The sequence below is a fragment of the Hordeum vulgare genome, chromosome 5H, assembly GCF_904849725.1.
Source record: "Hordeum vulgare subsp. vulgare chromosome 5H, MorexV3_pseudomolecules_assembly, whole genome shotgun sequence".
Lineage (NCBI taxonomy): Eukaryota > Viridiplantae > Streptophyta > Magnoliopsida > Poales > Poaceae > Hordeum > Hordeum vulgare.
The window spans coordinates 409450766-409522854 of NC_058522.1; the positions used below are offsets into that span (position 1 = coordinate 409450766).

At 43.8% G+C, this 72089-nt stretch overlaps 1 protein-coding gene and 1 non-coding gene across 2 annotated transcripts; both read left to right on the forward strand.

The window, feature by feature from the left end:
* The first annotated feature begins 5466 nt into the window (after positions 1–5466).
* On the forward strand, positions 5467–5602 carry LOC123400546. Its single transcript, XR_006610779.1, has one exon. It is a non-coding gene; the product is annotated as a small nucleolar RNA Z247 (small nucleolar RNA).
* A 21078-nt stretch (positions 5603–26680) lies between these two features.
* Positions 26681–34874, forward strand: LOC123396793 (zinc finger protein ZPR1 homolog). Its single transcript, XM_045091618.1, has 14 exons — positions 26681–26822; positions 26985–26989; positions 30700–30744; positions 30835–30891; positions 30992–31051; positions 31138–31265; positions 32072–32336; positions 32412–32478; positions 32628–32698; positions 32812–32901; positions 33329–33437; positions 33915–34006; positions 34272–34377; positions 34525–34874. The coding sequence occupies exons 1-14, from the start codon at positions 26681–26683 to the stop codon at positions 34626–34628; spliced, it is 1341 nt and encodes a 446-aa protein (XP_044947553.1). The 3' UTR covers positions 34629–34874.
* The last annotated feature ends 37215 nt before the right edge of the window (positions 34875–72089 follow it).

The following is a 72089-nucleotide window of genomic DNA, read 5'->3' on the forward strand; positions in this document are numbered from 1 at the left end:
GTGGGGGACTCGGGTTCCCAGCCACCCCCAAGGTCGCCCCAGGCAGCGTTTTTTAAACCAAAATTCGACCAAACACGACACAAATTCGCCAAACTAGGCGCTTTCATTGATATTTGTACAAATTGAAAACATAATTTAAAAACCAAAATGAAAAACAAACGAGCATTCTACATGCTGAGGAGCTTGTAGAAGTTGGTGTAGTCGCCATCATCGTCGTCGTCGTCGTTGTCTCCCTAGCCGCCGTCCTTGCTCCACCCCTGCCGTGGGTCGCCATGGCGGACGGGGTTGGATGGCCCGGGCGCCTCCTCCTCGTTGTTGTCATGGATGATGACACCACCCTCCTCGCGGCCGCGGCGCCGGGCGGCGATCTCCTCGAGGGCGCGGCGCTGTCGCTCCATCTCCTGCAGGATGTAACCTTCCCACACCCATTTGAGGCTGGTCTCCTCGTCGGCGGCCATGGCCTCGTGATCCTTCTTCATGTGGAGGAGCGTCGGCTCGGTCTTCGGCTTGATGAGGCGGGAGGAGGAGGCCGAAGGAGAAGGGACGCCGCCCTCATTGATGACGAGGGCGTCGTTGCGTGTGCATTGCCCGAGCGACATCACTCGCGGCTCCGGCTTGACGGTGAGAAGCGTCGGTGACCCGGAGGAATGGGAGTGGGAGCCGGACGAGGAGGAGGACGTCATCTCCATGTGCCTCGACGTCCATGAACTCCCATGGCGGCGGGAGAAGGAGGGCCGCTGGGTAATCCAACTGCGACGAGTTGCCGTCCTTGATGTGCTCGAGGAAGACATCTAGCGTGCGGCCAGGGACGCTCCACGATAGGCGTCGCCCCTCGAAGTTGAAGCAGCCACGGGGTTCAGCGCCGTTGGTGGCTGCGAGCTGTTCGGCGTGGTTGTGTTCGAAGTACGTCGTCCACAGCGTGTTGCTGTCGGGGGCTTACCTCGTAGAGGAGGTGGGCCTCGTGCTCGTGCAGGTGGAGGCGGCCAAAGCCGTTGGCCGCTGCGTCTCCAGGGTAGCGCTCGACCATGGTCATCGATGGAGAAAGGGGCGTCGGCGGCAAAAGGGGGAGAGAGGCGTCGATGGCGAGAGAACGAGATGGACTGTGGAGAGAGGTGTGTGACCACCGGCGAGGGACGACTTATATAGCCGTGGGTGGGCGGCGAGTGGGTGACAGCCGCGCGTACGTGTGGCGGGAGGGGGAGGGACATGCCTTCACTACACCGCCCGTGAGGAATAAATGGTAGGCTGACCGTCGGCAGCCTTCACATTGATTCCCCGCGAGAAAATGAGGCGATGAGGACGACGACGGCCAAGTCGCTGACTCGTCGGGTCCACAAAGATTTCGCGCCAAAACCTTTTCCCCGGTGCCCTAGGACGCCCCCAGTGCGCCGGGTTTGGCATGGGTCCGCCGGCAGCAAATTCGGCCCTAACCGACAAAAGACAGGCTTCCGGGGACGCGATTGGACCGTTTTTTCACGCTGGCGACAAAAAGGGCCTTGATGGGCCTGTTGGAGGCGTGGCTGGAGATGCTCTAAGGTTGCCTCTTTTACAAGAATATGTGAAAAAATTGTATGTCAATACCCGCAACCAATTGCCGAATATATTATGCACACTACAATGGGGTAAATATTATAAGTTACTTGAATAATGGACCGCACTGCACATGCAAATTTACACTAAAAGGTGTTCAATGGCCTCTTCATGTTGACAAAAGATATAAGTCTTGATACCTTCCCAGTTACGGCGTGCCAGACTATCTCTAGTCAAGATCACTCATCTGTTTAAAATTCAAAGGAAGCTTCCACAATTTTCTATTATCAATAGGAACATCACAATGGGCAATCATCTGACTTTACTGAAAACTCCCCGCCGTGAAACAAGTTCCATGGAAACTCGTCAGGTTCATTTGACAGTTGAATGGGCTCCAAACATGTGAGCAATTCATTCCATGCTGCGAGGCGAGGCCCTAATAGGTCCTTGCAGAAAGAAATATCAGGGTTGCTTGGTCCAAAACCTAGCGATTATGACGAATATATGTCAAACAATTAGATACAAGCTCGGATGTTGCACCTTAAGTCCAGTGGCATCAAGCCAGGTATCCTCCCAGAACATAACTTGGGATCCATCCCAACCGAGAAAGTGCCAATTGGAAAAATAAATCCTAGCCCTTCATCATACCATACGAAAAATGTGAATCACCTGGTTTCCATTGAAGTTGAGAAATAGCTTTGGAACCCACATACGTGTTACGAATGATTTCCTACCACACTCCATTCTCAGTTAGTAGTTTCTATACCCATTTACTCGGAAGGGCAATGTTTTTAATCTCAAGATCTTGAATTCCAAGACTCCTTCACTATTAGGACGACACAACACATACCACTTAGCTAGCCTATATTTATTCAATTCATTATCACACTATTAGAAATTGCAAAAACCCCTTTCGGTAGGTGGAAGAAGGACAACATGTATAAAACCATATTTTCTTGGGATGGAAATGATCAAGGGCAATCGCCCCATATAAGACAAGAGTTTGAACTTCCAGGTAGCCAGTTGTTTCGCAAATCTCTCTTTCACGTATTTTCACCATGCGATAGTTAGAAGATGATAGTGAATTAAAATACCCAAGTACCGGATAGAGAACTTACCAATCTGGCAACCAAAAATCTCAGCATACTCGGATGCCGAAACTGCGGCCTCACCGAAAGCATAAAAGTTCATTTTTACGGAAAATAATTATAAAACTTGATTGGTCCTCAAAAGAACATAATAAGAGCTTGAGGTTGCTTGTTTTATCTTGGTCATGATCCATAAAAGTATGGTATGGTCCACATATTGTAGAATAGACAAGCCATCTTCTACTAGGTGGGGAATCACATTGGTAATCTGACCAACCACTTTAGCACGCTCAACAAGAATAGCTAACGTACCTGCCATGATATCGAACAAAATAGCTAACATACCCGCCAAGTCTGGAAATATTTACGAACATCATCATTCACTTCAATGGAAAAACTACCCCAAAGATGAAACTATCTACCCATCAATACTATTTTGGCGAGAAACACTTCATGCAGACAGTTTGCCGAAAAGAGGGCCACCTCACTTTATCATAGGCTTTTTTAAGTCATTTTTTATGATGACTCTGCTCAACTTTTTCCGATGAAGCTCATGAATGGTTCCGTGCAGCACAACAACTCCATCAAGTGGGGCGCACCACATGGTTAGCCACCCCGTTCTACCGATTAGTTGCAACCATTGTAAAGATTTTAAAACTAACATTTAGAAGGCAAATCAGTTGATAGTGTTGAATATGACTTGCATCCTGAGTCTTGTGTAGAAGAGTAATTTTCCAAAATTTAAGTGACAGATGTCAAGGTTTTCAGCATGCGGTAGTTTAAACAACTGTACCAAGTCCACCTTAATCATGTCTGAGAAAAAAAAGAACTCAGCCAAAAAACATCATTCCTTGGAGCCTTGTTGTGTTCCATATGAAACATCACGTGTCAAATTTCCTCCTCAGAGAACATCGTAGCTAAAAAATCATTTTCTGCCTCTAAGACTTGATGGATGTCATCAATTTTAGACTCGTCCAACTAAAATGAACTATCAGCCGATGTTCCAGAGAGATATTTGTAATATTTAGTAATAAAGTTTCTCAACAGCGTCCCTCTCCATACGGTCCTCATCCTGGTCTAAACGAGAGAAGTTGTCTACATGAATTCATATGATCTAAAAATTATCAAATGAAGTAGACTCTGTATTGAAAAATGAGTTAAGAATGGAAATTTCTAGCAGAAGTATATAACTAAATATTACCTTGGCCTAGATACGAAGCTTTCCAAATAAATATCAGTGGGATGATCTATGAGCACACATAAAATGTTGAAAGGGTCTCGACAAAAATAATGCATACCCACTTGCAACCCTAAACGGTTCTTCGAACTTATGACGAAGGTCCATAAAAACTAGAGATGAGGGGGAGGAAAACACTACGGTTTCAGGTGAGGTAATTGAGCACCTTGAATCGCTCATATTAACATTATTGTCAATCACCTCATGTCACATTTGTAGTGAACATGTCACCATGCAGATCCTACTTAAAATCATCGGGAAGTCATGAAGAATATTTCTTTTGTACCTATAGAAATGCAAAAAAATATTTCTATTATAGTGAAGGAGAAAAATAATTAGCTTAGTGGAACATGCAGATACATGTCACTAGCATTACTTGTGTTTGTCCAAATCATATACCTGAAAAGTATTCGTATATGGAGGAATTGAAAGTTCTTTTAAACCATTGTAAAGCGAAATTTAGTATCCACATAAAGAAAAATCCATTGTATAAGAGCATCACCAGAATGTATAGCTCGGAAGAATGGAATAACACACATGGATATCATGTGGGTTGGATTGCTAGTAGGCATTAACTACTATCCAGGAAGGTACTGAAGCATTTGTTGCAAACGTAAAATAGACTATCTAAAACCGACTCATGGAACATGTCGACCATGAGTTCTAATGCTCAAGAATTGCAAAATGAATGACCATTATAAGTTGTCACATTATAAGTTATCTAGCGTATCTATTCATCAAAGTCACTCCAGGACTCCTGGTCACGCTTGAAGATGTGCTCGGTGTTAGAATAAGTTGTGTAGAGATAGGAAATTACTTTAAACCATGTAATATTTCTCTATCTCTTCCTCTCTTCGGTCTCTCTCTCTCTCTCAAACCTACTTATGTAATCCTAATCAATCTCTTGATCGATCTCTTTCTTGTAAGCCAAGGCAATTGCCCAATATATACCAATGTGGCCCGAGACAAAGGGTTAAACGCTTCCAACCTATCTTATATGGTAATCAGAGCCTCTTCCTAATAGATCGAAGATCGCATCTAGCTTACCCCTCCTGCCGAGAACATGTCCACCACCGAAGCAGACATGGCACCCAGCACCATGGGTGCGCTCACCACCACATCATCTTCCACCTTCGCCTCATCCTCCAGCACCACCCAAGTTGCTCTCGGACCGCCACCAAAGGAGAAGCTTTCGAGGGGAAATTTCCTTCTATGGAAGGCCATTGTGCTTCCTCAAATCAAGGGCGCACAGATGGAGCACCACCTCGATGGGAGAAACCTGGCACTGCCGGCCACTTTCACCATTACCAAGGACGGCAAGGAAGAGCGAGTCGCCAACTATGCACAATCCGTCTGGTACGCACAACAGCAACACCTCCAAGGATATCTGATGGGTTCGCTTTCTCGTGAGATTCTTTCACATGTCGTTATGCTACAGAAGCCGGCCGAAGTTTGGATTGCCATCCATGCCATGTTTGCTGCCCAAAGTCAAGCACACGCTATCAACACCAGGATCGAGCTTACAAATCTGCAAAAAGGTAACCTTACCATGGATGAATATCTTGGTAAGATTAAAAGCCTCACATACGAGATTGCCTGCACCGGAGTCGCACTATCTGATGCAGATATCACCGCAAAGATCCTTGCTGGTCTCGACCTAGAATACAACCCTGTCGTTTCAGCGCTTGCGGCTCGGTTGAGCTAGTGGGTGTTCAAGAATTGTACAGCCAGCTCCTGAGCTTCGATGTCTGCCCCAGTCTCCTTCATGGTACCAACATGCGTCAGTCCTCTGCAAACTCTGCCAGCCGTGGTCGAGGCCGTGGGCACGGCAACGAGGGGCAAAACCGCGGCGGAGGCCCTGGGCGTGGCGCTCATAAGGGCGAGCCTCGTTTAGCAGAAGGTGGTTACAACAGTAACACAGGAGGGGGCGACTTCAACGACAACAATAGCCGGGCCTCCTCCTCCCGTGGTCGCCCTCGGTGCCAACTCTGCAAGAAGCCAGACCATGAAGTCATGGATTGCTGGCACAGGTATGACGAAGATTATGTCCCTGAAGATCGTCATGCGGCTGCAGCTACACGTGAACAAGGAGGAGATGGAGCTTGGTATGTTGACTCTGGTGCAACAGATCATGTGACAAGCGAGTTAGAGCAGCTTGCGGTTAGTGAGAAGTACCTTGGCAACGACCAGATTCACACAGCAAGTAGTGGAGGTATGGATATCTGTCACAACGGTCAAGCTTTCATTAATTCCCCTACTCTTAAACGTGATTTTGTTCTCAAAGATGTTCTTCATGTACCTCAAGTTGATAAAAATATTGCATCTATGTCTCGCTTAGCCACCGATAATAATGTCTTATTTGAGACTCACCCTCGTTACTTTTTTAACAAAGGACCGAGCAATGAGGGAACTCCTTCATCACGGTAGATGCATTGCAGGACTCTATCCCATTACATCTGGAGCCTTTAGTCGCAAGCATCGTCAAGTGTACTCCGTCATCAAGCCCTCCTTGGCAAGGTTTCATCAAAGATTAGGACATCCATCATCAGTCATCGTCAAACAAATAGTTAATAAAGACAATCTTCCATTGTCACATAGTGTCATTAGTGAGTGTGTTTGTGAAGCTTGTCGATGTGCCAAGAGTCACCAACTTCCTTATCCAAAGTCATATAGTGTGTCTCATGATCCTTTAGATCTCACTTTTTCTAATGTATGGGGTCATGCCAGAGATTCTTTTGGAGGAAAAAAAATATTATGTTAGCTTCATTGATGATTACAACAAATTTACTTGGATTTATTTGCTTAAGTTTAAATCTGAAGTTTTTTTGTCTTCCAAGAGTTTCAGAAACTTGTTGAATGACACTTTAACAAGAACATTCTCAGAGTCCAAAGTGACTGGGGAGGTGAGTATGAGAAGCTCAACTCATTCTTCCGTGACATTGGCATCCAACATCATGTCTCTTGTCCTCATGCACAACAACAAAACGGCTCTGCCGAGCGCAAACACCATCATACTGTCAAGGTTGGTTTATCTCTTCTTGCTCATGCCTCAATGCCACTCAAATATTGGGATGAAGCATTCATTACTGCCACATATCTTATCAATCGTCTTCCTAGCAAATTCATTGGCAATTCTACTCCTCTAGAGCGTTTGTATCATAAAAAACCCAGCTATAATTTCCTCAAAATCTTTGTGTGCGCTTGTTATCCTAACCTGCGTCCATATAATCGCCACAAACTAGAATTGTGTTCTACTCAATGTGTCTTCATTGGTTATAGTAATCTCCACAAGGGATACAAATGTCTAGAGATTGGAACCGGACGTATCTATATCTCTCGTGATGTGGTTTTTGATGAAACTCTCTTTCCTTTTACCAAGCTTCACCCTAATGCCGGGGCTCTTCTTCATGCTGAAATAGCACTCCTTTCAGATCATGATCACGGGGGTGAATTACATACAGCTGATCATGTGGACAAATCCATAGACAATTGTGTTTTCGATATATGTGTAGAATCATTTCATTCTTCCACAAGTAGGGATGTGGACAAAGCACTAGGCACAATATCTCCTGCTGCTTCTCCTATGCAACCTTCAGCAGATGGGTGTTTTGAGGCTGGTTGCAGCAGCCCGGCTGGGTCTCCTGGCGCACTGCCTCGGGAGGATATCTCCCCTGCGCCGCCATGCAACATTCAGGAGCTGGTGGCCGACAGCTCTAATCTGATGGTGTCCACCAGCGCTGGTGGGAGTGACTCAGTGGGCAACGAAGATCATCGGCAGACGAGTAATATTTCAGTGTCTCCTCCAGAAGGTGCAGCAGAAGGTGTTGTTTCTCCATCAACATCTGATATGCCAGAAACTTGTCAAGTTGTTCTTCCTCGTCGGCATACCAGATCTCATTCAGGTATTACCAAAGAAAAGAAATATAATGATGGCACAATAAGGTATGACAAAGTTAAACGTGCTTTTCTTACCACTTCCAGCGAACCAATAGATTTGCATGATGCCCTTGCTGATCAATATTGGAAAGAAGCTATGGATATTGAATATAATGTTGTCATGCAAAATAAAACTTGGCACCTAGTACGCCCAAAGAGTAGTAACAATGTTATTGATAAAAAGAAAATCTGATGGAAGCATAGACATATCCAAGGCCAGGTTAGTTGCTAAAGGGTATAAGCAAAGGTTTGGGATTGATTATGAAGATACTTTCAGTCCTGTTGTTAAATCATCTACTATTCGACTTGTATTGTCGATTGCTATTTCTAGAGGTTGGAGTCTAATACAGCTAGATGTTCATAATGTGTTTCTTCATGATGTTCTTGAGGAAGAAGTGTTCATGCGGCAACCACCAGGATATGGGGATCATCGCACACCACATTATGTTTGTAAATTGGACAAGGCTCTGTATGGTCTGAAACAGGCCCCAAGAGTTTGGTACTCTAGGTTCAGCATGCAGTTACAAAATCTTGGGTCCACTCCATCCAAGGCAGACACCTCACTATTCTTCTACAATAAAAATAACATCACCATCTTTGTGCTTGTGTATGTTGATGATATAATTGTTGCTAGTTTAAACTCAGATGCTACTACTTGTTTTCTTAAGGATCTGAAGTTGGAGTTTGCACTCGAGGACTTGGGTGATCTTCATTATTTTCTTGGTATAGAGGTAAAACCAATAAAGGTTGGTATACTACTCACACAGGAAAAGTACACCACTGATATACTCAGAAGAGTCGGACTGGAAAACTGCAAGCTTGTGAGTACACCAATCTCAACTTCAGGAAAACTTACACTTGAAAATGGAGAAATACTTGGGCCAGAAGATGCAACAAATTACAGAAGTATTGTAGGTGCTTTGCAATATTTGACACTCACACGACCTGATATTTCTTATTCAGTAAACAAGGTATGCCAATATTTGCATTAACCTAGAACCACTCATTGACTGCAGTTAAGAGAATCTTGAGGTATTTCAAGTTTTCAGAAGGGATTGGACTTCAGATTATCAAGTCTCCTTCTATGCTTGTCACTGCTTACTCTGATGCAGACTGAACAGGATGTGCTGATGATAGAAGATCTACACGTGGTTTTGCTGTGTTCTTGGGAACAAATCTTGTGTCATGGAGTACAAGAAAGCAGGTTACTGTCTCAAGATCAAGTACTGAGGCAGAATATAAGGCTTTAGCAAATTCTACAACTGAAGTAATGTGGATCCAAACATTACTTTATGAGCTTGGAATTAAGGCTCCACAAGCTGTGGGGTTATGGTGTGATAATATTGGTGCAACCTATCTCTCAGCTAATCATGTTTTCTATGCACGGACAAAATACATTGAAGTTGAATTCCACTTTGTCACAGAAAGAATAGCTCGAAAGCTACTTGATATTCGGTTCATTACTACAGGTGATCAACTTGCAGATGGTTTTGTTGGGGAACGTCGCCTGGGAAACAAAAAATTTCCTACGCGCACGAAGACCTATCATGGTGATGTCCATCTACGAGAGGGGATGAGTGATCTACGTACCCTTGTAGATCGTACAGCAGAAGCGTTAGAGAACGCAGTTGATGTAGTGGAACGTCCTCACGTCCCTCGATCCGCCCCGCGAACAATCCCGCGATCAGTCCCACGATCTAGTACCGAACGGACGGCACCTCCGTGTTCAGCACACGTACAGCTCGACGATGATCTCGGCCTTCTTGATCCAGCAAGAGAGACGGAGAGGTAGAAGAGTTCTCCGGAAGCGTGACGGCGCTCCGTAGGTTGGTGATGATCTTGTCTCAGCAGGGCTCCGCCCGAGCTCCGCAGAAACACGATCTAGAGGAAAAACTATGGAGGTATGTGGTCGGGCAGCCGTGAGAGAGTCGTCCCAAATCTGCCCTAAAAGCCCCATATATATAGGAGGAGGGAGGGGGACCTTGCCTTGGGGTCCAAGGGACTCCCAAGGGGTCGGCCGAGCCAAGGGGGGGAGGACTCCCCCCCCCCAAACCGAGTTGGACTTGGTTTGGTGGGAGGAGTCCCCCTCCCTTCCCACTTCTTCCCTCCTTTTTTTTTCTTTTCCTTTGATTTTCTTATCTTGGCGCATAGGCTCCCTTGGGGCTGTCCCACCATCCCACTAAGGGCTGGTGTGTCCCCCAAAAGCCTATGGGCTTCCCCGGAGTGGGTTTCCCCCCTCCGGTGAACTCCCGGAACCCATTCGTCATTCTCGGTACATTCCCGGTAACTCCGAAAACCTTCCGGTAATCAAATGAGGTCATCCTATATATCAATTTTCGTTTCCGGACCATTCCGGAAACCCTCGTGACGTCCGTGATCTCATCCGGGACTCCGAACAACATTCGGTAACCAACCATATAACTCAAATACGCATAAAACAACGTCGAACCTTAAGTGTGCAGACCCTGCGGGTTCGAGAACTATGTAGACATGACCCGAGAGACTCCTCGGTCAATATCCAATAGCGGGACCTGGATGCCCATATTGGATCCTACATATTCTACAAAGATCTTTATCGTTTGAACCTCAGTGCCAAGGATTCGTATAATCCCGTATGTCATTCCCTTTGTCCTTCGGTATGTTACTTGCCCGAGATTCGATCGTCAGTATCCGTATACCTATTTCAATCTCGTTTACCGGCAAGTCTCTTTACTCGTTCCGTAATACAAGATCCCGCAACTTACACTAAGTTACATTGCTTGCAAGGTTTGTGTGTGATGTTGTATTACCGAGTGGGCCCCGAGATACCTCTCCGTCACACGGAGTGACAAATCCCAGTCTTGATCCATACTAACTCAACTAACACCTTCGGAGATACCTGTAGAGCATCTTTATAGTCACCCAGTTACGTTGCGACGTTTGATACACACAAAGCATTCCTCCGGTGTCAGTGAGTTATATGATCTCATGGTCATAGGAATAAATACTTGACACGCAGAAAACAGTAGCAACAAAATGACACGATCAACATGCTACGTCTATTAGTTTGGGTCTAGTCCATCACGTGATTCTCCTAATGACGCGATCCAGTTATCAAGCAACAACACCTTGTTCATAATCAGAAGACACTGACTATCATCGATCAACTGGCTAGCCAACTAGAGGCATGCTAGGGACGGTGTTTTGTCTATGTATCCACACATGTAAAAGAGTCTTCATTCAATACAATTATAGCATGGATAATAAACTATTATCTTGATACAGGAATTATAATAATAACTATACATTTATTATTGCCTCTAGGGCATAATTCCAACAGTCTCCCACTTGCACTAGAGTCAATAATCTAGCCCTCACATCACCATGTGAATTACATTGTACTAAATCTAACACCCATACAGTTCTGGTGTCGATCATGTTTTGGCCGTGGAAGAGGTTTAGTCAGCGGGTCTGCTACATTCAGATCCGTGTGCACTTTGCATATATTTACGTCCTCCTCCTCGACGTAGTCGCGGATGAGGTTGAAGCATCGTTTGATGTGTCTGGTCTTCTTGTGAAACCTTGGTTCCTTTGCTAAGGCAATGGCACCAGTGTTGTCACAGAACAAGGTTATTGGATCCAGTGCACTTGGCACCACTCCAAGATCCGTCATGAACTGCTTCATCCAGACACCCTCCTTAGCCGCCTCCGAGGCAGCCATGTACTCCGCTTCACATGTAGAATCTGCTACGACGCTTTGCTTGGAACTGCACCAGCTTACTGCACCCCCATTAAGAATAAATACGTATCCGGTTTGCGACTTAGAGTCGTCCGGATCTGTGTCAAAGCTTGCATCGACGTAACCTTTTACGGCGAGCTCTTCGTCACCTCCATACACGAGAAACATCTCCTTAGTCCTTTTCAGGTACTTCAGGATATTCTTGACCGCCGTCCAGTGATCCACTCCTGGATTACTCTGGAACCTACCTGCCATACTTATGGCCAGGCTAACATCTGGTCTAGTGCACAGCATTGCATACATGATAGAGCCTACGGCTGAAGCATAGGGGACGGAGCGCATATGCTCTCTATCTTCATCAGTTGCTGGGCACTGAGTCTTACTCAATCTCGTACCTTGTAACACCGGCAAGAACCCTTTCTTGGACTGTTCCATTTTGAACCTCTTCAAAACTTTATCAAGGTATGTGCTTTGTGAAAGTCCTATCAGGCGTTTTGATCTATCCCTATAGATCTTAATGCCTAGAATGTAAGCAGCTTCTCCTAGGTCCTTCATAGAGAAACTTTTATTCAAGTAACCTTTTATGCTCTCCAAAAGCTCTACGTTGTTTCCAATCAGTAATATGTCATCCACATATAATATTAGAAACACCACAGAGCTCCCACTCACTTTCTTGTAAATACAAGATTCTCCAACCACTTGTATAAACCCAAATGCTTTGATCACCTCATCAAAGCGCTTGTTCCAACTCCGAGATGCTTGCACCAGTCCATAAATGGATCGCTGGAGCTTGCACACCTTGTCAGCATTTTTAGGATCGACAAAACCTTCGGGTTGCATCATATACAACTCTTCCTTAAGGAAACCATTAAGGAATGCCGTTTTGACATCCATCTGCCAGATTTCATAATCGAAAAATGCAGCTATTGCTAACATGATTCTGACGGACTTAAGCATCGCTACGGGTGAGAAGGTCTCATCGTAGTCAACTCCTGGAACTTGTGAAAAACCCTTTGCCAAAAGTCGAGCTTTATAAACGGTCACATTACCGTCAGCGTCCGTCTTCTTCTTAAAGATCCAATTGTTCTGAATAGCATTGCGGCCTTCAGGTAGTATCTCCAAATCCACACTTTGTTCTCATACATGGATCCTATCTCGGATTTCATGGCTTCTAGCCATTTGTTGGAATCTGGGCCCACCATTGCTTCTTCATAATTAGCAGGTTCATTGTTGTCTAACAACATGATTGACAAGACGGGATTACCGTACCACTCTGGAGCAGCGCGTGATCTCGTCGACCTGCGTGGTTCAACAGAAACTTGAACTGGAGTTTCATGATCATCATCATTAACTTCCTCCTCAACCGGCGTTGCAACGACAGAGGTTTCCCCTTGCCCTGCGCCACCATCCAGAGGGATGAGAGGTTCGACAACCTCGTCAAGTTCTATCTTCCTCCCACTCAATTCTCTCGAGAGAAACTCCTTCTCGAGAAAAGTTCCGTTTTTAGCAACAAACACTTTGCCCTCGGATTTGAGATAGAAGGTGTACCCAACTGTCTCCTTTGGGTAACCTATGAAGACGCACTTTTCCGCTTTGGGTTCCAGCTTTTCAGGCTGAAGCTTTTTGACATAAGCATCACATCCCCAAACTTTAAGAAACGACAACTTTGGTCTTTTGCCATACCACAGTTCGTATGGTGTCGTCTCAACGGATTTTGATGGTGCCCTATTTAAAGTGAATGCAGCTGTTTCTAATGCATAACCCCAAAATGATAACGGCAAATCAGTAAGAGACATCATAGATCGCACCATCTCTAACAAAGTACGATTACGACGTTCGGACACACCATTACGCTGTGGTGTTCCAGGCGGTGTTAACTGCGAAACAATTCCACATTATCTTAAGTGAGTACCAAACTCGAAACTCAGATATTCACCCCCACGATCAGACCGTAGGAACTTGATCTTCTTGTTACGATGATTTTCTACTTCACTCTGAAATTGCTTGAACTTTTCAAATGTTTCAGACTTGTGCTTCATCAAGTAGACATAACCATATCTACTTAAATCGTCAGTGAATGTGAGAAAATAACGATATCCGCCGCGTGCCTCCACGCTCATCGGACCACACACATCGGTATGTATGATTTCCAACAAGTCACTTGCACGCTCCATTGTTCCGGAGAACGGAGTTTTAGTCATCTTGCCCATGAGGCATGGTTCGCACGTGTCAAGTGAATCAAAGTCAAGTGACTCCAAAAGTCCATCAGCATGGAGTTTCTTCATGCGCTTTACACCAATATGACCCAAGCGGCAGTGCCACAAAAATATGGCGCTATCATTGTTTACTCTAACTCTTTTGGTCTCAATGTTATGTATATGCGTATCGCTATCGAGATTCAATATGAACAATCCTCTCACATTCGGTGCATGACCATAAAAGATGTTACTCATAGAAATAGAACAACCATTATTCTCAGACTTAAAAGAGTAACCGTCTCGCAATAAACAAGATCCAGATATAATGTTCATGCTCAACGCAGGCACTAAATAACAATGATTTAAGTTCATCACTAATCCTGATGGTAGTTGAAGTGACACGGTGCCGACGGCGATTGCATCAACCTTGGAACCGTTTCCTACGCGCATCGTCACTTCGTCTTTCGCCAGCCTTCGTTTATTCCGCAGTTCCTGTTTCGAGTTGCAAATGTGAGCAACAGAACCGGTATCGAATACCCAGGCACTACTACGAGAGCCGGTTAAGTACACATCAATAACATGTATATCAAATATACCTGATTTTTCTTTGCCCGCCTTCTTATCTGCCAGATACTTGGGGCAATTGCGCTTCCAGTGACCCATACCCTTGCAATAGAAGCACTCTGTTTCAGGCTTAGGTCCAGCCTTGGGTTTCTTCGGCGGATTGGCAACAGGCTTGCCGCTCTTCTTCGAATTGCCCTTCTTGCCTTTGCCGTTTCTCTTGAAACTAGTGGTCTTGCTCACCATCAACACTTGATGCTCTTTACGGAGTTCAGACTCTGCGACTTTCAGCATCGCAAACAACTCGCCGGGAGACTTGTTCATCCCTTGCATGTTGTAGTTCAACACAAAGCCTTTATAGCTTGGCGGCAGCGATTGGAGGATTCTGTCAGTGATAGCTTCTTGCGGGAGTTCAATCCCCAGTTCAGCTAGACGGTTTGAGTACCCAGACATTTTGAGCACATGTTCACTGACAGACGAGTTTTCCTCCATCTTGCAAGCATAGAATTTATCGGAGGTCTCATACCTCTCGATCCGGGCGTTCTTCTGAAAGATAAACTTCAACTCCTGGAACATCTCAAATGCTCCATGACGCTCAAAGCGACGTTGAAGTCCCGGCTCTAAGCCATACAAGACTGCACATTGAACTATTGAGTAGTCCTCCTTACGTGCTAACCAAGCGTTCTTAACATCCTGATCAGCCGTAGCGGGTGGTTCATCTCCTAGCGCAGCATTAAGGACATAATCCTTCTTTCCAGCTTGTAAGATTAGCTTAAGATTACGAGCCCAGTCTACGAAGTTGCTTCCATCATCTTTCAACTTAGCTTTCTCTAGGAACGTATTAAAATTCAGGATGACACTTGCGTGAGCCATGATCTACAACACAAATATATTCAAAGTGGACTTAGACTATGTTCAAGATAATTAGAGTTCAACTTTTTCAAATTATATGCTAAACTCCCACTCAAAAAGTACATCTCTCTAGTCATTTGAGTGGTTCATGATCCACTTACACTATCCCAAGTCCGATCATCACGTGAGTCGAGAGTAGTTTCAGTGGTAAGCATCGCTATGCTAATCATATCAACTATATGATTCATGATCGACCTTTCGGTCTCATGTGTTCCGAGGCCATGTCTGCACATGCTAGGCTCGTCAAGCTTAACCCGAGTGTTCCGCGTGTGCAACTGTTTTGCACCCGTTGTATGTGAACGTTGAGTCTATCACACCCGATCATCACGTGGTGTCTCGAAACGACGAACTGTAGCAACGGTGCACAGTCGGGGAGAACACAATTTCGTCTTGAAATTTTAGTGAGAGATCACCTCATAATGCTACTGTCGTTCTAAGCAAAATAAGGTGCATAAAAGGATTAACATCACATGCAATTCATAAGTGACATGATATGGCCATCATCACGTGCTTCTTGATCTCCATCACCAAAGCATCGGCACGATCTTCTTGTCACCGGCGCCACACCATGATCATCCATCAACGTGTTGCCATCGGGGTTGTCGTGCTACTTATGCTATTACTACTAAAGCTACATCCTAGCAAAATAGTAAACGCATCTGCAAGCACAAATATGCTAGTATAAAGACAACCCTATGGCTCCTGCCGGTTGCCGTACCATCGACGTGCAAGTCGATATTTCTATTACAACATGATCATCTCATACATCCAATATATCACATCACATCATTGGCCATATCACATCACAATCATACCCTGCAAAAACAAGTTAGACGTCCTCTAATTTTGTTGTTGCAAGTTTTACGTGGTGACCAAGGGTATCTAGTAGGATCGCATCTTACTTACGCAAACACCACAACGGAGATATATGAGTTGCTATTTAACCTCATCCAAGGACCTCCTCGGTCAAATCCGATTCAACTAAAGTTGGAGAAACCGTCACTTGCCAGTCATCTTTGAGCAAAGGGGGTTACTCGTAACGATGAAACCAGTCTCTCGTAAGCGTACGAGTAATGTCGGTCCAAGCCGCTTCAATCCAACAATACCGCGGAATCAAGAAAAGACTAAGGAGGGCAGCAAAACGCACATCACCGCCCACAAAACCTTTTGTGTTCTACTCGAGAAGACATCTACGCACGAACCTAGCTCTGATACCACTGTTGGGGAACGTCGCATGGGAAACAAAAAATTTCCTACGCGCACGAAGACCTATCATGGTGATGTCCATCTACGAGAGGGGATGAGTGATCTACGTACCCTTGTAGATCGTACAGCAGAAGCGTTAGAGAACGCGGTTGATGTAGTGGAACGTCCTCACGTCCCTCGATCCGCCCCGCGAACAATCCCGCGATCAGTCCCACGATCTAGTACCGAACGGACGGCACCTCCGCGTTCAGCACACGTACAGCTCGACGATGATCTCGGCCTTCTTGATCCAGCAAGAGAGACGGAGAGGTAGAAGAGTTCTCCGGCAGCGTGACGGCGCTCCGGAGGTTGGTGATGATCTTGTCTCAGCAGGGCTCCGCCCGAGCTCCGCAGAAACACGATCTAGAGGAAAAACTATGGAGGTATGTGGTCGGGCAGCCGTGAGAAAGTCGTCCCAAATCTGCCCTAAAAGCCCCATATATATAGGAGGAGGGAGGGGGACCTTGCCTTGGGGTCCAAGGGACTCCCAAGGGGTCGGCCGAGCCAAGGGGGGGAGGACTCCCCCCCCCCCCAAACCGAGTTGGACTTGGTTTGGTGGGAGGAGTCCCCCTCCCTTCCCACTTCTTCCCTCCTTTTTTTTTTCTTTTCCTTTGATTTTCTTATCTTGGCGCATAGGCTCCCTTGGGGCTGTCCCACCAGCCCACTAAGGGCTGGTGTGTCCCCCAAAAGCCTATGGGCTTCCCCGGAGTGGGTTGCCCCCCTCCGGTGAACTCCCGGAACCCATTCGTCATTCCCGGTACATTCCCGGTAACTCCGAAAACCTTCCGGTAATCAAATGAGGTCATCCTATATATCAATTTTCGTTTCCGGACCATTCCGGAAACCCTCGTGACGTCCGTGATCTCATCCGGGACTCCGAACAACATTCGGTAACCAACCATATAACTCAAATACGCATAAAACAACGTCGAACCTTAAGTGTGCAGACCCTGCGGGTTCGAGAACTATGTAGACATGACCCGAGAGACTCCTCGGTCAATATCCAATAGCGGGACCTGGATGCCCATATTGGATCCTACATATTCTACGAAGATCTTTATCGTTTGAACCTCAGTGCCAAGGATTCGTATAATCCCGGATGTCATTCCCTTTGTCCTTCGGTATGTTACTTGCCCGAGATTCGATCATCAGTATCCGTATACCTATTTCAATCTCGTTTACCGGCAAGTCTCTTTACTCATTCCGTAATACAAGATCCCGCAACTTACACTAAGTTACATTGCTTGCAAGGCTTGTGTGTGATGTTGTATTACCGAGTGGGCCCCGAGATACCTCTCCGTCACACGGAGTGACAAATCCCAGTCTTGATCCATACTAACTCAACTAACACCTTCGGAGATACCTGTAGAGCATCTTTATAGTCACCCAGTTACGTTGCGATGTTTGATACACACAAAGCATTCCTCCGGTGTCAGTGAGTTATATGATCTCATGGTCATAGGAATAAATACTTGACACACAGAAAACAGTAGCAACAAAATGACACGATCAACATGCTACGTCTATTAGTTTGGGTCTAGTCCATCACGTGATTCTCCTAATGACGTGATCCAGTTATCAAGCAACAACACCTTGTTCATAATCAGAAGACACTGACTATCATCGATCAACTGGCTAGCCAACTAGAGGCATGCTAGGGACGGTGTTTTGTCTATGTATCCACACATGTAAAAGAGTCTTCATTCAATACAATTATAGCATGGATAATAAACTATTATCTTGATACAGGAATTATAATAATAACTATACATTTATTATTGCCTCTAGGGCATAATTCCAACAGGTTTCACAAAACCCCTTACTATGAAGAGGCTGGATGAATTTAAGTACAATCTCAACCTTGGCATAATTCCATGAGGTTTAGATTGAGGGAGAGTGTTAGAATAAGTTGTGTTATTGCCCAATATATACCAATGCGGCCCGAGACAAAGGGTTCAACGCTTCCAACCTATCTTATACTCAGAGGATTTGAACGAGAAGATTTAGGTAAATGCAAAACTAAAGAGGGGGAGGGGGACTTCATATGCCAAAAGGACATGATTGTGCTCTTTTCCCTTGTTTGAGTTCTCCAAAAGTTTCTATGTTTAAGGAGTTTGTCCAAATGCAAAGAAAAATAAACATCGAGCAACAACAGTTCAAGGAATATCTGATTCAGTACGTGTGGAAGGTTAAATGAGACAAGTAGAACATATTTGCGAGTTCAATTCAAGTCTGAACTAGTTTTAAAAAGTAGTTGAATTGTAATACTTAAATTTAAACTGCTATCATATTTGAACATTTTCACTCATGGAGGATTTGATATAATAGCACATTAGAAACAGAAAGACATATACGGATGTTTAGACGACATGACTGGATGGCCGGCTCCCGGAAGAGACCGGACAAGTCTGCAAACAAATATTGCCACCGTCCTGAGTGCCGGTTGGAGACGCCATAAGCATATCATTCGGTAGCTTGTGCGGGGGCTTGCATGATGGACGCGACAAGAATGCTAGAATCTTAAGGGGGGAAAAGTGGTTCATGTTGGATTGTTCTATCATCTATGGCTGGCCTACCAAGCATATTCTTGGAGCCATCGTTTGGTAGGAAGTACATATTCATATATGTTGTATTTGCCAGTTGCCGGACAGTCACTGGTGGCACCCGAGCCAAGCACCTGATGAAAGCTCGTGGGCTGGTGAGCCACCGCAGAAGAAAAGAAAATGCACCCTGTCCTTTTGCTTGATGTAATCAAACAAAATGCAATCAATCATTTGGTGTCCAGCTTTCACCTTTGCATGTCAGGAGGAATAAAATGGATGGTTGGACTGGCATTGGCAATCTTTGTTAGATTGATTGATGCCCCTTTTCCTTCCACTTTCTTTTGAGTTTGCTACTAAGATTTTATTCTTTCATAACTCGTCAAAAAGAAGTCTCTTGAAAAAGAAGGAAAAACACTCATCAAAGAAAGCCTCGGGCCCCTTTTTTCTTTTCAGGAAGGCCCTTTCCGGTGGGCTGTGTCTTGTTTGGCCCGCGTGATGCTTGCGGCCAGCAATAGATGGTGGACGGCAGCGAGCGAGGCACCTCACGCGCGAAATCACTAATTAGAAAATACTTTCTCTGTCTTAAAATTCTTGTTTTAGATTTATCTAGATATAAATGTATCTAGTTAGGTTTTAGTATTTAGATACATTCATTTTTAGAAAAAACCTAAGACAAGAATTTTGGGACGGAGGGAGTACTTATTTAAAGATCACTTTTATTTTTCCAGGTTGCGACAAGTGACGCAGTGCATAAGTGTCATTTGTTGTAACCTAGGAGTTTTTTATTTTTTTGTAGATTCGTATTTTTTAAATATTTTATTTTCTAAACTGCGCATCCAAATATTGAACCATTTTCATCATTCGATTTTTCGCTTAAAAACTAGATCCCCATGTTGATAGATTTCGACGAACTTTTCTTCACAAAAAAAAAAGTCAAAAAAACCGTGTTTCTCACGATAGAAAAAAACAAAAAACATGTTTTCTTGCATTTTTTTCTTTTTCGAGAGGCACGGTCATTCCTCCCACGGAGGCAAAACCGTGCCTCTTTCTGAAGAAAAAAACGCGTTTTCTTCTTTTCGAGAAGCACGGACGTGCCTTTCACAAAGGCAACTCGGTCGTTCCATGGCCCATCGGACAAGAAAAGGAAAATCTTCACAGCATGGTTAATAGTATAATCAGCTGGTGACTATAAACCATTGTCACGCCATTTGAAATTCATTTTATAACCAATATTTTCAATAGTTGATTAGAAGAATGTTTTTTATTACTAATCAATTATTATACATGTGCTAGAGATAACATTTGTGTATATAGTTTATCTTTCATTTTTATAAAGTTTGTAGAGCACGTGCTAGAGTTGATTTTTAATCAAGAACCCGTTTATCTTTTCTCTCCTCTTCTTTTTGCTCAACTAAGCAAAACGTATTAATTTATTTTTTATAATCTACTGATTCAGTTTTATTGGTGTAGTACATGTTTTCATCTATTTAGGAAAGGCCCATATGAATGCTTTGCCGCATTGTTTGGCTGTACTTTGGCACAAGGCGCGGTGCGTCGTCACTCCCCAACGGATGGATGGTCCATCCTGCTCGTACTACTTTCACGTTTCACCCATACCACCACAGCCTCGATCCTTCCCCAGGCCTAAACACAGCATTTGTCCCTGTCTTCACACACATTGGCACTAACGTCATGTCTTCCTGTCGGCTGTTACTATTTGGGCTGGAACGACGAGCAATCTCACAGCACGCCACAAAGAAATCCAAATTCATACGAGTCCCACATACAAACACAAGAAATTTGTACAGATATCTCCCTCTTGTGCAAAATAAGAGGTTCATTCAAACCAACAGATCCGGGCGCAGGGGTGCGAATACAATTTTTGCCCCGATGGATCTCACAAAATCGCCGTGGATGTAGTGATATGTAAGGAAAGAAAAACTGATTTCGAAACGCGACTGAAATTTGTGTAGCCTATATTGATGACACCGGGGTAGCCGGGTATCCTAGGCGGTTTCGTACCGAGTATTATAAAATACTATAAACATGTATAATTCTTTTGATAATCAAAACATGTGCATTTTTCTGTTGTTGAAGAAAGCCAACATTGCGAGCTTTATTAACGTGGGGCTTTTAGGGACCCCAAGACAATTCAAATTGGACAAACCACTACTTTAGGGGTATCCTTTATAGACCTCCTCTGGTGATGACAAATGGTGCATCCGCTGGATAGCTGTAATTTTTTAGAAATAATTTTTCTTTTTGAGGGAAGAAAGAATGGTGTTTGTTTTTTTGGAAAAGGTGTATTATCAACCGGATGAAAACAAAAAACCTAAGTCGTGTCCCTGTGGACCCTCACGTTTCGTCCAACCTTATCTTCTCGCACGCCCCGTCACTTATCCCTTTACATTACCTTTTTCCCTTTCCCATCGCTCTTTCTCAGAGGCGACCACCCACAGCCATTGCTGGTGCTGCTACGAACTAGAGGAGGACTACGGCAACACCTCTTCCTGCAACTTCACTGCACAGTTGTGTTGCAACATCCGTTGTCGTCGTCGTGCTTTGTTGGAGCACCGTCCGCAAGTGTTGCATTGCAGTGATGCGATGGAGATTCAACGGGGCAGCGGTGCGGCCATGGAGCTCCGTCGTACGATGGGGCGCTTCAATGAAGCTTTCACCGACGGTTCCCGCGGTGTACCGCGGTGGTGGCGCTGCAGCGATACACCGTCGGCTGCCGGTGGGTGCTGCGATGAAGCACTAGTGGAGCACCGCCGTGCCAGTGTCAACGCTACATTGAAGCATCGCCGACGGCGTCGAGTACTACGATGGAGCATGCTGCACCGGTGTTTGACTCTGCAGTGAAGTGTCGCCGCTGGCTGTTGGCAAAGCATCGTTGCGCGTTGGCGAGGGGTGCGGCTCCTGCTGCAAGCCGGGCTGCGTTGCTTCCCACAACGAACTTGTTTCGGTTGCTCGGATGCGATGAAAGGAGGGGATGCCCCTGCAAGATGGCGTTGACCGAATCCGACGATGACGAGCGCGGGATCTGACGGACCAAGACCCGACTATTTTTTTCTAGAAAATCAGTCGGTTGATCCGTAGCACGCACCTTTCTGAGGGGTTTGAGAAAGGATTAGGTGTACATTTGTTTTGAGTGTCGAATTTGGTTTTTGAGGGTCGGTTAGGAAAAAGATAATACTCCTATCTCTCCCTAATAATCTGTACCTAATAATAAAGCGGCTATTGCTTCCGTCGGAAAACCCACCGCAACATTTTTATAAAAAAACCCTGTAATTTTTGTTATTCAACCTGCGCTTCATCATTTATCTGCAACGCAAAAGAAAAAACGATTCGCTGTAAAAATTATACCCGTACGCAAAACAAACGGTGAAGATTTATTACTTTAGAGTTATGTTTTTTGAACGGCCTAGATTTAACTGCCCACGTAATAAAATTATTTTTGGACCCCCACGTGCTAGACTTAATCCTGCCTAAATAACCTGATCGTACAAGCTTTTTTTGGAATAGAACCGATCATACAAGTCTGTTACGTGTATTGTATAACCAAAATGATGAACGTGAGTCCTTAAAGGACACGCTGAAAAAGGGGGAAATAAGGGCACCAAACCAACAGAACCACGTACGCTCCTAGAAACTTAAATGAAAAGCACCTAGGTACATGTAGGTTCTGAGAAAAGCACCTACAAACTTCCCTGAAGGATCCAAATTTGTAAAAGGGCAGCACTTGTACGTAGAAAAAAAAAGCAAATACGTGCATGCATGTAGAAAACCTTTTTGTGCATTCACGCTTTAAAATATCCATGGATGGCTACAGGGACACATGGCATGTATTAGAAAAATTGATTGAACATGTTCGTCTACATCTATATCTATATCTATACTAATAAAGCGGCTTTTGCTTTCATCGGAAAACCCATCACGATATTTTTATAAAAAAACCCTGTAATTTTTGTTTTTCAACTCGCGCTTCATCATTTATCTGCAACGCAAAAGGAAAAACGATTCGCTGCAAAAATTATACCCGTACGTATCGCCTCCTTCCGTCGACCCTGGGCCACCCTGGGCTGTGCCCAGGCCGCCGCCACGCCACTCGCCGTCGCGGCCGACCTCAACCGCCACCGCTGCCGATCTCAACCCACCCGCATCCGCGGTTGTACCTCTCCCCGCCCACTGCCCCCATTGCGACGCTCGAGCGCATCGCGTCGACCCTGGTCCACCCTGGCCTGTGCCCAGGCCGCTGCCACACCACTCGCCGCCGCGGCCGACCTCAACCACCACTGATGTCGATCTCAACCCACCCGCCTCCGCGGTCGTACCTCTGCCCGCTTGCTGCCCCCGTTTCGGCGCTCGAGCACAGCTTCTGGATCAAATCAACGCGACAGCTACAGCGACTTGGGATGATGCGTCTGCTCGGTGCAGAACGGCGGCGGCGCGCGGATAAGGCGCGGCGGAGCGAGGTACTTGCAGGTGGAGACGGGCCTCCATGGCTCACACGGGGAACTCTAAGGTTATGGCGCGGCAACGGCGACTCATTATGACCAGATAGAGGCGCCTAACCCTTGTTCCCCTCATCGTATCCCGTCCTCCCACATGAACTCATCATCAGGTGAGATCCCTCCCCATGCCTCCAACCGTGTGCCAAGCACCGGCAATAATTTTTGTTTTGTGGGAATTTGTTTGCTGATGAATGAATGTATTAAATGTAAGATTGCATTGTTGTAGAGAGAGAGAGAGAATGGAACACCACCTTCAGTTTGTCATCTGATCCCACATTCTCTACCCCATGAGTGAAATAAAATAACAGTCCATTGATCAATTCACGTAGCCTCTTTGTTTTGCTTTGCTTGTCCCGCTCAATTTTTCATCATGGTGGAATTAACAATGAACGGGTTGATTTTTCAACAAAATAGGATAGGACTGACTACATTAGTTAGTTAGCTTATTATTTTAATAAATCAAAATGATTATAAAAAGATTAAAAGCGTGTGGTATTTTTTTCTTCCGTTGCAACGCACGGGCCCTTTTGCTAGTAAAACAAATACGGTTTCTGGTCGTCCGTCTTGGAAATTACACCTAAAGTTTGCATAAATTACCCACCATGCCACCGGTAAGTAATAGAAAACGTTTCACAAAGCGAAAAATCTTGAACTGGGCCGGCCCATGTAAAAACCTCCTATATTACGCTCTGCACGCTGGGAGAATATCCAGCACACCGTATGGGCTGGCCCATGCACAAGTGCCTGCTTTCATTTCTGTTTATTTATTTATTTTCAGTCCCGTTTATTTTTTTATTTTAAATAATTTAGAACTTTAAATAATTATAAATCAACATATTTAAAAAATTAAAATGTTTGTGATTTCAAAAACTGCTCGGAGTTTTGTAAAAAATGCTCGCATATACAATAAAATGTTTGCAATTTTAAAAAAATCTTTGTACAATAAGAAATGTCCATGATCTCAAATACAATTTCATGTATTAAAAATTATCAAAGGCATTTAACAAAATGCTTTCTAGTTAAAAATATGTTAATGCATTTAAAAAATGTCCTAAACTTTTTAAAATAGCCAATGCCTGTTTTAATAGTTTCTTTTTTATTTAAATTTTCCGTTCCATTTTTGTTTATTTATAATTTAAATAATTTAGAATTACAAAAACTTTTGCATATGAAAAAAAAAGAATTTTGAATTGAAATGCTGACGAATTTTATTTTGAATTAAAAATTGGATTCAAAAAAGCGCCGAATTTTTATATTTTGTTTGCAAATTCCAAAACAATGTCCATTAATTTAATAAATATATTACTGATTTATAAAAATGTTTGTTTATTCAAAAAACTTCATGCGTTTCAAAAAATGTTTGTGAATTTAAAAATAAAATCCTCCAACATAAAAAATTATGTTCGTCTTTTCTTGAATTGGCCGACAATTGAAAAGAAAATATTTAAACCCGTTCGAAATATAAAAAATATTCACGATTTTTAGTAAATGTTTGTAAATTGTAAAAAAGTTCTCGATTTTAAAATTGTTTCCATATTTGTAAAATTGTTCACGAAAGATCTAATGTATGTATTTAACATTAATGCTTCTAAGTCTTTGTGACAATATACCTGTGTGAATTTTGAAGAATTAACTGTTGGATGTATCGGATTATTATTGTATGTTTTCTAAATAAAATTATTGAAATTCAGAATAAATCTTTGAGTTACCAAGATTTTTGACAAGCATGATATATATATTTTGAAAATGTAAAGATTGCTTCCACTTGTGAATAAATTTAAAAGAAGAAACATTTTCTTGAATTTGTGCATAAAATTTCTAAATCAAGCAATGATATGTGAACATAATGTGATCACCATCATTGAAGATTATATTATTTGTGCATAAATTTTTTCTTCCGCTCCACGTGGTCGAGTCCCTCTGCATGCGCTGCGGCGAGAACGTGAGAAGTGGAGGTTGAACCAATTTCTGTCAAGTGGAGGGTGGATAAAAGAGAGAACAAAATTTAAAAAGGAACTTAAACAAACAGATGGTTTAAGCAACCTGTCAAGTGGAGGTTGAACCAATTTCTCTCTCTCTCTCTCTCAAAAAAAAAAAAAAAGAGTAGAGGTTGAACCAATCATGCCTCCACACTAAAACGGTGAAGCTGTAGACTACATTGAGAATGAACTTTCCAGCAAGCAAATGTCCTAGGAGGCGCATAGTACGTTGGTACCATGTCCACGAAACAAAGGCCAACAAAGTGTTGCGAAGCAGAAGTGAGGCGTGGGGCAATTGGCCTGTGAAGGTCCCAATAAATGCGTAGAAAAATTCCACGCAAAATCACAGCCAGAAAAACAATCACGAATTTCCAGGACGTTATTAGGATGTAAATCGCACTTACGACCCTGAATCAAGCTGCCACTGCCAATGGAGCATCATACCCCTCGTGTTCAGGTGGAGTAACCACCTTCACGTTTATTAAACAATTAGATTTCCAAATACTTCTCAGGGCCAGGTCTGATGGTACTCTTTCAAACAAAATTCTGTAGAACCTGCCCACCAAAAAATCCTGATCCAGTGCGTGAATAAATGTCAAGCTCTCCTCATATGCTTGAACTGAAAGGGGCAAAGCTAAGAGAGAATGTAAGTTTGCAGTAGCTAAGAATTCTTGAACTGTGGCATCTTGATCAAGGGCGAAATAATAGGCAGTTAAACTTGTCAGCCAGTATCTCTCCGTTGAACCAAAAATCTTTCTGAAGCAAGATAGAAGCTCCATCACTTGGGATATAGTGAGTAATACTGTGGTAGATATCTTAAATGCCAATAACATTCCTCCACCAAGATAAACCTGAGCATGATGGGCACCAGGTCCGTAGAGCAACCAGATCAACTGTACCCACTGCACATTCTCATTTTCTCATTGCAGAAAATTTGTGAAGTTGGTTTAAGGTTATGTTTAGTTTCAGGGATATCCTCCCACCGACAGGGATAGCCCCTTTTTACAGTGGTTGTCACTTGTTTGGATCTGAGGCAAAGACGGATAGAGGCAACGAGATGGGTTCGAATATTCCCGTAAAATGGGGCTGTGGGCAGCCGCGAAAAAGTGGCGGATCGCGACAACCACCCCGCACGCACTCGCGAAACATTTTCTTGGGCCCCCCTTTCCCGAACACGTGAAATCCTCACTCTCCCATCACCCGTCTCTCTCGCTCGTGCATGGCGGCGGCGGCACATCTGGCAGAGAGGCCGGCCGTTGCAGAGGGTGCGCATGGGAGATGCTGGACGGGGTTTCAGGCGGCGGCGCGGTTGGATCTTGAGAAGACCGCCGGCGGCGTGTGCCTGAGGAGACACGGGGCCGGTGATTGAGGGCGGGGCGGTGGCTACGTGCATGGGGCTGGTCTGCTGGTGGATGCGTGGGACGATGAATCAAAATTTCTATCTTCAGTTTGCCATCGTGTGTTTTGCGCCTGTGTAGTTTGCCTGCTACTGTATTTTCTGCTGCTTTATCCTGTATGCGCAGTTGTGGTACCTGCTGTTGAGGCGTGCTTGATGTGTGTTGTGGGTGCGCTGGTGCTCAATAAAAAATGCAGATTATGGGCTAATCTCATCACCTCAAGCAAAAATATCATCACAACCCTTATTATTCATCCCTTGAACCAAACACTTCAATGGATATCCTCAACCACCCAACCAAGCAAAAAAAAAGGGCTATTCCTAACCAGCTGGTTGGGGATACCCACAACCACCCTAGCCTATCCCTCAAACACAAACACATCCTAAGAGCATCACTTCATTTTGATAGATATCCAACACTTACATCTCACATACTACTTGACTATTCCAACCACAAAACATAATCTTCTTTGATACTTCCTCTATCCCAAAATAACTGTCTCAACTTTGTACTAGCTCTAGTATAAAATTGTAGTAAGCTTAAGACACTTATTTTGGGACGGAGGGAGTAGATTGTAACATCAGTTTTCTGGTGACTTCTCCAAATGATTGAATATTGCATTGTTTTAACGTTACAACTTGCACCTGAAAATTTGTTTGCTATTGTATTTCATATGTTCTTCGCTGCAACGCGTCCCAGTTCACTAGTTGATTGCCACCACATTTATGTTAATGGATTATATAGGCTCACTGTATTATTCATTATTACGGGTAAGTTATGGGAGCTAGTTGATACGGCGGTGAGGAGGCGTGTTGATGTCCTATGTGTCCAAGAGACCAAATGGAAGGGACAAAAGGCGAAGGAGGTGGAGGATACCGGCTTCAAGTTGTGGTACACGGGGACAACTTCAAACAAGAATGGAGTAGGCATCTTGGTCAACAAGAGCCTTAGGGATGGAGTTGTGGACGTTAAGAGGCAAGGGGACCGGATGATCCTTGTCAAGCTGGTAGTTGGGGACTTAGTCCTCAATGTTATCAGCGCGTATGCCCCGCAAGTAGGCCACAATGAGAGCACCAAGAGGGAGTTCTGGGAAGGCCTGGAGGACTTGGTTAGGAGGGTACCTATTGGTGAGAAGCTCTTCATAGGAGGAGACCTCAATGGCCATGTGGGTACATCTAACATAGGTTTTGAAAGGGTGCATGGGGGCTTTGGCTATGGCATCAGGAACCAAGAAGGAGAAGATGTCCTGAGCTTCGCTCTAGCCTACGACATGGTTGTAGCTAACACCCTCTTTAGGAAGAGAGAATCCCATCTAGTGACGTTCAGTAGTGGTCTACACTCTAGCCAGATTGATTTTGTCCTCTCTAGAAGAGAAGACAGACGTGCTTGCATTGATTGTAAAGCGATACCTGGAGAGAGTGTTATCCCTCAACATAAGCTTGTGGTTGCTGACTTCCGCTTTAGGATTCGTGTCCAGCGGGATAAGCGCGCCAAAGTCGCTAGAACGAAGTGGTGGAAGCTCAAGGGGGAGGCATCCCAGGCTTTCAGGTAGAGGGTCATTAAGGAGGGCCCTTGGGAGGAAGGAGGCGATGCAAACTTGATGTGGACGAGTATGGCGACCTTCTTGCAGAAGGTCGCTGTAGAGGAGTTTGGGGTGACCAAGGGAAGTAGAAGGGAAGCTAAGGACACCTAGTGGTGGAACGATGAGGTCCAGAAGGTTATTAGGGAGAAAAAGGACTGTTTCAGATGCCTATATCTGGACAGGAGTGCAGCTAACATGGAGAAGTATAAGGTGGCGAAGAAGGCTGCAAAGCGGGCGGTGAGTGAAGCGAGAGGTCGGGCATATGAGGACCTCTACCAACATTTAAACACTAAGGAAGGCGAAAGGGACATCTATAAGATGGCCAAGACTAGGGAGAGGAAGGCGAGGGATGTCGGCGAAGTCAAATGCATCAAGGACGGAGATGATCAGCTTCTTGTGAAGGATGAGGCGATCAAGCGTAGATGGCGGGAGTACTTTGCCATCCTTTACAATGGAGAGGTTGACAACTCTACCATTGACCTAGACGACTCCTTTGATGATACCAGCATGTGCTTTGTGAGACGTATCCAGGAGTGTGAGGTTAAGGAGGCGTTAAAAAGGATGAAAGTAGGCAAGGCGATGGGTCCTGATGGTATCCCCATCGAGGTGTGGAGAGGCCTTGGAGACATAGCGATAGTATGGCTAACTAAGCTTTTCAACCTCATTTTTCGGTCAAACAAGATGCCCGAAGAATGGAGGCGGAGTATTTTAGTACCAATCTTTAAGAACAAGGGGGATGTTCAAAGTTGTACTAATTACCGCGGAATCAAGCTGATGAGCCATACTATGAAGCTATGGGAGAGAGTCATTGAACACCGCTTAAGAAGGTTGACAAGCGTGACCAAAAACCAATTTGGTTTCATGCCTAGGAGGTCTACCATGGAAGCCATCTTCTTGGTATGACAGCTGATGGAGAGATACAGGGAGCAAAAGAAGGACCTTCATATGGTGTTCATTGATTTGGAGAAGGCCTATGATAAGATACCTCGGAATGTTATGTGGTGGGCCTTGGAGAAACACAAAGTCCCAATAAAGTACATTACCATCATCAAGGATATGTATGATAATGTTGTGACAAGTGTTCGAACAAGTGATGGCGACACCGATGACTTTTCGATTAGAATAGGGCTACACCAAGGGTCAGCTTTGAGCCCTTATCTTTTTGATTTGGTGATGGATGAGGTCACAAGGGATATACAAGGAGATATCCCATGGTGTATGCTCTTTGCGGATGATGTGGTGCTAGTCGATGATAGCCGAACGGGGGTTAATAAAAAGTTAGAGTTATGGAGGCGGACTCTAGAATCGAAAGGTTTTAGGCTTAGTAGAACTAAAACTGAATACATGAGGTGCAGTTTTAGTGCTACTAGGCACGAGGATGGAGAGGTTAGTTTTGGTGGGCAGGTGGTACCGGAGAGAGACACGTTTCGATATTTGGGTCCATGTTGCAGAAGGATGGCGATATCGATGAAGACGTGGGCCACCGAATCAAGGCTGGGTGGATGAAGTGGCGCCAAGCTTCTGGCGTACTCTGTGACAAGAGAGTGCCACAAAAGCTAAAAGGCAGGTTTTATAGGACAGCTATCCGACCTGCGATGTTGTATGGCGCGGAGTGTTGGCCAACCAAGAGACGACATATCCAACAGTTAGGTGTAGCAGAGATGCGCATGTTGAGATGGATATGTGGCCACACAAGGAAGGATCGGGTACGGAATGACATACGAGAGAGACTTGGGGTAGCACCGATTGAAGAGAAGCTGGTCCAGCATCGTCTCAGATGGTTTGGACATATTCAACGGAGGCCACCGAAGGCGTCGGTGCATAGCAGACGGATAAAGCGTGCTGAGAATGTTAAGAGGGGTCGTGGTAGACCAAACTTGACATGGGAGGAGTCCGTTAAAAGAGACCTGAAGGTTTGGAATATCGGCAAAGACTTAGCCATGGACAGGGGTGCGTGGAAGTTAGCTATCCACGTTCCAGAGCCATGACTTGGCTTCGAGATCTTATGGGTTTCAACTCTAGCCTACCCCAACTTGTTTGGGACTGAAAGGCTTGGTTGTTGTTGGTTGTTGTATTATTCATTATTATCTGTGTATATCTTGTGCTGGTACCTTTTTTTACTTGTGATGTGTTATTATTGCTCTGATCTCTATTCACATTCATGTCATTGACAAGCTGTGAGCCTCAGTTCACATTTAAATCCATATGCATTTGCCCCCCTATCCAAATTCATGTCATTGACAAGCTGTTTTGGCACAGGTACTGAACCGGCAAGTTGTGAAATCTGATTCAGCAACTATTAAGGTAATGCTGATCCGTGCACTTGGTAATGCATTTGTGCTACACACATATTCACTGTGTTTAATGTACTTTTACACTTTGACTTATATGCAGATTCCAGAACTAGACTTTGAGATTCCTCCAGAAGCTCAACGGGGAACACTTTCAACAGTACGCTTCATCGTTTTCTGTTTATAATTCTGAGGAGGTGGTTCCTTCTAAACTATTTTCTTCTATTGTTAGTTTACTTAGCTTTTTTGTCGCGTATTAGGTGGAAGGGAGCATTATGCGAGCTGTTAGTGAGTTGCAAGCACTTCAGGATGAAAGAAAGGTGAAGCTTGTGGCTTGTCTGCTGAGTTTTTGAATTACAATTGAGCCACTTAGTGATACACATTAATTGCCTTTTGGTACCTGCAGAAAGTGGATCCTCAAAAGGCTGAAGCTATTGAACAGTTCTTAGTAAAACTGAGATCTCTTGGATCAGGGGAAGCTGCTTTTACCTTTATTCTTGATGATGCTTCTGGTAACAGCTTCATTGAGAACCCGTAAGTTTTTGTAGCCTTCAGAGTTCATATTATTTGAGATGAGAATACTTGGAATCTTCAAATAGCTTTGCCATGAAAGAATAGTTCTAACTTCTAAGCATATCTGTACTTCAAACTACATTTATTTCTTCTTTCTCATCAAATAATAGAAACGGTCGTAGAAGTAAAGATAAATACTAATAGCAGAAAATTGTGAATGATATCTAAGGAAATATGGGTAAGGCATGTGTGTTTAAAACTGTAAAATTGTGTTATTATATATTAATTATGAAATTCAACTATTCCGTAAATAAATTATGGGATGTACAAATTATTTATCATTCAGCAATGTGCTTTTGCAATTACACGGAGTTTCTATCTTCATTCAACAATCTGCACAACTTGTAGTAGTTTGAGTGACGGCTTATGGTTGGATATTTTTCTCCCATCACTCGATTATTTCCTTGGATTCTTTTATGAGGTTATGTTCCTGCAACATAGAGGCTTGGGAAGTGGCAGTCTGCCTCTCATAATCTTGAAAGAAAGGGGCATTTATGAATATTGTTAATGCACCAGTTATGGATATTCTCTAATATGCCCATGTGTTTCAAGACCTATTTATGTCGTAGAGAAAGCTCCTTCACCTTTCCCATAAGTTCAGAGGTTCTAAAATATAGCATTCGTTCCTCAATAATTTCATCAACATAATCAAGGACGTAGCAATTACGGCTGTATAATGCTACAACAGTGCGCATAGCTGATAGCTCCACACACGCATTAAGTACTTGCAATTGGACATATATTGATGTATCTGCGTATATCAACAGGAATGCACCTTCACCAGATCCTTTGTTATCTTTGAGATTCTATGAGAGGACATATGAACAACAAGCAGCACTCGGTTTTCTTGCTGAACCAACCAAAGAATCTGGAGACTCTTCTCAGGATGCTTCAACAGTAGAAGGAAACTCTGGTAGGCCGCAAAGGATTCCGCATGGTTCAGTTGGAGCTGTTGCAGGTCCCCGTGCTATAGCTCAGGGAAACTCTGATGAAATTACTGCAGCGCTTTGTAGATATTCAGCACCAGAAGAGGTACATCTGTTCAGTCGCCTAATAATCATATCAACAATTAAGATCTCTTATGCCTTACAAAATTTACTTGGGCAGGTTGATACTTTACCATCAACATGTGCGGCATGTGCTACTGAGTGTGTCACACGATTCTTTTCTACAAGTATCCTTTCCACCTTAAATTCAATCCCAGAAATAGACCGTAGTGTTTTGGTTCTGGTAGCTTTGTTTATGTGATCAATCCCACTATATGAAGGTGCAATGCTGCAAGTAATCAGTATTTACTAGTGTCTGATCCTTGACCTTTGGTAGAAATCCCACATTTCCGAGAGGTGATTGTTATGGCTACATCATGTGATGCGTGCGGCTATCGCAACTCAGAGGTAAGTTCTAGTGTCATATTTGATTCTTTTCCCATATAAAAAAGAACTGGATTTACCAGTGTTGTACTTGGTCACACTTGTGCACTAAAAAATGCCACGGTCTCGTTAACCAGTTGAAGCCTGGTGGTGAAATCCCAGCTAAAGGAAAGAAAACAACACTGACTGTGCGAAATGTAAAAGATCTTAGTCGTGATGTCATAAAGGTTAGAAATTTACTCTTTCCCATTCTCTCATTCTCTCTCATGCAAATCTCTTAATTTTCATATTGTGCATTAGATTAATGATTGTACATATGTCCAGAATGGGGAACATTAGTGTTACTTCTTTGGGTCTTACCCCTTGTAATTTTCTTCAATTGAGCGGTAGTTATTTAGTTATGACTCTCAGCTGTTTTGGACTTAGCTCTAGCTACCCTGGAGTTTTTAGCGAGTGAATACAGTTTAACTCGGTGATGCTTGTGTAGTTCGGAAACATGATGTGTGTTAGGTTGAATCTTATTACAGTTTCTTCATGCCAAAATTGATGAATAGTCTCCACTATCCATTATTTGGCAAAACCAAAAAGAATGTTCAGACTTGTTGCAATATCTCATATGTAACTTAGTTGATTCAGACCTCTTAACTTTTTCAGTCAGATTCAGCAGCAGTTAGTGTACCTGAACTTGAGTTGGAGCTGTCAAGCGGAACACTGGGTGGCATTGTGACAACAGTTGAAGGTTTAATTGTGAAAATATGCGAGGGTATGTTTGCCACACTTATATACTCATGCCTCCTCTGTTTATGGGACCAAAATTGACTGCAATAGCCATGCTAATTCTAGTCAAAGGTGCGCCCGCCAGTAAATTTTTTTGTAGCTTGTATGAGATGGAAGTATCTCGAAGTTAAGTTGCATAGTTGATGTTCCTCTCATAGCTAGATATAGGCCCATCTCTTTCGTCAACAGCTTAACAGTATATGACTAGGCAAGTATTTGTTTGAAAAATTGTGGCACATGTATCTTTGTTACTCTCTGCACTTTCAGTTATGCATCTACGTTAGATTTAGAGGAAGCTTTTAAAAAAGAAGAAGTTTGTGGAAGCTTTTGTGTTCCAACAGAGTTTGTGCAACTTATGTCGATGTGAAGTACACCAGAATACGACGTAATCATTAGAATTGTTATGGGTACAAACTTAGTTTCTCCTGAAACTCAAATATATGCTTCTTTTGGGATGTTACAGCACTGGAGCGAGTTCATGGATTCCAGTTGGGTGACAGCACATATGAATGGAAGAAGAAGAAATGGGATGGTTTCACAGAGAGATTAGCAAAGGTGGGTATTTTCCTTTTGATATGTTGAACATTGTCGCTGTAGCGAGGTTCTATTTCACCTAATCTTCAGAATATTATAAAGCACACATCAGTTCTTGAGCAAAGTTACTTGTTAAAGTCTGGGCTGCCTGGTAGCATTGTTTTCTTGGTAAACATGGAGCAAATTGTTTTTTTAATTACTGTCCATAATTGAATGTAATTATTAACATGTGCAAAATAACCTGCTGTTACATACATATTTTAATGCGTATATGTATATATTTCAGCTTCTAAATCTAGAAGAGCCATGGACTTTAATTCTTGATGATGCATTGGCGGCTTCGTTTATTGCTCCAGCGACAAATTCGCTAGAAGATGACAAACAGCTAACAAGTAAGATGACAAACAGCTAACAAGAAATGATACTGCTTGTTGCAAACCTTTTTTCTTTCCTACACTCAATGAAATAGCCATTGCTTTGAATTGCCGAAAATGTTTGTTAATGTTCAAGTGCCTGCTTGTCTGTGAATCGAATTGCAGTTGAGGAGTATGAAAGGAGCTGGGAGCAAAATGAGGAGCTGGGCTTGAATGACATGGACACGTCCTCTGCGGACATGGCTTACAACACCACAAGCGCGTCATAATCAATTTTGGTTTGGTCTTCTTGTTGTGCACAATGTTGTACTAACCTGTAATTTGAAATTTGGTACTTCGTGGTGTATTCATTTTTTGTTTCCTGGACGAACAAGCAATAGGTGGTATGAAAATGGTTCCAACTATATACTTTATTTGTTCACGTTGGCAAGACATTGGTTCAATTGTGCAACACTTCTCTTCTTGATGGCTGCAGAAGAACTTTTTTTAATATAAAAAATGCTGCATTGAAAATATATACCCAGGAGAAGTAGCTGAATGGAGAAATGGCATGATCCTCCGGGAGTGACCGAAATTGACATGAGAAGAGGATTAGGCAGCATTTTTTTTTTCTGTAGCAGGTTCTGATGACCTGATTTTCAACAAAATTTTCATCCATGGGGCCACGGCAGCAATTTTTCTGTAGTTCAAATTTTGTTTCTCAAGTCCACAGGAGATCATTAAATTTCTTTTTGCCTACCTGCTATTTAAACTCTGTTTTTGCCGACGGAACTGATGAATTTTTTTTAGAACTCAACAGATTGGTAAGAGGATATCTCATTACTGTTGATTACTTTGTTCTCAGTTCCTCTGATATGGATATTCACGAGGCACTGATTGGAGCTGATCATTTTACCAAATCAATCAGAGTAAATCATCATCATCGTATTTCCTTTTTCTTTTTTCTCCCTCCTTTCCGGTTTATAGGGCTCAAATCTAAAATCTCATTAACCAAGGTGAATTGTAAGTGGATGACACTAGTTCTAACTAGCCAACGAAATGTATCTCCCATATTTAATTTTCGAGGCAATAAATGTAGCATCCTCCCTTTTATTGAACTTGCATGATGCATGTAGAAAAAGATGCATGCATAGCCATTAATTTGCTTTTCCTTATCTCTATGAATTAAATATAGTGTAAGACTCAAAGCACTTTAACTTAACTAGACTCAAAATGAGCCTAGTATAATGGAAATCTAAAATTTTAAAGATGAGCCCTATAAACCGGAAAGGAGGAAGTACTTATGATGTGTAGTAGTATAGATGAACGAATGAATGTTATTTTACAAACTGCATTCTCTCTCTTGTACGCCCAAAGCTAAACATGAGGTAGGCGGATGGAGTAGACCAAGGTACGGATATACTCCTTTGGTCTTGGTTTATAAGTTATTTACGAAAACCAAATAATTTTAAAATACTTAGACGTGATGCATTAACTTCTATCTCGTTTTTTCTTTTTTAATATGAATAAAGGAATCAACCAATAAAAAACGTGGGACGTGTAAGTTTTAATTACTTGAGATTAACATTAATTTATTGCATGCAATGATATCAATTAGTAAATTAACATTAATTTTTTTCGTTTTCCTTTTCGTTTTGGTCGCGGTGTACAACCTAAAATGACTTATAAACCGACACGAAGGGAGTACTAAATCGAACGTGGATGCTGGATTTCATATGAATATACACTTTGAAGGATCTGTAGGAGGAGTCCTTCGTGATCACAACGGCATGTTCATTTCTGGTGCAAACGAAAAAATAGACATATGCTTTGATTCATTTCTTTGTCGTAGTAAGATTTTTTTTGGACGGTCATCGGGGGAGAGGGGGCCCTATTCACCTGAATATATTGCTCAAAAAGCTGTCAAAGCCAAAAGTCACCCCTTAAGCTTTGACTGATCCAGTTTAGTTAAGATTTATTACACTAATGTAATTAGGGAATCTACTTTTCCCAACCGTCGGGCGACTCTGTCCTCAACCGACGCCTCTCCCGCTCGTCATGGAACCAGCTTCTTTTCACAGAGCGTCGCGTCTGTCCGGCAATATATAATCTCTGTAAACAATAACAAATGATTAAGAAATCTGTTTTGATTCTAAACACGTTATCAACACTTAGTTTCTACCAAAAGAGCAACAGAGAAGAGGAAAATCTTTTGCCGCCGGTGAGATGTCGCCACTCACCTCCTTTTTCCTCCGCCTGATCCGCGAGGACGATCGCCGTTACCGCCTCGTTGCCCTTCGTCGCCATGGGGTTGGAGGCCATCGTCAATTCCGGCGCCGAATGCAAGCCATTCGCCGTTTCAACCGTCCTGCCGCTGGACATGGCGCCCGTCGCGGCCCTCGCGCCGATGGACGCGGCCACCGCGCCGCTGGACGCACCGCTGCATGCGGCCACTGCGCCGCTGGACGCACCGCTGGATGCAGCCACCGCGCTGCTGGACGCGGCCTCCATGTCGCTCCCGAGGCCCCTGAACGCGGCCCTGCGCCGCCCCTGGATCTCCACCACCACCCCCTCCTCCGCCCGAGGCATGGCTCCCGCCGTGGACGCCAACGCCTGATGTCGTGGCCGCCGGCCCGAGTCGCGGCCCGCCTGGCTACACCCCGGTGCCCATGCACTCCGAGGTGAACGCCGAGGAGGCTCTCATCTTCATCTCTGCACGGACGGAGGGCGTCGACATGACCGCCCTGCCTCAGCAGGATATGGCCGCGGATCCGGGCAACTGCAAGGAACGACGCTTCGGGCGCCTCTTCGGGCATGCCGTTGCCGCCATTGACCGCCGTCCCGGCCGCCACTCCGGGTCGTGGGATCCGGCGGGCCTCGGCCTCGCCCCCGCTCTGCCGCGCGGTGTACGCCTCGATCCCGCCGTGGTTGCTTCTTCTTCTAACGAGGAAGGGGCCCCCGAGGGACGCCAGTGATCACCGGAGAAGCCAGGGAGGCAGCAGCCCTCACTCCTCCTGCCACCGGCTGGCTCTTCCATGACCCTGTGGCGTGGTGGAGAAGGAGAGGCGAGGAGGAGAAAGAGATAATGGGAGGTGGTGGTGCGGTTCCAGGCTGGAAAGCGCTAGATCTATCGATCCCCACTCCCCCTTTTTTTTATCTCCTATGCATGCGGTGGATGCATCATGCATGCGGTGGTGGGGTTTGACCCGATGGGCTGCTGACAAACCGAATCATTTTTTGATTCTATGGAATATGCTGGGGCTGGGGCTGCTACTCGTTTGGCTGACTATTTGTAGCATTTAGTACTAGTTTTTTTTTTCTTTGTTTAGTACTAGTTAGTACTAATTATTGTACACAGTGTAGTTTTAGACTATGTTTAGTACTGTTTTAGTACTACTATTTACACTTAGTCTAGTTCTATATTTACTCTAGTTTAAGATTTATGTAATTATAAATGTGTTTATATTATGCAATGGATTGATGATATAAATAAAGTACCAGATTTCATCTGGGAAGAATGACATGTTTCATGTGTTTACCACATATTTTTTTAACATGTTTCTTATTGCGATTGAGATCAGTTTCTCTCGCATATCAAACTTGCAATTTTTTGAATATTTCTCCCTCGTCTTATTTGGAATCACAAGGTAATGAGTTGTGATCTACTGCACATGTGCAGACTATCCCCTCTTACTGTGAGGTCTACGCTTTGTCAATCTCGACAAGCAATTACCTTCAACGTGTATTCCCTATATCTAAATTGTAGCATACACAATGTAATGGCCATGTAGCCTATTACTGTGAGATCTAAGTGATCTTCAAAGTGTTATGTTCACACAATTGAGGTTGAGAATTTTTCAAGTTTACACTTGAGTATCGAATTTTTGCATTCTTATTACACAACCATGATGGTTTTTAATTTATCGTTCGTAAATTAATTATCTCTGGTTCCCCCATGTAGGAAAAGATGACTGCCAAAGAATTTGAGGAGCTTGCCCTCAATGGCCACAATTACCCTACATGGGCTATGGACATCAAGATCAGTCTTGCGTCCCGTGGGATAGCGCGTGCAATCCAACCCCGGAGACTCCTCTCCCGGCTGGAGCCACGCCGCTGACAGAACAACAGAATTATGCTGCCTTATTCATCATAAGGCACCATATTCATCCAGATCTCAAGTGTGAGTATTTACATGAGGAATCTCCTAGTACTCTGTTTCTGGCCCTCAAAACGAGGTATGAACAACAGAAGTCAGTAGTCCTGCCAGAAGCACTCCATGATTGGACTCATCTCCGCCTTTAGGATTTCAAGTCCATTGGTGAGTACAATCATGCTGTTCATAAGATATGTTCCAAACTACGCTTTTGTGAGAAGGAACCTACTCAGGGGGAGATGATAGAGAAAACTTTATCTACTATGCTCCCTTCGGATAGGATCCTCCAACAGCAATACCGTGCTCGCAACTACACTGTCTATTCCGAGCTTATTCACATGTTACTTCAGGCTGAAAAGCATGATGAGCTACTCGCTAAGAATGGCTCTCAGCGACCAGTTGGGGCACAACCTTTACCTGAAGTTCATCTGAATGTCGCGAATAGACAGAAGTTTAATGGTATCTTCCGAGGTAAACATTCAAATCCTGAGCACAAGCACAAGCGCCATGGGACCAGAAAATTCAGAAACATGGGCAAGGGAAAAGGCACTGCAAAGCCAAAGTTTGATAAATCTAAACTTTGCAACAAGTGTGGATGCTACTCGCATTCTACTGAAAAGTGCTCAATGCCCAAGCATCTGGTCATGCTGTACCAACAATCTCTGGGACGTAAAGCACCTCAAGGAAAAAGGTTTGAAGCCAACTTCAACCTTCATCCACATGGCAAAAATGAAGCTGGTGCTTCACACGATGTTCCTCCTGGACCAAGCAACGCCATGATTCCTTATCCACTTGAGGACCCTGCTGAAACGGAGGCCATGTTACTTGAGTACACCTCAAACGATGTGTTTGGCGACTTTGACTAGTCCCTCGACCTCCTTAGTGATCTACTTATTTATGTCCATTTGTGATGATTGTAATAAGAACATAAGTTTGTTGTTGTCTTTGTATCATATTATATTGTATCAGCACATTTGATATAATAAGATTGTATTCTATGTATTAACATACAATTTTCTTATTGAAAATTCTTTCGTTTTATATATTTTTCTACGGGGACAATCCGATGGAAGAGGAATTATGCCTTGTGGACAGTGGTACCACAAACTCCATACTGAGGGAGATAAAATATTTCCAAACTCTGAAAAAGATGAATGGAGATATTCTAACTATCGCTGGACGCGATACAGTGATTTTTGGTACTGGACGTGCCATATTCACCCTCCCAAGTGGTACAAAAGTGACGATAGAAGATGCTTTATTGTATCCCGACTCATCACGTACCCTGATCAGTTATCGAGATATCCGTAAGAATGGTTTTCATATTGAAACCCATGAAGACAACAAAGAGGAGTATCTACTCTTTACTAAAAATCACAGATATGCCAAAAAGGTACATGAGAAAATTCCTTCTCTATCGTCTGGTTTGTACTATATGTACATAAAACCCGTGGAACATGTTGCATACAAAGTATTTTTTCAGAATGTTGACGCATTCCAAACCTGGCATGATCGTGTGGGCCATCCCGGAATTGGGATGATGAGAAAAATTACTAGCAATTCCATTGGTCATAATTTGCTTGAGTCAAAATTTCCTCAATCTTCTGATTTTGTTTGCACATCTTGTGCCATGGGAAAGCTAATTTTGAGACCCTCGCATCTCAAAATACAAGCTGAACCACTTCAGTTCCTTGAACGTGTTCAAGGAGACATCTGTGGTCCCATTCAGCCATTATCTGGACCTTTCCGGTATTTCATGGTTTTGATTGACGCATCTACACGATTGTCACATGTGTGTCTTCTATCCACATGAAACCATGCATTTGCCAAGATAATGAGGCAAGTCATTAAGTTGCAAGCCCATTATCTTGAAAGTCGAATTAAGACAATTCGAATGGACAATGCTGCAGAATTTTCCTCACGTGCTTTCAATGATTATTGCATGGCTTTGGGGATTGAAGTTCAGCACTCTGTTCCATGTGTCCATACATAAAATGGTTTGGCTGAAGCATTAATTAAGAGGATTAAACTCATTGCAAGACCTTTGTTGACGAATTGCAACTTGCCAACCTCTTGTTGGGGTCATGCAGTTTTACACGTTACCGACTTGATACAATTGAGGCCAACTGCATATCACAGTTCTTCCCCTCTGGAATTGGTACATGGAAATCCTCCAAGCATTTCCCATCTGGGTAAGTTCGGATGTGCTGCATACATCCTGATCTCACCACCATAGCGGACATCTATGGGCCCACACAGAAAGTTGGGGATCTGTGTGGGGTACAAATCGCCGTCGATTATCAAGTACCTGGAACCCCTAACTGGGGATCTGTTCACAGCCCGTCACGTTGATTGCATATTTAATGAGGAACATTTTCCGGCATTAGGGGGAGATTTCAAGTACCAGAAAGAATGCCCGAAAATTGATTGGAATGCTCATGCCATTTCATCCTCTGATCCACGTACCCATGAGACCGAACTTCAAGTTCGGAAGATCATTAATTTGCAACATCTTGCAAATAATCTGCCAGATTCATTTACTGATATGAAAGGTGTTACAAAATCCTTAAATCCGGCCAGAAAAACGCCAGAAAGAGTGGAGGTACCAATAAAAACCACTCAACTCCCTGTTCCTAAAAAGAGGGGGAGTAGTATGGCTTCTGACCTGGAGTTAGCTTCTAGCAAGCAGCAAAGGAAATCAAGGAGAAAATCCTCGGAGTCAGTAAATGCAGGTCAACTCAACATTGACAAACACGTGATGGGTAGTTCACACCTAGTGGAAGGGTGATACGTCTCAAACGTATCTATAATTTTTAATGGTTTCACGCTGTTATCTTGTCTTCTTTGGTTGTTTTATGTACCTTTTATATCTTTTTTGGGACTAACTTATTAATTCAGTGCCAAGTGCCAGTTCCTGTTTTTTCCGTGTTTTTGACTCTTTTCAGATCTGATTTTGGAACGGAGTCCAAACGGAAGGAAAACCCCGAAATGATTTTTTCCCGAACGGAAGAAGACCAGGGTGCTTTTGGGCCAAGCCAGGTGTGTTGGGGAACGTCGCATGGGAAACAAAAATTTTCCTACGCGCACGAAGACCTATCATGGTGATGTCCATCTACGAGAGGGGATGAGTGATCTACGTACCCTTGTAGATCGTACAGCAGAAGCGTTAGAGAACGCGGTTGATGTAGTGGAACGTCCTCACGTCCCTCGATCCGCCCCGCGAACAATCCCGCGATCAGTCCCACGATCTAGTACCGAACGGACGGCACCTCCGCGTTCAGCACACGTACAGCTCGACGATGATCTCGGCCTTCTTGATCCAGCAAGAGAGACGGAGAGGTAGAAGAGTTCTCCGACAGCGTGACGGCGCTCCGGAGGTTGGTGATGACCTTGTCTCAGCAGGGCTCCGCCCGAGCTCCGCAGAAACGCGATCTAGAGGAAAAACCGTGGAGGTATGTGGTCGGGCAGCCGTGAGAAAGTCGTCACAAATCAGCCCTAATTGCTCCATATATATAGGAGGAGGGAGGGGGGGCCTTGCCTTGGGGTCCAAGGACCCCCCAAGGAGTCGGCCGAGCCAAGGGGGGGGAGGACTCCCCCCCCAAACCGAGTTGGACTTGGTTTGGTGGGAGGAGTCCCCCTCCCTTCCCACCTCCTTCCTTTTTTTTTCTTTCCTCTTGATTTTTCTTCTCTTGGCGCATTGGGCACTTGTGGGCTGTCCCACCAGCCCACTAAGGGCTGGTGTGGCTCCCCCAATGCCTATGGGCTTCCCCGGGGTGGGTTGCCCCCCCGGTGAACTCCCGGAACCCATTTGTCATTCCCGGTACATTCCCGGTAACTCCGAAAACCTTTCGGTAATCAAATGAGGTCATCCTATATATCAATCTTCGTTTCCGGACCATTCCGGAAACCCTCGTGACGTCCGTGATCTCATCCGGGACTCCGAACAACATTCGGTAAACAACCATATAACTCAAATACGCATAAAACAACGTCGAACCTTAAGTGTGCAGACCCTGCGGGTTCGAGAACTATGTAGACATGACCCGAGAGACTCCTCGGTCAATATCCAATAGCGGGACCTGGATGCCCATATTGGATCCTACATATTCTACGAAGATCTTATCGTTTGAACCTCAGTGCCAAGGATTCGTATAATCCCGTATGTCATTCCCTTTGTCCTTCGGTATGTTACTTGCCCGAGATTCGATCGTCAGTATCCGCATACCTATTTCAATCTCGTTTACCGGCAAGTCTCTTTACTCGTTCCGCAATACAAGATCCCGCAACTTACACTAAGTTACATTGCTTGCAAGGCTTGTGTGTGATGTTGTATTACCGAGTGGGCCCCGAGATACCTCTCCGTCACACGGAGTGACAAATCCCAGTCTTGATCCATACTAACTCAACTAACACCTTCGGAGATACCTGTAGAGCATCTTTATAGTCACCCAGTTACGTTGCGACGTTTGATACACACAAAGCATTCCTCCGGTGTCAGTGAGTTATATGATCTCATGGTCATAGGAATAAATACTTGACACGCAGAAAACAGTAGCAACAAAGTGACACGATCAACATGCTACGTCTATTAGTTTGGGTCTAGTCCATCACGTGATTCTCCCAATGACGTGATCCAGTTATCAAGCAACAACACCTTGTTCATGATCAGAAGACACTGACTATCATTGATCAACTGGCTAGCCAACTAGAGGCATGCTAGGGACGGTGTTTTGTCTATGTATCCACACATGTAAATGAGTCTTCATTCAATACAATTATAGCATGGATAATAAACTATTATCTTGATACAGGAATTATAATAACAACTATACATTTATTATTGCCTCTAGGGCATAATTCCAACAGTCTCCCACTTGCACTAGAGTCAATAATCTAGCCCTCACATCACCATGTGAATTACATTGTAATAAATCTAACACCCATAAAGTTCTGGTGTCGATCATGTTTTGGCCGTGGAAGAGGTTTAGTCAGCGGGTCTGCTACATTCAGATCCGTGTGCACTTTGCATATATTTACGTCCTCTTCCTCGACGTAGTCGCGGATGAGGTTGAAGCGTCGTTTGATGTGTCTGGTCTTCTTGTGAAATCTTGGTTCCTTTGCTAAGGCAATGGCACCAGTGTTGTCACAGAACAAGGTTATTGGATCCAGTGCACTTGGCACCACTCCAAGATCCGTCATGAACTGCTTCATCCAGACACCCTCCTTAGCCGCCTCCGAGGCAGCCATGTACTCCGCTTCACATGTAGAATCTGCTACGACGCTTTGCTTGGAACTGCACCAACTTACTGCACCCCCATTAAGAATAAATACATATCCGGTTTGCGACTTGGAGTCGTTCGGATCTGTGTCAAAGCTTGCATCGACGTAACCTTTTACGGCGAGCTCTTCGTCACCTCCATACACGAGAAACATCTCCTTAGTCCTTTTCAGGTACTTCAGGATATTCTTGACCGCTGTCCAGTGATCCACTCCTGGATTACTCTGGAACCTACCTGCCATACTTATGGCCAGGCTAACATCCGGTCTAGTGCACAACATCGCATACATGATAGAACCTATGGCTGAAGCATAGGGGACGGAGCGCATATGCTCTCTATCTTCATCAGTTGCTGGGCATTGAGTCTTACTCAATCTCGTACCTTGTAATACTGGCAAGAACCCTTTCTTGGACTGTTCCATTTTGAACCTCTTCAAAACTTTATCAAGGTAAGTGCTTTGTGAAAGTCCTATCAGGCGTTTTGATCTATCCCTATAGATCTTAATGCCTAGAATGTAAGCAGCTTCTCCTAGGTCCTTCATAGAGAAACTTTCATTCAAGTAACCTTTTATGCTCTCCAAAAGCTCTACGTTGTTTCCAATCAGTAATATGTCATCCACATATAATATTAGAAACGCCACAGAGCTCCCACTCACTTTCTTGTAAATACAAGATTCTCCAACCACTTGTATAAACCCAAATGCTTTGATCACCTCATCAAAGCGTTTGTTCCAACTCCGAGATGCTTGCACCAGTCCATAAATGGATCGCTGGAGCTTGCACACCTAGTCAGCATTTTTAGGATCGACAAAACCTTCGGGTTGCATCATATACAACTCTTCCTTAAGGAAACCGTTAAGGAACGCCGTTTTGACATCCATCTGCCAGATTTCATAATCGAAAAATGCAGCTATTGCTAACATGATTCTGACGGACTTAAGCATCGCTACGGGTGAGAAAGTCTCATCGTAGTCAACTCCTGGAACTTGTGAAAAACCCTTTGCCACAAGTCAAGCTTTATAAACGGTCACATTACCGTCAGCGTCCGTCTTCTTCTTAAAGATCCATTTGTTCTGAATAGCCTTGCGGCCCTCAGGCAGTATCTCCAAAGTCCACACTTTGTTCTCATACATGGATCCTATCTCGGATTTCATGGCTTCTAGCCATTTGTTGGAATCTGGGCCCACCATTGCTTCTTCATAATTCGCAGGTTCATTGTTGTCTAACAACATGATTGATAAGATGGGATTACCGTACCACTCTGGAGCAGCGCGTGATCTCGTCGACCTGCGTGGTTCAACAGAAACCTGAACTGGAGTTTCATGATCATCATCATTAATTTCCTCCTCAACCGGCGTCGCAACGACAGAGGTTTCCCCTTGCCCTGCGCCACCATCCAGAGGGATGAGAGGTTCGACAACCTCGTCAAGTTCTATCTTCCTCCCACTCAATTCTCTCGAGGGAAACTCCTTCTCGAGAAAAGCTCCGTTTTTAGCAACAAACACTTTGCCCTCGGATTTGAGATAGAAGGTGTACCCAACTGTCTCTTTTGGGTAACCTATGAAGACGCATTTTTCCGCTTTGGGTTCCAGCTTTTCAGGCTGAAGCTTTTTGACATAAGCATCACATCCCCAAACTTTAAGAAACGACAACTTTGGCCTTTTGCCATACCACAGTTCGTATGGTGTCGTCTCAACGGATTTTGATGGTGCCCTATTTAAAGTGAATGCAGCTGTTTCTAATGCATAACCCCAAAATGATAACGGCAAATCAGTAAGAGACATCATAGATCGCACCATCTCTAACAAAGTACGATTATGACGTTCGGACACACCATTACGCTGTGGTGTTCCAGGCGGTGTTAACTGCGAAACAATTCCACATTGTCTTAAGTGAGCACCAAACTCGAAACTCAGATATTCACCCCCACGATCAGACCGTAGGAACTTGATCTTCTTGTCACGATGATTTTCCACTTCACTCTGAAATTGCTTGAACTTTTCAAATGTTTCAGACTTGTGCTTCATCAAGTAGACATAACCATATCTACTTAAATCGTCAGTGAAGGTGAGAAAATAACGATATCCGCCGCGTGCCTCTATGCTCATTGGACCACACACATCTGTATGTATGATTTCCAACAAGTCACTTGCACGCTCCATTGTTCCGGAGAACGGAGTCTTAGTCATCTTGCCCATGAGGCATGGTTCGCACGTGTCAAGTGAATCAAAGTCAAGTGACTCCAAAAGTCCATCAGCATGGAGTTTATTCATGCGCTTTACACCAATATGACCCAAACGGCAGTGCCACAAAAATATGGTGCTATCATTGTTTACTCTAACTCTTTTGGTCTCGATGTTATGTATATGCGTACCGCTATCAAGATTCAATATGAACAATCCTCTCACATTCGGTGCATGACCATAAAAGATGTTACTCATAGAAATTGAACAACCATTATTCTCAGACTTAAAAGAGTAACCGTCTCGCAATAAACAAGATCCAGATATAATGTTCATGCTCAACGCAGGCACTAAATAACAATGATTTAAGTTCATCACTAATCCCGATGGTAGCTGAAGTGACACTGTGCTGACGGCGATTGCATCAACCTTGGAACCGTTTCCTACGCGCATCGTCACTTCGTCTTTCGCCAGCCTTCGTCTATTCCGCAGTTCCTGCTTCGAGTTGCAAATGTGAGCAACAGAACCGGTATCAAATACCCAGGCACTACTACGAGAGCCGGTTAAGTACACATCAATAACATGTATATCAAATATACCTGATTTTTCTTTGCCCGCCTTCTTATCTGCCAGATACTTGGGGCAATTGCGCTTCCAGTGACCCATACCCTTGCAATAGAAGCACTCTGTTTCAGGCTTAGGTCCAGCCTTGGGTTTCTTCGGCGGATTGGCAACAGGCTTGCCGCTCTTCTTCGAATTGCCCTTCTTGCCTTTGCCGTTTCTCTTGAAACTAGTGGTCTTGCTCACCATCAACACTTGATGCTCTTTACGGAGTTCAGACTCTGCGACTTTCAGCATCGCAAACAACTCGCCGGGAGACTTGTTCATCCCTTGCATGTTGTAGTTCAACACAAAGCCTTTATAGCTTGGCGGCAGTGATTGAAGGATTCTGTTAGTGATAGCTTCTTGCGGGAGTTCAATCCCCAGTTCAGCTAGACGGTTTGAGTACCCAGACATTTTGAGCACATGTTCACTGACAGACGAGTTTTCCTCCATCTTGCAAGCATAGAATTTATCGGAGGTCTCATACCTCTCGATCCGGGCGTTCTTCTGAAAGATAAACTCCAACTCCTGGAACATCTCAAATGCTCCATGACGCTCAAAGCGACGTTGAAGTCCTGGTTCTAAACCATACAAGACTGCACATTGAACTATTGAGTAGTCCTCCTTACGTGCTAACCAAGCGTTCTTAACATCCTGATCAGCCGTAGCGGGTGGTTCATCTCCTAGCGCAGCATTAAGGATATAATCCTTCTTCCCAGCTTGTAAGATTAGCTTAAGATTACGAGCCCAGTCTACAAAGTTGCTTCCATCATCTTTCAACTTAGCTTTCTCTAGGAACGTATTAAAATTCAGGATGACTGTCGCGTGAGCCATGATCTACAACACAAATATATTCAAAGTGGACTTAGACTATGTTCAAGATAATTAGAGTTCAACTTAATCAAATTATATGCTAAACTCCCACTCAAAAAGTACATCTCTCTAGTCATTTGAGTGGTTCATGATCCACTTACACTATCCCAAGTCCGATCATCACGTGAGTTGAGTATAGTTTTAGTGGTAAGCATCCCTATGCTAATCATATCAACTATATGATTCACGATCGACCTTTCGGTCTCATGTGTTCCGAGGCCATGTCTGCACATGCTAGGCTCGTCAAGCTTAACCCGAGTGTTCCGCGTGCGCAACTGTTTTGCACCCGTTGTATGTGAACGTTGAGTCTATCACACCCGATCATCACGTGGTGTCTCGAAACGACGAATTGTAGCAACGGTGCACAGTCGGGGAGAACACAATTTAGTCTTGAAATTTTAGTGAGAGATCACCTCATAATGCTACCGTCGTTCTAAGCAAAATAAGGTGCATAAAAGGATTAACATCACATGCAATTCATAAGTGACATGATATGGCCATCATCACGTGCTTCTTGATCTCCATCACCAAAGCACCGGCACGATCTTCTTGTCACCGGCGCCACACCATGATCATCCATCAACGTGTTGCCATCGGGGTTGTCGTGCTACTTATGCTATTACTACTAAAGCTACATCCTAGCAAAATAGTAAACGCATCTACAAGCACAAACGTTAGTATAAAGACAACCCTATGGCTCCTGCCGGTTGCCGTACCATCGACATGCAAGTCGATATTTCTATTACAACATGATCATCTCATACATCCAATATATCACATCACATCGTTGGCCATATCACATCACAATCATACCCTGCAAAAACAAGTTAGACGTCCTCTAATTTTGTTGTTGCATGTTTTACGTGGTGACCAAGGGTATCTAGTAGGATCGCATCTTACTTACGCAAACACCACAACGGAGATATATGAGTTGCTATTTAACCTCATCCAAGGACCTCCTTGGTCAAATCCGATTCAACTAAAGTTGGAGAAACCGTCACTTGCCAGTCATCTTTGAGCAAAGGGGGTTACTCGTAACGATGAAACCAGTCTCTCGTAAGCGTACGAGTAATGTCGGTCCAAGCCGCTTCAATCCAACAATACCGCAGAATCAAGAAAAGACTAAGGAGGCCAGCAAAGCGCACATCACCGCCCACAAAACCTTTTGTGTTCTCCTCGAGAAGACATCTACGGATGAACCTAGCTCATGATGCCACTGTTGGGGAACGTCGCATGGGAAACAAAAATTTTCCTACGCGCACGAAGACCTATCATGGTGATGTCCATCTACGAGAGGGGATGAGTGATCTACGTACCCTTGTAGATCGTACAGCAGAAGCGTTAGAGAACGCGGTTGATGTAGTGGAACGTCCTCACGTCCCTCGATCCGCCCCGCGAACAATCCCGCGATCAGTCCCACGATCTAGTACCGAACGGACGACACCTCCGCGTTCAGCACACGTACAGCTCGACGATGATCTCGGCCTTCTTGATCCAGCAAGAGAGACGGAGTGGTAGAAGAGTTCTCCGGCAGCATGACGGCGCTCCGGAGGTTGGTGATGACCTTGTCTCAGCAGGGCTCCGCCCGAGCTCCGCAGAAACGCGATCTAGAGGAAAAACCGTGGAGGTATGTGGTCGGGCAGCCGTGAGAAAGTCGTCTCAAATCAGCCCTAATTGCTCCATATATATAGGAGGAGGGAGGGGGGGCCTTGCCTTGGGGTCCAAGGACCCCCCAAGGAGTCGGCCGAGCCAAGGGGGGGAGGACTCCCCCCCAAACCGAGTTGGACTTGGTTTGGTGGGAGGAGTCCCCCTCCCTTCCCACCTCCTTCCTTTTTTTTCTTTCCTCTTGATTTTTCTTCTCTTGGCGCATTGGGCACTTGTGGGCTGTCCCACCAGCCCACTAAGGGCTGGTGTGGCTCCCCCAATGCCTATGGGCTTCCCCGGGGTGGGTTGCCCCCCCGGTGAACTCCGGGAACCCATTCGTCATTCCCGGTACATTCCCGGTAACTACGAAAACCTTTCGGTAATCAAATGAGGTCATCCTATATATGAATCTTCGTTTCCGGACCATTCCGGAAACCCTCGTGACGTCCGTGATCTCATCCGGGACTCCGAACAACATTCGGTAAACAACCATATAACTCAAATACGCATAAAACAACGTCGAACCTTAAGTGTGCAGACCCTGCGGGTTCGAGAACTATGTAGACATGACCCGAGAGACTCCTCGGTCAATATCCAATAGCGGGACCTGGATGCCCATATTGGATCCTACATATTCTACGAAGATCTTATCGTTTGAACCTCAGTGCCAAGGATTCGTATAATCCCGTATGTCATTCCCTTTGTCCTTCGGTATGTTACTTGCCCGAGATTCGATCGTCAGTATCCGCATACCTATTTCAATCTCGTTTACCTTCAAGTCTCTTTACTCGTTCCGCAATACAAGATCCCGCAACTTACACTAAGTTACATTGCTTGCAAGGCTTGTGTGTGATGTTGTATTACCGAGTGGGCCCCGAGATACCTCTCCGTCACACGGAGTGACAAATCCCAGTCTTGATCCATACTAACTCAACTAACACCTTCGGAGATACCTGTAGAGCATCTTTATAGTCACCCAGTTACGTTGCGACGTTTGATACACACAAAGCATTCCTCCGGTGTCAGTGAGTTATATGATCTCATGGTCATAGGAATAAATACTTGACACGCAGAAAATAGTAGCAACAAAATGACACGATCAACATGCTACGTCTATTAGTTTGGGTCTAGTCCATCACGTGATTCTCCCAATGACGTGATCCAGTTATCAAGCAACAACACCTTGTTCATAATCAGAAGACACTGACTATCATTGATCAACTGGCTAGCCAACTAGAGGCATGCTAGGGATGGTGTTTTGTCTATGTATCCACACATGTAAATGAGTCTTCATTCAATACAATTATAGCATGGATAATAAACTATTATCTTGATACAGGAATTATAATAACAACTATACATTTATTATTGCCTCTAGGGCATAATTCCAACAAGGTGGGCTCCAAGGAGCACACAAGCCCCACTCCGCCACCAGGGGGAGGCGGCGGTGAGCAGGCTTGTGGCCTCCCTGGACGCCCCCTGACCTAGGTCTTTGGCCTATAAATTCCCAAATATTCCGCAAAAAATCAGGGGAGCCTCGAAAATACTTTTCCACCGCTGCAAGCTTCCGTTTCCGTGAGATCTCATCTGGAGACCCTTCCCGGCGCCCTGTCGGAGGGGACTTTGGAGTTGGAGGGCCTCTTCATCATCATCTTCGTCCCTCCAATGACTCGTGAGTAGTTCACTTCAGACCTACGGGTCCGTAGTTAGTAGCTAGATGGCTTCTTCTCTCTCTTGGATCTTCAATACAAAGTTCTCCATGATCTTCATGGAGATCTATCCGATGTAATCTTCTTTGGCGGTGTGTTTGTCGAGATCCGATGAATTGTGGATTTGTGATCAGATTATCTATGATATATAATTGACTCTTTGTTGATTTCTTATATGCATGATTTGATATCCTTGTAAGTCTCTCTGAGTCTTGGGTTTTGTTTGGCCAACTAGATCTATGATTCTTGCAATGGGAGAAGTGCTTGGTTTTGGGTTCTACCATGTGGTGACCTTTCCCAGTGACAGTAGGGGCAGCAAGGCACACATCATTGGTTTGAGATTATACCTCTACATCATGTCATCTTGCTTAAGGCTGAGCCGCAGCTGAAGGATTCCTAGTGCCGTCGACACGACTATTTCTGGCGCCGTTGCAAGGGAAGCACAACTGACATCAGAAGTATTTCTGGCGCCGTTGTCGGGGAGGAGAAATCAAGATCTATCCAAGTAGGTCTCACAAACTCTTCTCTTGCATTTACTTTTGTTGCCAGTTGCCTCTCGTTTTCCTCTCCCCCACTTCACATTTGCCGTTTACATTCGCCTTTCGCCTTCGCCGTTTTCTTTTTCCTTTGCCGGTTTTCTTGCTTCCTTGTGTGCTTGTTTGGTTGTTGAAGTCATCATGTCTGAAAACACCAAACTTTGCAACTTCTCGAGCACTAATAATAATGATTTTATTAGTACTCCGATTGCTCCCGCCACTAGTGCGGAATCGTATGAAATCAACGCAGCTTTGCTGAATCTTGTTATGAAAGAGCAATTATCTGGCCTTCCTAGTGAAGATGCCGCATCCCATATCAATACCTTCTTTGAGCTTTGTGATATGCAAAAGAAAAGAGATGTGGATAATGACGTGATTAAGTTGAAACTTTTTCCTTTCTCGTTGCGAGATCGCGCAAAAACTTGGTTTTCTTCTTTGCCTAAAAATAGTATCGATTCTTGGGAGAAGTGCAAGGATGCTATCATATCCAAGTATTTTCCACCGGCTAAGATCATCTCCTTACGCAACGATATCATGAATTTCAAGCAACTTGATCATGAACACGTTGCACAATCTTGGGAGAGGATGAAGCTTATGATTAGAAATTGTCCCGCTCATGGCTTGAGTTTGTGGATGATTATACAAATCTTCTACGCTGGCTTGAATTTCGCTTCTCGCAATATCTTGGACTCCGCCTCAGGTGGAACGTTCATGGAAATCATGTTAGGAGACGCAACAAAACTCCTAGAGAATTTCATGACCAACTACTCTAAGTGGCACACTGAAAGGTCGCCTGCTAGCAAAAAGGTGCACGCTATAGAAGAGATTAACTCACTTAGTGCTAAGATGGACGAGTTGATGAATTTGGTTGCTAGTAGAAACACTACCGTAGATCCTAATGACATTCCACTATCTTCTTTGATTGAGAGTAGCAACGCTAGTTTGGACGTGAATTTTTTTGGTAGGAACAATTTTGGCAACAACAATGCTTTTAGAGGAAACTATGTTCCTAGGCCTTTTCCTAGTAACTCCTCTAACAATTATGGCAATTCCTATGACAACACTTATGGAAATCACAACAAATTACCCTCTGATTTAGAGAGTAATATCAAAGAGTTCATCGACTCTCAAAAGACTTTCAATGCGCCCATAGAGGAAAAACTACTCAAAATAGACGATTTGGCTAAGAGCGTTGATAGGATGTCTTGTGATATTGATGCTTTGAAAGTTAGATGCGCTCCTCCCAAGGTCAACTTGGATGAAACTTTGAAAGCTATGCGTATCTCCATGAATGAGAGCAAAGAAAGAACCGCCCAAATTCGCGCTAGACATGAATGATTTAAAAGGGTGCGTTCTATTGATGCAAATCACGAAGATCTTAAAGTGCTTGGTGTGTCTCCTCTTGAATCTTTGTTTCCGCGTGTCAAACCTACTTATGGAGGGGCTGGATATGAATCCACTTTGGTTTAAAAACGCCCCAATGATTCGAAGTCCACCTATCTTGATGATAAAGGTGTGGAGAGTGGAGTAGAAGAAGTCAAAATTTTGGGTAGTAATGAAACTCCCACTTTGGATTTCAAGGAATTCAATTATGATAATTGCTCCTTGTTTGAATGCATTTATTTGATGCAATCCATTGCAAACTCTCCACATGCTTATAGCCAAAGCAAAGCCTTTACCACGCATATCGTAGATGCTATGATGAAATCTCTTGAAGAGAAGCTCGAACTAGAAGTCTCTATACCTAGAAAACTTCATGATGAGTGGGAACCTACTATCAAAATCAAGATCAAAAACTATGAGTGCAATGCTTTATGTGATTTGGGTGCTAGTGTTTCCGCGATTCCAAAGTCTTTATGTGATATTCTTGGTTTTCATGAGATTGAAGAGTGTTCTCTTAATTTGCATCTTGCGGATTCTACTGTCAAGAAACCCATGGGAAGGATCGATGATGTTCTTATTGTTGCAAATAAGAACTATGTACCCATGGATTTCATTGTACTTGACATAGATTGCAATCCTTCATGTCCCATTATTCTTGGTAAACCTTTCCTAAGGACTATTGGTGCTATCATCGATATGAAGGAAGGGAATATTAGATTTCAATTTCCTTTAAAGAAGGGCATGGAGCACTTTCCTAGAAAGAAAATAAGATTGCCTTATGAATCTATGATGAGGGCTACCTATGGTTTGAGCACCAAAGATGACTATACGTGATTCCATCACTTTCGCCTAGCTAAGGGCGTTAAACAAAAGCGCTTGTTGGGAGGCAACCCAATGAATCTATCCTTTTTCTTTCTATTTTATGTTTTCCACACTTTCATAATTCTGTTATGATTGTGTTTTTGTGTTTCTTTTTTGCGTTTGTGCCAAGAAAAACCGTTATGATTAGTCTTGGGGATGATCGTTTGGTCATGCTGGAAAAGACATAAACTTTCTGCTCACGAAAAGAATTTTCATTTTTTTCTGTAAGAGCTTTGGAGCTGATTCTTTTTCTTCTGATTTCTACGAAAATTCTTCAGACCGTCGTAAGTTTTCAGAATTTGTGAAGTACCAGAGGTATACGAAATATACAGATTGGTACAGACTAGTCTGTTGTTAACAGATTCTGTTTTTGTTGTGTTGGTTGCTTATTTTGATGAAACTATGGATAGTATCGGGGGGTATTAGCCATGTAATATTGAAAGTACAGTAACCCAACATCAGCACAAGTAGAATTTAAGTTTTCTATAGTACCTAAGGAAGTGGTGGTTTGCTTTCTTGTACTAATGTTATCATGAGTTTCTGTTTAAGTTTCGTGTTGTGAAGTTTTCAAGTTTTGGGTGAAGTTCTTATGGACAAAGAGATAAAGGGTGGCAAGAGCTCAAGCTTGGGGATGCCCAAGTCACCCCAAGAGATTCAAGGATGCCGTAAAATCCTAAGCTTGGGGATGCCCCGGGAAGGCATCCCCTCTCTCGTCTTCAATCCATCGGTAACGTTACTTGGGGCTATATTTTTATTCACCACATGTTATGTTTTTTTTTGCTTGGAGCGTCTTGTATCATAGGAGTCTTTTATTTTGTTGTGTTACAACCATCCTTGCTGCACACCTAGAGAGAGAGAGACATGCACACACCGTGATTTTGTCGAGCTTCACTTATATCTTTTGGTAGACAATTTAGCTCACATGTGCTTCACTTATATCTTTTGAGCTAGATACTTTTGCTCTATGTGCTTCACTTATATCTTTTAGAGCACAGCGGTGCGTGGCTTGGTAGTTTATCTATGCTTTGAAAGTAGTCTCAAAAGGGGTAGTTATCCAAAGGGATACGAAAACTTCCACCTTCACGTGCATTGAATAGTTAGAGAAGTTTGATTCATCTCAATTAGTTTTGAGTTGTGGTTATGGTAATATTGAAGTCATGCTAGTAAGGTGTTGTGGATCTAGAAATACTTGTGTTGAAGTTAGTGATTCTCGTAGCATGCACGTATGGTGAACCGCTATGTGATGAAATCTGAGCATGATTAGTATATTGATTGTCATCCTTTGCGTGGTGGTCGTGATCGCGCGATGGTTTATACCTACCAACCCTTCCCCTAGGAGTATGCGTTGAATGCTTTGTTTCGAGTACTAATAAAACTTCTGCAACAAGTATATGAGTTCTTCATGACTAATGTTGAGTCCATGGTTTAGATGCACTTTCACCTTCCACCATCACTATCTTCTTAGTGCCGTGCAACTTTCGTCGGTGCACAAAACCCACCATTAGCCTCCCTCAAAACAACCACCATACCTACCTATTATGGCTTTTTCAAAGTCATTCCGAGATATATTGCCATGCAACTACCACCATGACATGTGCCACCACGTCTACATTGCCATTGCATGATCATAAGATAGCTAGCATGATGCTTCCATTGATGTCTATGCCATGCTAGATCATTGTCACAGTACACTACCGAAGGCATTCCATATAGAGTCATAATTGCTCTAAGTTTTGAGTTGAAAGTGTGATGATCATCATTAGTGGAGCATTGTCCCATGTGAGGAAATAAAAGAGGCCAAAGAAGCCCACCAAAAAAAAAGAGGCCAAAGAGCCCACCAAAAAAAGAGAGAGAAAAAGAGAGAAGGGACAATGCTACCACCTTTTCCACACTTGTGCATATTAAGCACCATGATCTTCATGATTGAGAGTCTCTCGTTTTGTCACCACCATATAGCTAGTGGGAAATCTTCATTATATAACTTGGCTTGTATATTCCAATGATAGGCTTCCTCAAAATTGCCTTAGGTCTTCCTGAGCAAGCAAGTTGGATGCACACCCACTAGTTTTCTTTAAGAGCTTTCACATACTCGTAGCTCTAGTGCATCATTTGTATGGAAATCCCTACTCATTCACATTGATATCTATTGATGAGCATCTCCACAGCTCATTGATATGCCTAGTTAATGTGACTATCTTCTCCTTTTTTGTCTCGCAACCTCCACTACATTCCACACCATCTATAGTGTTATAACCATGGCTCACGCTCATGTATTGCGTGAGAGTTGAAAAGGTTTGAGAAAGTAAAAGTGTGAAACAATTACTTGGCCAATACCGGGGTTGTGCATGATTTAAATTCATTGTGCAATGATGATAGAGGATACAGACTATATGCTTTTGTAGGGATAACTTTTTTTGGCCTTGTTATTTTGAAAGTTCATGATTACTTCGCTAGTTTGCTTGAATTATTATTGTTTCCACGTCAATAGCAAACTATTGTTTTGAATCTAATGGATTTGAACATTCACGTCACATAAGAGGAATTACAAAGGACACCTATGCTAGGTAGCATGAAAGCATCAAAAATTCATTCTTATCACTTCCCTACTCGAGGAAGAGCACGAGTTAAGCTTGGGGATGCTTGATACGTCTCAAACGTATCTATAATTTTTGATGGTTTCACGCTGTTATCTTGTCTTCTTTGGTTGTTTTATGTACCTTTTATATCTTTTTTGGGACTAACTTATTAATTCAGTGCCAAGTGCTAGTTCCTGTTTTTTCTGTGGTTTTGACTCTTTTCAGATCTGATTTTGGAACGGAGTCCAAACAGAAGAAAACCCCCAAAATAATTTTTTCCCGAACGGAAGAAGACCACGGGGTTTTTGGGCCAAGCCAGGTGGGCTCCAAGGAGCCCACAAGCCCCCACTCCGCCACCAGGGGGAGGCAGCGGTGGGCAGGCTTGTGGCCTCCCTGGCCGCCCCCTGACCTAGGTCTTTGGCCTATAAATTCCCAAATATTCCGCAAAAAATCAGGGGAGCCTCGAAAATACTTTTCCGCCGCTGCAAGTTTCCGTTTCCGCGAGATCTCATCTGGAGACCCTTCCCGGCGCCGTGCCGGAGGGGACTTTGGAGTTGGAGGGCCTCTTCATCATCATCATCGCCCCTCCAATGACTCGTGAGTAGTTCACTTCAGACCTACGGGTCCGTAGTTAGTAGCTAGATGGCTTATTCTCTCTCTTGGATCTTCATACAAAGTTCTCCATGATCTTCATGGAGATCTATCCGATGTAATCTTCTGTGGCGGTCTGTTTGTCGAGATCCGATGAATTGTGGATTTGTGATCAGATTATCTATGATATATATTTGAGTCTTTGCTGATTTCTTATATGAATGATTTGATATCCTTGTAAGTCTCTCTGAGTCTTGGTTTTTTTGGCCAACTAGATCTATGATTCTTGCAATGGGAGAAGTGCTTGGTTTTGGGTTCTACCGTGTGGTGACCTTTCCCAGTGATAGTAGGGGCAGCAAGGCACACATCAAGTAGTTGCCATCAAGGGTAAAAAGATGGGGTTTTAATCATTGGTTTGAGATTATCCCTCTACATCATGTCATCTTGCTTAAGGCGTAGCCGCAGCTGAAGGATTCCTGGTGCCGTCGACACGACTATTTCTGGCACCGTTGCAAGGGAAGCACAACTGACATCAAAGGGCAACCTCCACAACCCAGCTCCAGTGTGCACAAACTGACTGGAACATCGGAACACCCAGACTCAACCGTATTGGGAAATCACGAAGAGTCTCTAGGGGTGTAGGAAATTTCCATCAACTATGTTGATTCTGGAGAATGATTTGACCGTAAGACTACGACTGTCGACATATATTTTGCTGAAAAGATTGCAGATACCCTTGTTGGAGCATATATCTCCATATGTGGTTTTGGTACTTGATGACCATTCCTATGGACTAATGGTTGCCTTAAGTTACATTTATAGGATTTGTCCATAGGCACTTCTTGAAGTCCATCTGTTGGGTTGAAGGAGTTTATATGATGACCAAGATGGTATTCAAGGTATTATCCAAATAATGGTCATAGAGGCACATGGTTGATCAAGATCTCAGACAAAGAGTAAATCAAGATGATCAACACACAAAGCGTACAAGATGTACCGAGAGGGATCAAGTGATCCCATGGTATGGATTTGTCCATAGGCACTTCTTGAAGTCCATCAGTTGGGTTCAAGGAGTTTATATGATGACCAAGATGGTATTCAAGGTATTATCCAAAGAATGGTCATAGAGACACATGGTTGATCAAGATCTCAGACAAAGAGTAAATCAAGATGATCAACACACAAAGCGTACAAGATGTACCGAGAGGGATCAAGTGATCCCATGGTATGGTAAGCATTGTCCATTACGTGTTTGTGTACTAACCCATGGTCTTCGTGAGAGTTCTATGTGGGGGTTAGGTGTGTTTACATGGGCTTGCGTCAAAGGGAAGATCTCATACAACCCATGGAGTATGACGTCAAGGTGTGATCATCATCAATGGTTGATCAAGATCTCAGACAAAGAGTAAATCAAGATGATCAACACACAAAGCGTACAAGATGTATCGAGAGGGATCAAGTGATCCCATGGTATGGTAAGCATTGTCCATTACGTGTTTGTGTACTAACCCATGGTCTTCGTGAGAGTTCTATGTGGGGGTTAGGTGTGTTTCCATGGGCTTGCGTCAAAGGGAAGATTTCATACAACCCATGGAGTATGACGTCAAGTTGTGATCGTCATCAAGATTGCGATGTGCAAGTTCAAGTGGATCAGCACGAAGATAGCATGCTTGAAGCTTGCCGCCCATTGTGGTGGCAATGGACTTGTGAAGATATGCTGAAGAGTGGCTCACCCATAGTGAGTATGGGGGAGAAATCAACTAGTCTTCATCAAGCCAACACAATCAAGAAAGGTGGTCCATCTTGAGGAAGCCAAGATCATCATCATCTAGCTCAAGAGGACGAGGTGCAAGGTATAGGTTTGCCCTTGATAGGTTTTCTGGTTAGGATAGATTGCTGTTCTATCAAGGGGGGCTCTCAAGTGAGTAGCTTGATCGTATCGTTAGTTGAGAGCTCAAACCATTTGCATCCTTGCATCATACTTCTTGGTTCTTGTTTGGTGTTTCTCTTTGTGAGTTTTAGAGCTTATGGTCATCTTCGTGACAAGCTCGAGTTCATCGAAAATGGAGTCCATATGCATCTACTATGATGTTTTCGATGTTGGAGTTCTTGCCGGTTCTTCATTCATAGAGATCTCACATCTCTATATCTTTGGATAGCCCTTGTCCTCCTGAATCCAACAAGCTTGGGTTTGCTCGATTCGGAGCTTGTATGCGAAAGTTATGGCTGTTTCAGTGGCGAGCGGTAGTACCGCTGGACCTAGCGGTAGTACCGCTAGAGTTGGCGGTAGTACCGCTGGCCCTAGCGGTAGTACCGCTGGCTGGCGGTAGTACCGCCCCTGGTCAGCGGTAGTACCGCTCCAGGAGCTTAGTACCGCCTGCCTAGCGGTTGTTCGTGGACGGACCTTTTTGCGAAGACTTTCTTGGCGGTGGTAGTGCCTTTGCACTACCAGGGGCCCAGCGGTAGTACCACTGGGGCCAGCGGTAGTACCGCTGGAGTGCCATTGGTAGTACCGCTATAGATAGCGGTAGTACCGCTAGCTGGCGGTAGTACCGCTGGAGTGACAGGGGTAGTACCGCTGGAGTGCCAGCGGTAGTACCGTTGCAGACAGCGGTAGTACCGCTGGAGCTCGGGCAGAGAGTGGGGGTAACGGTCTGATTCTTTCCCCCACTATATAAAGGGAGTCTTCTTCCCCCTTGGCCTTATCCATCCGTTGAGCTCTTGTTCTATCTCCATTGTTGACATTCTTAGAGCTTGATTACTCTCTATCCCTCCAATGATTCTTGCTTGTTCTTGAGGGAAAAGAGAGAGGAGATCTAGATCCACATCTCCACCAATCACTTTCTCCTCTATGTGAGGGTAACCCCTTGGATCTTGATCTTGGAGTTCTTTGTGAGCTCCTTGTTCTTCCTCTCATATTTCTCCATAGCTTTTGTTGTTGTGGAGGGATTTGAGCGTGAGGGACTTGACCACTTCGTGTGTTCTTGCCATTGCATTAGTTGCATCGGTTTGAGTTCTCCACGGTGATACGTGGAAGTGAGAAGTTGAGAAGCTTACTACCTTTGGTACTTAGTACCCTTGATATTGTTCTTCGTGGATGCTTTGGTGTCCTAGAAGCTTGGTGGTGTCTCGGAGCTCAATCAGTGTGGTGTGAAGCTCCGGGAAGCGTTGGGGTCTCCAATTAGGTTGTGGAGATTGCCCCGAGCAACTTGTACGGGTACCGGTAACCGCCCCCAAGGGTTGCCACGTGTACGGGTTCGGTGACCGCCCCCAAGGGTTGCCATTTGTACGGGTTCGGTGACCGCCCTCAAGGGTCCCTTAGTGGAATCACGGCATCTTGCATTGTGCGAGGGCGTGAGGAGATTACGGTGGCCTTAGTGGCATCTTGCGGAGCATTGTGCCTCCACACCGCTCTAACGGAGATTAGCATCCGCAAGGGTGTGAACTTCGGGATACATCATCGTCTCCCCATGCCTCGGTTATCTCTTACCCGAACCCTTTACTTATGCACTTTACTTTGTGATATACATATTCTTTATTGTAATATATCTTGCTATCACTTAGTTGTTTATCTTGCTTAGCATAAGTTGTTGGTGCACATAGGTGAGCCTAGTTGTTTGTAGGTTTTGTGCTTGACATATTAAACGATTAGTTTTATTCCGCATTTGTTCAAGCCTAAACCTTAACTATTTTAAAGCGCCTATTCACCCCCCCCTCTAGGCGACATCCACGTCCTTTTCAACCCTTATCACTGATCATGATCCAAGGTCTATCGTCGAGTGCCAAAGGCGCTCCGACTGGCCTAAATGGAAGGATGCAATCCAAGCAGAAATTGCCTCGCTTAACAAAAGGAAGGTATTCACTGAAGAAATACCTACACCTCCCAATGTTTTCCCTGTGGGATTCAAATGGGTTTTCCTCCGGAAACGGAATGAGAACAATGAGGTGGTGAGATATAAAGCAAGGCTCGTAGCACAAGGTTTTACGCAGAAACCCGACATTGATTTCAATGAGACATACTCTCCAGTAATGAGTGGAACCACTTTCCGATATCTTATATCTATGGCAGTGCAAAATCGTCTATCCATGCAGTTGATGGACGTCGTGATCGCATATCTTTATGGGTCACTACATTCGGATATATATATGAAGGTTCCTGACGGAATTTCTGTCCCGAATAATAGTGCAAAATGCAACATGTATTGTGTAAAGCTGAATAAGTCATTGTATGGCTTAAAACAGTCGGGACAGATGTGGTACAACCGACTAAGTGAGTTCCTTCTTCAGAAAGGTTACTCCAATAGTGATGATTGCCCATGTGTCTTCATGAAGAAGTCCTCTATAGGATTTTGCATCATTTCTGTGTATGTTGATGATCTCAACATCATCGGCAGTGCACCAGACATTGATGAAGCACGCAATCACCTAAAGATGGAATTTGAGATGAAGGATTTGGGTAAAACCAAATTTTTCTTAGGTATTCAACTTGAGCACCTTCCCTTAGGAATCATGGTACACCAAGCTGCCTATATCCAGAAAATATTGGAGAAATTCAATATGGACAAATCCTATCCATCTAAAATTCCTATGGTGGTTCGATCTCTAGACGTAGAGAAAGATCCATTCAGACCGAGGGATGATGGAGAAGAGGTGTTGGGACCTGAAGTTCCATATCTCAGTGCTGTTGGAGCGCTTATGTATCTTGCAAATTGCACAAGACCTGATATTGCATTTGCAGTGAATCTACTTGCTAGACACAACGCAGCTCCCACCAAACGTCATTGGTCTGGAGTGAAGAATATCTTTCTATATCTCCAAGGCATAAAGGATCTAGGCCTATTTTTCCAGTTTCAGAGCAATTTGGACTCTAATATGATTGGGTATGCAGATGCCGGTTATTTGTCTGATCCCCATAATGCCAGATCTCAGACCGGTTTTGTGTTCTTACATGGTGGTACAGCTATATCATGGAAGTCTTCAAAACAGACTCTAGTGGCTACATCTACCAATCATTCTGAAATAATTTCATTATTTGAAGCATCATGTGAATGTGTATGGCTTCGCAGAATGATAAACCACATACAACAGTCATGTGGAATTGGTTCAATTGAATCAACCACCATTATCTATGAGGATAATGCGGCCTGTGTTGCACAGATGCAAATAGGATATATCAAGAGCAATATCACTAAGCATATTTCTCCTAAATGGTTTTCCCCCACAATCTTCAGAAAAGCGGGGGAATAAGCATTCTGCAAGTCAAATCATGCGACAACCTTGCTGATTTATTTACTAAGTCTCTACCAAACTCAACATTCCAGGAATATGTTAATGGAATTGGTAGGGACGACTTAGAGACTTGCAGGCAATAGGGGGAGTCTCTCCTTGAGATATCCTTGTTCAATAACATCACATTATGCTATCAATTTGTGAGTTTATGTTTCAGGTTCTCATCAAGTTTTCATGAAGAACTTTTTGGAGGAGAATCTTTTCAAGATGATAGCCCTACCCGGATGATCGTGAGATGATTCTACATGGTCAAACGTAGATTAGGGGGAGTGTTAAGATTTATTACACTAATGTAATTAGGGAATCTACTTTTCCCAACCGTCGGACGACTCTGTCCTCAACCGACGCCTCTCCCGCTCGTCCTGGAACATGCATCTCTTCACAGAGCGTCACGTCTGTCTGGGCAATATATAATCTGTGTAAATAGTAATGAATGATTAAAGAATATGTTTTGATTCTAAATAAAACTGAATCGAAAACCTAAAAAAATTGGCCCCATTTATGAGGAAAAATGAACCGAAAACCATACAATCAACAAGGTTACAACATATGAGAAAAAGGACGCCCAGGACAAGGTCCGACCTAGCTAGCAGATCAAAGGACGAACACCACAGAAGGCACAAGTAGATGTGGGGTGTCGTTAGGATCACAATACCAAGACTAAGCAAGCAACCTAACGCACCGCACCGGCGTGCATACCGAACCTCACACCACTAGTCAGGAGCAACCACAACCAATGAGTGAAACACGAACCTTGACTAGGAGCTCCACCATGAGAATTCGAGACAATTAACAAGTTGGGGAGGCATCTTACGTCATCAAAGAGCAAAGATGAACCGGAACAACACCAAGAGCACTAAGCTCACCACAACACAATGGCCACTACGAGAGGCACTTGAACATGCACAACAACATGGCCAACACAAGGGAACACCACCGCAGACGAACACATAGGATGCCGAACCCCAAAGAACACCACCGAATAGCCACCGTCGACCCCAAACGATCGTACCACCACCACTAACATCCCGGCAGCGAGCAACACACACACACATAAGAACCATGCAAACCCCGAGATGATGCCTTCAAAAAGGGCTGCGACGCTAGTTGTGCCGCCATCATCTGTACGAGGAGAACTTGGTCTAGGGGTTTCCCCCGGGGAGCCGGCAAAGAGGGTAAAAACAACATGACAACAATGTCTCCAAGAAGGTTTGTGCCACCCACACGCGTTGATACGTCCCAAACGTATCTATAATTTATAGTTGTTCTATGCTCTTTTGGGTGACATTGGTATATGTTTTGCTACACTTTTATACCTTTTTACACATATTTGGACTAACCTACTAACTCAGTGCACCCAGTGCCAGTTTCTGTCTGCTGATGTCTTTTAATTGCAGGGACTTTACCCCAATTTTCACAGCCCCAAAAAATCCGAGAAAAATATATAAAAATCAGCGTGACGGAAGCTTCACGAAGCACCAAGGTGGGCCAAAGGGGAGCCAGACCTCACCCAGGCGGCCACCTGGCGCGGGCCCCCTCCTAGCCGCGCCACCAGGTCACCTGGGCGGCTGGTCCAACCCCTGGCGCCCTCCTTTGGCCTATATTTACCCCTCAGATGGAAAACCCTAAAGTTATATCTAGAATCACGAATTTCTCCAGTGTTCCGCCGCCGTAGCGCTTCCGAGATCGGGAGCGCTAGAAGACCTCTTCCCGGCACCCTGCCGGAGGGAGGATTGACCTACGGGAGCTTCTCCACCATCATGGACGCTTCCCGGACGTGCCGTGAGTAGTTCTCCTTGGACCATGAGTCCATGACCAGTAGCTATGTGATGTCTTCTCTTCAATCTTGTGCTTCAATGCTTAGCCCTTGTGAGTTTCCCTACATGATCAAAGCATCTATGTAATTTACCTGTTGTTGCTATGCTGAGTTTGTTGGGATCCGATGGATTATGAGATTATGTTCAGACTGTGATGAGTTATATATTTGGTTCTCCTTTTATATTATGTTCTTGAGTAATTCATGCATGTTCTCCGTTTCTTTTTATTGCTTTGGCCGAGTAGTAGATTGTAACTCCAACAGGGAGCATTATACATGATTGTGGGTTCATGCCCCCTGATGTCTAGCTTGAGTGACAGAAACATGAGACTAGGGGATGTGTTGTTGCCACCAGGGAGAAAACAACGATGCTTGTAACCACGGTTGCAAGGATTGTTTACCTTATGCAAAGTTCGTTAATGCAGTTCTCCGTTGCTTTGAGTTTACACTTTGGGTGGGGCTCACAACTTAATACCAGCGAGATGTTCTGTATAGATATCTCAAGGTGGATGATTAGAGAGTAGATGTTGATGGATAATCGGTCTACTTGTCTTGGCGTACTGCTCATTACTTTTGAGCCTCTAACTTTCTAGTAGCATGATTAGCATTGTGGTGCATTTATAATTCTGTCAATGGCCCAGTGATACGTCTCCAACGTATCTATAATTTTTGATGGTTCCATGCTATTATCTTGTCAACTTTGGATGTTTTATATGCATGAATATGCTATTTTATATATTTTTTTGGGACTAACCTATTAACTCAGTGCCAGTTTCTGTTTTTTCCGTGTTTTTGACCCTTTTTCAGACGGAGTCCAAATGGAATGAAACTTTATGATGATTTTTTCTGCACCAAAAGAGACCCCCGAAGCTTTGGAAGAAGGCCAGATGGGCCACGAGGGATTCACAAGCCCTGAAGCCGCCACCACCCCCCTAGGTGGTGGCGACCAGGCTTGTGACCTCCTCGTGGGCCCAACCGATGTAATTCCACCGCCATAAATTCCTATAAATTCAGAAACCCCCAAAAAGAAACCTAGATCGGGAGTTCCGCCGCCGCAAGCCTCTATAGCCACCAAAAACCAATCTGGAGCCCGTTCAGGCACCCTGCCGGAGGGGGAATTCATCTCCGGTGGCCATCTTCATCATCCCGGCGATCTCCATGACGAGGAGGGAGTAGTTCTCCCTCGGGGCTGAGGGTATGTACCAGTAGCTATGTGTTTGATCTCTCTCTCTCGTGTTCTTGAGATGTCTTGATCTTGATGTACCATGGGCTTTGCTACTATGGTTGGATCTTATGATGTTCTTCCCCCTCTCCCTCTTGTAATGAATTGAGTTTCCCCTTTGGAGTTATCTTATCGGATTGAGTCTTTGAGAACACTTGATGTATGTCTTGCACGTGTCTATCTGCTGTGGTCAACTTGCGGGTTTGTGACAATTGGGAACCTATGCATATGGGTTGGCACACGTGGATTCATGTGAGTACTTGATGTATGTTTTGGTGATCAACTTGCGGGTTTGTGACATTGGGAACCTATGCACAGGGGTTGGCACACGTTTTGACTCTCTGGTAGAAACTTTGGGGCACTCTTTGAAGTTCTATGTGTTGGTTGAATAGATGATTCTGAGATTGTGTGATGCATATCGTATAATCATACCCACGGATACTTGAGGTGACAATGGAGTATCTAGGTGACATTAGGGTCTTGGTTGATAAGTATCTTAAGGTGTTATTCTAGTACGAACTCTATGAAAGATTGAACGGAAAGAATAGATTCGTGCTATTTTACTACGGACTCTTGAATAGATCGACTAGAAAGAATAACTTTGTGGTGGTTTCGTACCCGACAATAATCTCTTCGTTTGTTCTCTGCTATTAGTGACTTTGGAGTGATTCTTTGTTGCATGTTGAGGGCTAGTTATATGATCCAATTATGTTATCATTGTTGAGAGAACTTCAGTAGTGAAAGTATGAACCCTAGGCCTTGTTTCCACGCATTGCAATACCGTTCGTGCTCACTTTTACCATTTTTTACCTTGCTGTTTTTGTAATTTCAGATTACAAAAACCTATATCTACCATCCATATTGCACTTGTATCACCATCTCTTCGCCGAACTAGTGCACCTATACAACTTACCATTGTATTGGGTGTGTTGGGGACACAAGAGACTCTTTGTTATTTGGTTGCAGGGTTGCTTGAGAGAGACCATGTTCATCCTACGCCTCCCACAGATTGATAAACCTTAGGTCACCCACTTGAGTGAAAATTGCTACTGTCCTACAAACCTCTGCACTTGGAGGCCCAACAACGTCTACAAGGAGAATGTTGCGTAGTAGACATCACCCAGCTGTAATTTGTTTACCCAACATAGTTGTTTATCGTCTTTTGGGAGAGACACATCACTAGTGAACATCAGGGGACTCCGGTACATATTACCACCATTGTTTACACCTCCACCATTTATTGTTTTTATTTAATTTTCCGTTGTAATTACTATCCTATTCCCGCTTGTGTTTTGATCCTTTGAAAACTACAAGGCTGGAGAGATTGATAACATCTCTAAACTCGTTTGGAGCAAAGTTATATGTTGTGTGTGCAGGTCCATGTCTTCTGCTAGCGCCTGAGCAGCGGACACCTACTTGTTGATCCTCGGAGTCCTCCTGGTTTGATAAACCTTACAGTCCCCGTGTAAGGGAAATCTGCTGCTGACTACATCTCAACCTTCCAGTTGGGGTAACCAACGAGGGGCGAGAAGTATATCCATCAACTCGTCATCAAGCAAATTTCTGGCGCCGTTGCCGGGGACTCCAATCTTCAAGATAGGGGAGTTGCACACTATCCTTTATCTTTGCTTTTTAGTCTTGATTAGTTTGCTTTCTAGTTTTTGTTTTAGAGTCATATACCAAAAACCACAAAAAAAATAGTTGCTTTGTTCTTGCTTGTTGCTGCTGCTATGGGTTCCATTGAGAACACCAAGTTGTGTGACTTCACTAGTCACAACAACAAATGACTTTATCTGCACTCCTATTGCTGCTCCCGTCACTGAGGTGACCTCCTATGAGATTAAACCTGCTTTTCTGAACCTTGTTATGAAAGATCAATTCTCCGATGCTGGAGATGTTGTTGCTTTGCAGTTGAATAATTTTGTTGAGCTTTGTGATATGCAAAAGTACAAAGAAGTAGATGGTGATATTGTTAAACTTAAGCCTTTTCCTTTCTCCTTGAGAGGAGGACTTAAAGTGTGACTTCAATCTTTGCCTAGGAATAGCATAGATTCTTGGGATAAGTGAAAAGATGCTTTTATTGGGAAGTATTACCTGCCTGCTAAGATTATCCAGTTAAGAAGTAACATTATGAATTTTAGGCAGCTGGATAATGAACACGTTGCCCAAGCTTGGGAACGTATGAAATCTCTTGTTAAGAATTTCCCTACACATGGTTTGACTACTTGGATGGTTATCCAAACTTTCTATGCATGATTGAACTTTACCTCGTGGAATCTGTTGGACTCGCCCGCGAGAGGAACCTTTATGTCAACTACACTTGGTGCTGGCACGAAACTATTGAACGAGATGATGAAAAATTATTCTCAATGGCACACCGAGAGAGCTCCAACAGGTAGGAAGGCAAACTCTATTGATGAGATCTCCTCCCTTAATGATAAGGTTGACATGATCATGTCTTTACTTACTAAGCAAGCTCCTATTGATCCTCATGATGTTCCTTTAAATTCTTTGGTTGCTCAAGAAAGAGAGCAAGTTGATGTTAATTTTATCTCTAAACAACTTTAATAATAATGCTTATAGGAGTAATTTTGGTAGCAATCCTAGACTGTTTCCATCCAACAACTATGGGAACTACAACACTTATCCTAGCACCAAAAACCCCACTTCTAAATTAGAGAGCATGCTTAAAGACTTTATCACTTCTCAAAAAGCCTTCAACAAGAGTGTAGAAGAGAAATTAGAAAAAATAGATAGTCTCTCTTTGAAGGTAGACAACATAGCTCATGATGTAGAGATGCTTAAAATTAGGACCCCCCCTTGAGGAAAGAAAAACCACGCCCATGAATGCTATCCAAGTCCAAATTAATGAGAACATTAGAATGCTAGCCAAACTTAAGGATAGATGGGCTAGAGAAAAAGAAGAGGAAGATAGGATTAGGAGCCTTCCTACACACACTACCCTTGCTACTATACAAGTTTTTGAGGATCTCAAAACTATTAGCACTCCCTAGTCCCAATGGACCTATTAATGGTGATGCTAATACCTCAACTTTAGGACAAGAAGGTCCTTTGGGCTTAGAGACTACCAAAAGAATGAGCTTAGATGACATCACCACCACTTTAATTAATGGTAGTAATCTTGATTTTGATAATTGTAGTCTTTCCAAAGTTATCACTTTTTTTTGCAAAGAATGGCTAAAGACCCCCACACTAGTACACTCAATATTGCCTTCACCGAGCATATTACCAATGCTATTATCAAATCTAGGGAGGAGAAGCTCAAGCTAGAGACTTCTATTCCTATAAAACTAGAAGATGGTTAGGATCCTATGGTCAATATTAAATTGAATAATTTCTCTTGCTTTGCTTTATGTGATGTTGGAGCTAGTGCCTCCGTTATGCCCAAAAGAATGTATGATATGCTTGATTTGAAACCTTTTGATCAATGTTCTTTTGGTGTTCGTCTTGTTGATTCTTCCATAAAGAAAACTTTAGGGAGGATTGATGATGTTCTTATTATTGTCAATGATAATTATGTTTCCGTTGATTTTCTTGTTATGGACATTGAGTGTGATCCCTCATGTCCAATTATTTTGGGACGTCCTTTTCTCCGCACCGTTGGTGCTATCATTGACATGAAAGAAGGGGCCATTAGATTCCAATTTCCCCTTAAAAAGGGAATGGAACACTTCCCTCGAAAGAAGATTAAGTTACCTTATGAGTCCGTTACTCGGGCAAGTTATTCTTTTGGAGTTGATAATACTTGAACTTTTTGCATCATGCCTAGCTCAAAGGCATAAAAGAAAGCGCTTGTTGGGAGGTGCTACGGCAACAAAAGTTCTTCCCCGGCAATGGTGCCAGAGATCCTTCTGTCGTCTCTTGGGCTTGCGTTGGTTCTTCCCTTGAAGAGGAAAGGGTGATGCAACACATGAGCAGTAAGTATTTCCCTCAGTTTGAGAACCAAGGTATCAATCCAGTAGGAGAATCTCGTCAAGTCCATAGTACCTGCACAAACACAAAAGAGCTTGCACCCAACGCTATAAAGGGGTCGTCAATCCCTTCAAGATTGTTTGCAAAGTGAGATGTGAAGGCGGAAAGTGCAACGAAGTAAAAAGTGTAAGGCTGAAAATATGGTGTGGAGTAGACCCTGGGGGCCATAGTGTTCACTAGAGGCTTCTCTCAAAATAGCAAGTATTACGGTGGGTGACTAAATTACTATCGAGCAATTGATAGAACCGCGCAAAGTCATGACGATGTCTAAGGCAATGATCATACATATAGGCATCACATCCGAGACAAGTAGACCGATACTTTCTGCATCTACTACTATTACTCCACACATCGACCGCTATCGAGCATGCATCTAGTGTATTGAGTTCATGACGAACAGACTAACGCCTTAAGCAAGATGACATGATGTAGAGGGATAATCTCAAACCAATGATGAAACCCCCATCTTTTGACCCTTGATGGCAAAAACACGATGCGTGCCTCGCTACCTCTTCTGTCACTGTGTGAGGTCACCGCACGGTATGAACCCAAAACCAAGCACTTCTCCCACTGCAGGAATCATAGATCTAGTTGGCCAAACAAAACCCACAACTCGAAGAGAATTACAAGGATATGAAATCATGCATAAGAGAGATCAGAAGAAACTCAAATAAGATTCATAGATAATCTGATCATAAATCCACAATTCATCGGATCTCGACAAACACACCGCAGAATAAGATTACATCGGATAGATCTCCATGAAGGTCATGGAGAACTTTGTATTGAAGATCCAAGAGAGAGAAGATGCCATCTAGTTACTAGCTATGGACCCGTAGGTCTATGGTGAACTACTCACGCATCATCGGAGAGGTCATGGTGTTGATGAAGAAGCCCTCAGTATCCAAATCCCCCCTCCGGCAGGGCACCAGAACGTGCCCCAGATGGGATCTTGCGGAGACAGAAGCTTGCGGCGGCGGAAAAGTACTTTCGATGATCTCCTGATTTTTTTGGGATTTTTAGGGAATATATAGGCTCAAAACCTAGGGCAAAGGGGCCTCGGGGAGCCCACAAGCGAGGGGGCCGCGACCTCCCCCTGGCCGTGCTATGAGGGCTTGTGGGGTCCCTGGTGGGCCCCTGCCCTGATTCTCCGGCTCTCCAATCTTTTTCTGTTTCGGAAAAAATCTTTTTGGCAGTTTCATTCCGTTTGGACTCCGTTCAAAATCCTCCTCTGAAAGGGGTCAACAACATGGAAAAAACAGGAACTCGCACTTGGCACTGAGTTAATAAGTTAGTCCCAAAAAATATATAAAAGGCATACAAAACATCCAAAGTTTGACAAGATAATAGCATGAAACCATCAAAAATTATAGATACGTTGGAGACGTATCAAGCATCCCCAAGCTTAACTCCTGCTCGTCCTCGAGTAGGCAAGTGATAAAGAATGAATTTTTGATGTGGAATGCTACCTAGCATAGTTGTCCTTTGCAACTTCTTTCACGTGACATGAATGTTCAGATCCTTAAGATTCAAAACAATAGTTTGCTATTGACATGAAAACAATAATACTTCAAGCAAACTAGCAAGGTAATCATGAACTTTCAAAATAACAAGGCCAAGGAAAGTTATCCTTACAAAATCATATAGTCTGGCTATGCTCCATCATCCTCACACAACTAATGTAAATCATGCACAACCCCGGTATTGGCCAAGTAATTGTTTTCGCACTCTTATTTTCTCAAACTTTTTATAACTATCACGCAATACATGAGCGTGAGCCATGGATATAGCACTAAAAGTGGAATAGAGTGTGGTGGTGGTTGTGAGACAAAAAGGAGGAGATGGTCACATTGACTCGGCGTATCAAAAGGCTATGGAGATGCCCATTAACAGATATCAATGTGAATGAGTAGGAATTGCCATACAAGGGATGCACTAGAGCTATAAGTATGTGAAAGCTCAAAAGTAGAACTAGTGGGTGTGCATCCAACTTGCTTGCTTATGAAGACCTAGGGAAATTTTGAGGAAGCCCATCATTGAAATATACAAGCCAAGCTATATAATGAAGATTCCCACTAGCATATGGTAGTGAAAAAGCAAGAAGCTCTCAATCATGAAGAACATGGTGCTATTATGAGGCACAAGTGTGGAAAAAAGATAGTAGCATTGTCCCTTCTCTCTTTTTCCCTCTTCCCTTTTTTTATTTGGGCTCTTAGGCCTCTCTTTTTTTTCTTTTTTTTCTTCCATTTTTTATTTTATTTTTGGGCTCTTTGACCTCTTTTTTTATTTCCTCACATGGGACAATGCTCTAATAATGATGATCATCACACATTTATTTACTCACAGCTCAAAGCTTAGAACGATGATGACTCTATAGGAAATGCCTCCGGCAGTGTACCGGGATGTGCAACGATCTAGCTTGACGAATGACGTTGAAACATCTCGCTAGCTATCTTACGATCATGCAATGACAATATGAGAGTGACAACACAAGTCATGAGACGGAACGGTGGGAGTTGCATTGAAGGTAGTCCTGGAAGATCAACCACTCTATGCCCATGTAGAAGATGTCTCAATGCTGTTTACAAGGAAATGGATGATGTACACGTTGACCTGCTGATGAATGGGATGGATCCCAGTTATACTTGCTAGAAATATCATGGAGAGGATTCAGATGATGAAAGTATGGTTGAAGAATCTCAAGGTGAAGGGGTGAGAGGTGATGACTTTGTAGTTCGTGATTTGCTCAACACTCTCATACGTAGCACCGAGCCATAAAGTAGCAAAACCACATGTGAAGCTAGTAGTGAAGAGATGTTCCATGATGATGGTAATACCCCAGAAGGTTTTGCAGAAGGTGGAAGTACCCAAGAGCCAAGTGGATGTGCCAAGGCTTTCTTTTCTTTGCTGAAGGATGCTGAAAAGGCCCCTTCCTATCTTTTGTAAATAGTGGCTTTTTGCTACCCTTTTGTCATGCATTTGTAGGATATGCTATGTCATCAAGAGAAGATACCATCTTGGCTCACCAGAATCGACAAAAT

Coding starts and splice junctions, on each gene's coding strand:
- LOC123396793 (XM_045091618.1), top strand. CDS start 26,681: ATGGCGGCGGCGGCACATCTGGCAGAGAGGCCGGCCGTTGCAGAGGGT. Junction 32,479..32,627: donor CACACGATTCTTTTCTACAA/GTATCCTTTCCA, acceptor GACCTTTGGTAG/AAATCCCACATTTCCGAGAG. Junction 32,699..32,811: donor GCGGCTATCGCAACTCAGAG/GTAAGTTCTAGT, acceptor CTCGTTAACCAG/TTGAAGCCTGGTGGTGAAAT.